The 72,089-nt window shown below is 42.9% G+C and overlaps 1 protein-coding gene across 2 annotated transcripts; it reads left to right on the top strand.

Annotated features, from left to right (window-relative positions):
- Positions 1 to 46,758: 46,758 nt before the first annotated feature.
- Positions 46,759 to 62,170, top strand: TNFAIP3 (TNF alpha induced protein 3). 2 transcript variants are annotated; one of them, XM_062488916.1, is made up of 9 exons: positions 46,759 to 47,269; positions 50,415 to 50,727; positions 54,914 to 55,104; positions 55,332 to 55,479; positions 55,692 to 55,862; positions 56,580 to 56,760; positions 58,220 to 59,130; positions 60,969 to 61,201; positions 61,868 to 62,170. In XM_062488916.1, exons 2-9 carry the CDS (start codon positions 50,415 to 50,417, stop codon positions 62,147 to 62,149), a joined length of 2,430 nt encoding a protein of 809 aa, XP_062344900.1. In that variant the 5' UTR covers positions 46,759 to 47,269; the 3' UTR covers positions 62,150 to 62,170. The 2 variants fall into 2 exon arrangements, with proteins under 2 accessions (XP_062344900.1, XP_062344901.1); XM_062488917.1 differs by lacking the exon at positions 46,759 to 47,269 and adding an exon at positions 49,810 to 49,828.
- The last annotated feature ends 9,919 nt before the right edge of the window (positions 62,171 to 72,089 follow it).

Genomic DNA, 72,089 nt, shown 5'->3' with positions numbered 1-72,089 from the left:
GAAATTTACTACAAAATTTCAACAACGTGAAGAAAACCCTGACCAGCTCCAAAAGAAGTGCTGAAACAGAGGCGATATTTTCATCTTCTTGTAAAGCTGGCTTAAAGCTCTCAGTATTAGGTAGCACTACAGATCTGCAGCTCAAGCTGAAAGGATGGGCACAAGGATCTAGGACAAAGGTTTTTTTTTTCCTTTCTGAAAGAGTTTTAGGTGATAAGAAGACAAGAACATTCTCCCTTAGTTTCTTTAATTTACTTTATTTTCTATACAAGGAACAAGACAAATCATTCAGTTTCTTGGTCTGTTTCTGAGAATAAATGAGAGAGTATGCAAGTTATGTTCATGTATCCACCTGAAGGTGATGGAATTTGTGATTACAAGGATCTGCTATGCTGAGTCTTAAAAGAAATAGCTTGATTCTTCACCACAGTACTACTATACTGAATTACTACAAAATTAATGATGTATCCAGTTTTTCACTTAACCAAACATATTAATTCTTTTAAATTTTACCTCTTTTAGCATTCATGAAGAAATCTGAGAACCTTACCAGATGTGAGACTCTAAAGACCTTTTTAAATATACCTATTTCTTAGTTTAGGGGTGCTCAGAGGGTTGTATCATAAGCAGGAGGCTTCTACCAGTTCACATGAGATTATTCACCCCCTGGCCCTTTCTGTCAGTGTGACAGACCACACAGAGAATGTCCCTGGTGGCTCACACTGAGTCTTGTGGGTGTTTAAATGCGTGGGAGCTACTCTCTTTCGTTCTGAAGTATCTCCAGGAGAAATCACCCTCAAATTTATGCTGCTATTTTTGTGTGACTTGTTTGCAGTAGAAAGAGGAGTTTACAGTGTACTTTTGTGCTCTACTGTAGACATAAAAGGAAGCATCAAACTTCCACTGCTTATTGCCAAACTGAATAGAGATATCAAAGGGGAAGTACAAGATGGTTTTTTACACTCCCTTCAAAGTCATTACTTCATAACAAATGGCCTTTAGAGAGACAGCCAGTGATTTACCCAAGGCTGAAAGCACAATCTCTCCCCAGTGGGATCACAGCAAACTCACAAAAACTGATGTGATTTTGTAGCAATGCTCTGCAGTGGCAGGTGATTTGCCTTTGAACTCTCCAGGCTCCTGCTTTCTGGAGGCTCAGCCTTTAAGAAACGCATGGCCCTTCCTACCCCTTTTCCAGATTTGGTTCTACCAAGAAAAAAATCATAGTATTTGCTCTCCTATGCAGAGTGTTTTAAATGAATACATTATGCCAAGGCCTGTTTATGCGACTGCCTTGGAGCTATAAAATACAAATGGCTATTGTGATATCCTGAAACCTCAGCAGCTCTAAGCAGATTCAGTTGTGCCATTCCAGGTCAAGACCAGCAATGTTAACTCTCTTGGCACACACAGAGATACACAGGAGCCATGTTACTCATGGGACTATGCCTGTGCCAGGATGAAATGGGTGATAAAACTTCCAGGGAGCACAGCAAGGCAACACAAAACTCCAAATGCTGTGAAATTATATTATCTATGACTACAGGGCAACCACAGCAGTGGAAGATAAGAGCCATTCCTAAGGCTATGACTGTTCACCCTGATGGTTGAAAAAGGGAGGAAATTCTTATACCCTTGGGGAAAGGCAGAATTAATCTGGGTAGCCAACATGTAGGCACAGAAACCCTTTTGACACTGACAAACGAAGCCAAGGAACCAGTGCCTGCTAGGTGTGCAGGTGTAAATGTGTATTTACTGCTCTGTTGATCCAGTTCCCATCTGGTTCATTAGGTTTTATCACCTGGCACAATAGCTTAAGCCAGCAGAGCAGGGACACAGACATCAGTGCATGGAGAAAAGAAAGAGGGAGGATGGAGGTAATGTCTTAAATCAACACAGCTGGGAGCATGAGTCAGAGACCTATGGCCCTTGACAGTCATCCACCTTTGCACGACAGAAAATGGACTCTGGGTTTAATGCTGTCACTTCCGATTGCCAAATCGCAAACTAAAGAGCACTACTGGGAACAGAAAGCACCAGGCATTAGTCTTCTGTGGATCTGCAAACAGAGAAGTTAACTGTTTCAGGATAATCCACTGGTAGCAGACCCGGGATAAGAGCCCCCCAGATCCACTCCTCTCTTTTTTGCCACAGCCTTGGGGATTACATTCTGCCTGGGGTGCTACCATAGAAAGCCACCTCTTTTCCAGGATGAGCACACGTATGCCCCTATAATGAGTGTTTGCTTTGCTGCTTGTGAAAAAATACTGAAGATATTTGATTACAGTGTTTTCCTGTGGTTTATGCTGTACCTACCCACGCTCTGTCTAACAGTTCTGGTCTTTCTAGGAAAAAAAATCAACTGGGAAGAGGAAGAGTCCCAGTACTGTAGGAGGCACTCTGGCTTTTCTCTTGAGCAAGGAGGTTAAGAGCTCAGCATGGAGAAGGGTTGTAGAGTGAGTGGGCTGGGTGTGATGATGGCTCTGGCTCCATGCAGGCCTGTAGTAATCCAGGCTGTCTGCCACTGGCACAGGCATGGCACCGAAAAGAAATTTTCCACACAATGCTGAGAATCTCTGAGCCAGCTTCAAAGGCAGTTGACTGGTACCCATTCACCTGGATGTTAGGCCCTTACTGCCTTTGGTTATTTCTACAATAAAAGGTATTTTCCCTATCTCCCATGCAGCCAAGAGATCAGCTGTGGTGAGAGAGATGATGAAGCTGCCCTTGCATCCTCCAGGACTGAAAAGACCTCTGGTTGAAGGTACTCACTTTTGAGTCTGTTCTGCTCCATTATGGGGGCCATATCTTTAAGAAAATAATTTTGCTTTGGTAACACATTCTGTTAACAGGATTGTGGGGGAGAACCATAAAACATTTTCTTTCCCTTTGATATTTGTGACTGTGAAGTACCTCAGCTACAGGCAGTAAAATAATAACAGCAGTGTTGAGTACATGGCAAACAAACAACAAACCTGAGGTTTCTCACCACAGGCTATGTAGCCTTGAAAATTCAGCCAGACGTGCTAGGCCAGCACCTGCACACTTGCTTTGTTGTTGTTGTTGTTGTTGTTGTTGGTACAGACCAAGTCAGTCAAACTTGCAGAGAGCTGGTTTGCAACTGGACCAGGGCTTCAAACACTTGAGTAAAGAACCCCATCTCCGGTTACGGCAATCAGGCGTCTCTCCTCAGATGTGTTCGAAGCCCTGAGAGCCCTGGACTTTCCCAGCAAATTCCTCTGGAATGTAAACAGTCTTCAGATCCCCCACCAGGTGCCAGCAAGGTTTCTTGAGGTTGCTGAAGGGGAAGTCCTCATGATATACTACAACTAAATAAAAATAGTAGTAATAATAATAATATTAATAATTATAATAATAATGATGATGGTGTTTGGCTGGGGTATTTTAGCTCCAGGAGAAGACATGTGTTTGGGAAGAAGCAGCAGTTGGCACTAGAAAATATTATTCAGAATAGGTTAACTTAAAATAAGGTTTGCTGGATATCGCTAAGGTATCTGCTCAGAGGTCTGGCTGATGATGTACTTACAAAGCAGAGGAATGTTTCCCTTAGCTCTAAGTGGGAATGTTGAAGCAGGTGTTTTAAATAGAGATCCTGACACTGCAGATATGAGCCCGTTGAAATATGCATGTGTATGCACTCTGAAGATATTAAAGAAGTTGAAAGCAGCAACCATGGCTCCTTTTTGACCCATGGATAGCCAAGGGGACTGAACCTCTGGGCTCTGGTCTCAGTTTTGCCACTGCCTTCCTGGATAACCTTGACCAAGTTGTTTCATCTCTTGTGCTTCCATTTCTCCAGACACATATCAAGGTGTCTGCCACAGCCTCCTTCACAAAGCAGGCTGTGGAAGAAGCTGTGCATCTAGAAAACCTACCAGTGCTGTCAGGCACAGTCAAGAATATGTGAACACAGGCACTGCTCCCTGAGAGATGGGACAGCATACTGAAGATGACAAGCAGCAGGAGCAGGGCTTACAGAGGGAGTCCTTGCCAGCTTGGGTGCTTGTATCAATGTAAGGGTAACAGGAGCACTGCCTGAAAGGTACATTGGCTGGTGCTCAAATATTCCTTGGATTTTTTTTTTTTCAGGCAGGCATGAAGGAACATGGCAGGAAACATGATGGGCCTTGACAAAACTTTCTATTTTTAAAGTTGTTTAATATAATCCTGAAAAAAAGGTCTTCATTGTTATGAAATATCTCCTTGCCCTTAATATCCTCATTTTATGGGCATCGGAGCAGGCTGATCTTTTGGCAGCTAACAACAGCATTTCATTAGTAGATCTCAGATATATCCAAGGGGTTATCCTGGGAATATAGAGTCACTGCCAAGGTTGGAACCTGTTCCTAAGCAAAGCTTCTACATGTTTTCCATAAAAAACATTTCCTTACCTAAAACATAGGCTACTAAAACAAAGATTTCTAGTCAACAGGAGAGTGATTTTTTAGACACTTAGAATCATGATTTCAGGAGCTGAAGGGGGGAATATTATATCAGCATTCAAGAGGTCTGTCCAAGAGCTGTGTCAGTTATTTAACAGATAAGTGCACGCAGAAAGATCAAAGCCTCTTTTTGGGATGAACAACCATGATTCACAGAGCTAGGAGGTGCAAAGAAATTACTCCATCTAGCTATCTATAACTTATTAGGGAGAAAGAAAGCACTTATTCACACTTACTCTGAGGCATCGTTTTTGCTCCACCAATGTTTAAAGTACTACCCCGTAGTAATCAAAAGGCAGGTGAAGTAGGAAGAGGAACAGAGAGTTATTGATAGAAGAAATAAGTCATCGTGCCCTCCCACCGGCAGAAAGGGAAGTCAAGCACAGCTGGAATGGCACAGCACCGGGGGAAATCACCTCTTTGTTTTCACCTCCTCCTTCTTCACGTCCTACTGTGGCAGGTCTGTGGGCACTGAGGTTGCAGACAAGGAGGCAGGAAATACCCCTGCGGGCTTTCCAGCTTGTTTTGACGCTTCAGTAATGGAAAAGCAAAGTGAGGTGTCTGTGTCCCGTGTTTGTCCAGAAGCAGAATCCTCTGGTGTTTTCAAACTGCCCGAAAAGCTGGGAGTTCACATTACCCTGTAAACCTGTGCGGCTAAAGGATTTCCTGAAACAGGGAAAGCCTGCAGCAGCAGCTACCAGGACATTATGGCCACTTACCACCCTTATCACCCAGTTCCTTGCCTGAAAAAAGGTCTAGGTAAACAAGCCTGACCCAGAAAAAGGGACCACTCTGCCTTCCAGCACCTCAGAAGGAGACAGGGAAATCCACAGGAGGTGGCTATATATTGGCTACTTTTGCCAGCAAATCCATTGTTCACTCACAGATGGAGCTGGGGGTCCCCCCTCCCTTCTCCCTGCTTTCCAAATATGCCACGTCCTTTGGAGGCTTCTTGGAGCTCCTCTCCTCCTCACTGACCCCATGTCAGGTCTCCACTCCCCCTTGTCTTTTCCAGGCCCCATAGTGACTTCCTTCATTGACCTTTAGAAACTCCTTCTCTATCTCCTGGGCATCCTTTTCCCTCCTCTGTGCCCACCCTCTGCTCCCTACCAGCCCTGCTGACTTCCAGTCAGACATTGCACATTCCTCCCTCCCCTCTCTGCCCTTCTCACCACAGAGTAGGGAAGACAAACAGGACTCTGCTTTGGGCACTGCTGTGTTGGGCAACAGCCATGAATCACTTTTGCACCCCTGAGTAGCAGAGAAAAAAATTGAGGCCTTGATAAACAAATATTAGGTCTTCCATGGGTGCTTCAGACCCCCGTTGCTGCAAATTTCATGTCCTTCTACAAGAGCCCACTCAGCACCAAAAGTCCTAATTCAGCCAGGCATCCCTATGGCCTGGCCAAGTGTCAGGGGTGTCCTGCAGCAGGTGGCCCTAGCACAGATGAACCTGAGCCTGAGGTGTCGGCCTCCTCAGCCCATAAATAAAGGTGTTTATTTGATGTTTATTTAATCCTCAACCAGACATGCTCTGCACTGCTCACCTGCTCCCACCTTATGCTGCAAACAAGACAGAGGATTGCTGATGTCATTGACTTTCCTAAGCCGGCAGCTGAGTGTGTCCCCACCACATATGTCAGAGGAGAAGCAGTAAGTCCTATTTTTTTCCACTAAGCAGGAAGGCATTCTTTCACTTCAGACTGCCTACTCCAGCTGGATAACATCAGTACCCTGCCTTGCACCGTGCATTGCTGGGGTGTCCACACACGCTATCTATGCCCAGTGGAGAAGGGGAATAGAAAATATCTTTCTTGCTTTCCTTCATCTTTCATCTGTATTTCTTTATTGCAGCCCACAGGTCCGTGGGCTGTCTTTCCCTTCATTGTACTCCATCTGTTCATACCCCATTAGTGGCACACAAGTATTGCCAGGTGCCTTCATGCTGTCATCACCTGCCTTGAGGGCAAGTGGTTCTCTGATATCATGTGGGCTCAGGGTGAGAGATGGGAGTAAAAGCCATTACTGCCCCACCAGCCCACACACCTAACCCAAGAGGGCTGATGCCAGGAACACACACAGGCTCTGCATGCCCTCAGAAGGGGACCTGCAGACCTGTGCCAGTGCACCTGCCAAATTGCACAGGGCTGCCACTGCCTTGAGGGGAGCAGCGTCTGCTCCTGGGTGTAGAAACCAGAGAAGAGAATGCACTCTGGGGTGCAGGTTTCAGAAGGAAATCAGAAATTTTCAGAAGGAAATAGATGCAGTATGTAAGAGCTCTGCTGGAAGGAAGATGCTTCTTGCATGCTGGAGCAGAGCAAAGCCATGAGGCAGTGTGGGAAGATGTCCACAGAAGATCTGTTCTTCCCAATGCTGCTCATAAGACTTTCAGCTTTCAGACCAAATTTGTTCATGCCCAAGTGGCTGCTTTGGGATGAGTTTTCCTTAGGAATGTGGAGGTGCCTGCAGCCAGAACCCTTTGCAAGAGTGAGATTGGATAATGAACACTGTTTAGCCCATAATTTTGGCAGACATCTAATTTTGGCAAAGCTACAGTGTCCCAACATGCTGGAGCAGAGCTTAATAGCAAATGGCTTTCAGACGAGAAGGGAGTTTTGTTGTTCTTGGAATAATCTGCCCAAATTTGGTAAAAATATAGAAGCTTTTGGAGAAATTTCAGTTTGTACATCCTCAGGAAAAACCTCACTGGCTCTTCCCCAGGCACAGTTTGCACTGAGCATGTCTAGAACCAGGACTTCAGAAAGATTTCTGCTAAAGGCTGATGCAGAGCACTACCAGGTTTAAGCTGAGAAAGACATGGTGCTAATATACCTGGTGAGCTGTGGCTCCTCCTAAACCCAGGAAATACAGAGAAAGCAGTTGCTTACAAAAATGTAGATGGACCAAGCACCAAAAGCAGGCAGGGGAATGGCTAGGAATAAAAGTCTGGGAGTCAGTTAGAGGATCAGACTGGGATTAAATGCAGTGTATGTTGCTTGTCATATGCCAAAGGCTAAAGCAGTATTAATTGTGGTGCTACTGTGCACCTGTGACGTCTCTTCACATAACCATTAAGTGAATGTGTCTGCTTCTCCTTCCCATTTTAGCTTATAATCCACATTCCCCTCTTCTGTCATCTCCTCTCCCCCTTTCCTAATGCCCTACCCTCCGTCTTCGGCCACTGTCAACTCTGCCTTTCTCATAACATCAATACCTTGCTGGAATTTCATAGCTGTTTACTTCTTTAGTCTCAGTCTGTCACACTGCCTTCCAGCTCAGTCCTGTCCTCCCACGCACTGCATCTGACATTTAGGGCACTTGAGCTTCTTGAGCACTGTGCTCTCTCCAGCACTGCTGAACACTGCTCTTATCTCCACCCAGCACTGCTAACTGATCCTCTTTACCTGCTCCGGTACTTCGATTAGCTGAGGATCACTTTAACTAACTCTATGGCCAGGCTGACTTCCTGCAGCCTTACAAAGTTCATTTGCTTGTTCTTTCTGAATCTTATTGAAACTTTTCCGCACCTCTAAGTTAATTTGTTCTTGCTCCTGCCCCTCCACCAGCACATTATTTTTGTTGCCAGAAAGCTCTTTTCTGAATTCCTTTGCCCTCTTGCCTAGTCATTTTCCCCAAGGACTCCAGTCTATCTCTTCATCTCCCTGCCCTACCTCTTCTGCAGCTTCTCAGGTTGGCTTTACGCAGGGAAATGTAGCCAATCTTACCTCTCAGGGTTGTGGGAGGGGACTGTTGTGTTACCCCTTCTTCCCTGCCATTCCCTCACTGATCCCTAGGAATCCCAGCTCACTGGATATTCACTAATGCTGCAGACAATGTCCTTCTGAGACTTTTAGCCTGGATTTTTTTTCCCCAGGATTTTTCTTTTTTTTTGTCTGAATTTACAGTAGTAAATTAAAAGCCAGCAGGTTGCGGGAAGAGACAACATCTGGCCAGGAGAGAAAGAGGGCAGTGGATGGTGGGCTGGGACCTTCCTCTTCCAGCGGCTACAAGCTGTGAGATTGGCTCAGAACACCGACTGTAGCTCCACCCTCACTTTTTCTCTTGTTTTTTTCCTTCGTATTATGAATGCGTGTCACCCTTATAAAACAACAGCCTCAATTTCTATTGCTGTTTCAGTGAAGACCTCTAGGTTTCTTTCCCTTTAAGATCAATGACAAAAGGGTTTTACATTATCTTCTGTCTAGAGCCTTCAAATGGCACTCTGCTGAGATTCTGTTCACCTCTTTCCTAGCTAAACCTCACAGTCAAATACTCATCATCAAGTGTCTTGATCTGTCCACCCCTCTCCTCAGAGACAGCAGTGGTCATGAAACCCTTGTCTCCCCTGGCTCAGGACTCCAGCCAACACTGGCACTTGTTTCCCAGTCTTCCCTCCTCTTCTCAGTCTCTGGCAGCATGGGTAAAGTGGAAGCCTTCTTCATCAGAAATCTCTCTCTGTGCTTCCCAATTAAAGCTGTATATAGATGCAAGTGTATGAATACTTGAATATACTTTTTTTCACCACAGTGTTGCTGTGAATGTGTCAGTTTATCCAGATAGGAAGCTCTTGTAGTAACCTAGACTGAGAAAGCCTTGGCTTTCTATCCAGAAAATAGGCAGCTTTTGTTACCATGTTTTCTAACAGCCTAAGGTGCTCAAAGACTCCAAGGGAGGATCTCCATCTTGTAGTATTCTAGTATGATTATTTCATTATGGAAAGCAAACCTGAGTAAAAAGCCATTTATACTGGTATAACTGAATATATGTAAGTGCTCTTAGGGGCATAACCATGTCAGTGGAAACCTTCCATACTTCTAACTGACCTGATATTGCTGCAAAGGTTTTGCACATAATGAGCCCACAAATTTATTTGCTTCAGGCATTTTTATCAATGGTACTGGTTCGGTTTTTTTGTTTGTTCTGGGTGTTTCTGTACAAAGTCAGATGCTTGGCATGCCAAGATGCTCTCTCAGTGGCCAATGTGTATATCTGAGTATTTGGGCAGTATTTGGGCAACTATCTGAATATTTGAGCACTCCCAGAGCCTATGCGAGTCCAGGTTTGAAAACATGAAGTCCTCTCTGCTACTCCTTGGGGCCATGCCTTGTAGAGCATTTTTGCAAGGAAGTATAGGATTTCTATGCAAGCAGGTGTAGGATGACTGCTTTAAGAGGCTTCTGAGGGGCCAGAAATAATTCCTCAAGGCTAGGCTAAACCTCAGATGAGACCAAACCTGTTATTTCAGAGCACTGAGTACTGGGGTCACAAGCTGAGGCACAGGGAAAGTCCCAAAATGGCAGCCAGTGCTGGACCAAGATCAGTGCTGTGTCCTTCAGTCCTTTATTTTTACACATGAAAAGAAAGAAACAATAAAAATACTTCTCTTTTCTGGATAGCTTGTTTTGGGACAGTGGTATAGCTGTAGGCATGGCTAATACAGGTCCTCCACACAAGCCCATCATTTTAAGTAAAGAGAGCTTTTAGGTGTGGTCTCAAAAAGGGAATACAGCAGTAATTTCAAGTACCCTTGCATTACTCTTGAAGGCGACGGAGTCCTACAGAAGGCAGGCACTGCCTGTGACTCTGGAGCCTGTTGAGCAGGATGCTCCCTACAGAGCTTTTAAAAAAAGCAACACTACTGTGGAAAATGTAGAGTGACTTTTATTCAGGATATCAAGTGAAGAACCAAGAGGCATCTTCAAGAAAACAATGCAGAGATGACAGAGAAGAGGAGGGGGTTTGCATATTTGGACAAGGTGCCTTGCAAGAATACCAGGAGAAAATTCCCCACATTTAAAAGGAAATCAGGCAGGATTGCATTGCTACTGTCTTCCTCCTTGCTTTCATTTGCCTAAGGGCCAGGTCTTCTGCATTTCAAAGACATTCACCTCTCTATAAGCTTTGTGGTTTTTTTCATCTCAGCATCTCTGCCCTCCATCTCTTCATTGTGGCCTTCCTGGTTCATGCTGGGTTTTTCCAATGACAAAAGTCCATTTATTTGCTTTCTTGGGAAGCTGGACAGCAAAACTGTCACTAGGTTAAAAGGAGGGAATAGAGAGGATAGGGAAGTGTCTTGTCCAGCACAGAAGAATGCTCTCACCCAAGCAAACACTGCTGTATGATGGAAGTGGATATATTAAACAATACTGCTGGGACAGGCATCAGTCACATCATCAGTACCCTGACACTTGTGCTGACAGAGAGGAAGCTGCAGTTGGTGTTTTCCTGAGTTGTTTTCCATCAGCTGGTAGAAAGGTAATGCTTTTCTAGCAGGAATAAAATGTAAAAGTATGCACAAAGTATAAGTCCTTATGTAAATATGTTTTTCCCCAGTTTACAGTGCAGTGGGTTCAATTTAGATGAGTTTCTCTTATGATATTAGATTAAAGCTCTAAAGAGCAGCTGTGGTCAGTAACCAGACACAGCTGGAGCCAGAGATGTGAGTCCAGGGCCAATACTCAAACCTAATGTTTTAAACAGCATTTTTTTAAAAATTTTTTTCTTTTTTTTTTTTTTTCTATTACAGTCCAGGTAGAACATTGTTCTTAGTGACAAGCTTACTTCATGCTGAATCATGATGGATACTGTTATTCCTGATTCACCTTAGGAAAAATGAAACACATATGTCTGTCCTTACCAAGACTGGGATCCTTAGGCTGCATTTCTTACACTTATTTCTGAGTATCCTGTGCAGGCAAGTGACTGGCATTTGGTGCTTTCTCACTTGAATTTGTCAACCTGGTTGTTCAGGTTTCTTTGTCAAAGGGCACATTACCAAAATTCCCCTCTCAGCCAGCAGCCCAAGGCAAGGCTTGTTAGCTGAAGATTGTTAGGCACATAGGCAAGTGCCTGATGGCCATATTTACACTGACACTAAAAAGGCTTCTTGTCTTCCTCTGGAAATCACTGAAGGTTTATCCAAACAGGGCTAGCCTGACTCTCAAGAAAGTTAAGAAGGCTCTGCTAAAGGTGTGAACTCAATTTCTACAAGTAAAAGCACACTTGGTGCCTTCTGTAGGGGTGGGGTACAGGTAAGCTGCTTTCATTTCTGTGGACTGAGTTTGCAGTTTTATTTTTAATTGAGTCAGTTTTCCTGCTTGTCCCTGGGAGGTGGGCCAACTACAGACAAACTCCCCAGTCCCCCCCACTGCATTCTGAGGATTCCCGAGGGCTATGAGACACCCACCACATACTGAGAGGAGGGGAAATTCCCTGACTAACGTGGGAGAGAGCAGGACTGGGCATGCAACGGGGTCGCAGGACAATCCTGCTGGCTCATATCCTCCTGCAGCTGAGGACTGGGGATTGCTCTTCAAAGGGATAGCTTGGCTCTTGCCAACCTGTCAGTCTCTAGTAACTGTGCTCTCTTTCTGGCAGTTCTGCAGGTTGCTCCAGCTCTGTGTCAGGCCACCTGCTCACTAAGTCATTCTGGGAAAGCAGGAGGAAGGTCAGCCAACAACAGGGAAGAGTGAAACATGCCCTTTCAAGGGCATCCTATGCAGTTATGCTGCACTTGGAGTAATGTCCAAATGCTTCTGGGCCTCAGCAAGATTACAGTCTCTTGCATCCCGAAGTCAATGAGGATTGTGGTCATGGTGCCAGATCACTGGCACATATGACAAAATGGTGAAATGCTGGTGTCAGATTAATGGTAGGACTCAATGACCTTACAGGTCTTTTCCAACCTTAAAGACTCTATGGTTCTATGGGTGGGAGTGGATGCCGTTCTGGCTGTGCTGTCATACCCTCCTCCAGCATGCGAGTTAACACAGTCCCACCATGACTCCCAGCCCCCTGCTCATCCACCCTGGAGAATCTTTGGTTCATTTCCTATCTTTTGGATTGGGTAGCTGGTTCCCTCTGAATCACAGAAACATTAAGGCTGGAAAAGAAGACTAAGATCATCAAGTCCAGCTGTTAACCAATCTTGGGTGCAATGAGGAAAATAGTTCGCCCCAGGATGGCCTGAGGATGTGGTATGGGAAACCTGCACCAGGTTTGCCTACTTTTACTCCACATTGCTCTGCCAGTCCCCAGCTTCCCCATGACCACACCTCACATGTGTGGCATGCCACAGCCTGGAAATTTCCTTAGGCCTCATGCTATAAAAGTACCTTTGCAGTGGGCTGCCATGCATTCCTCTCATTGCTTCAGACGCTTTGAACTGAGAAAACACAGAAGAAACGTCGATCATGTCCCAAAGCTCCAGCTGCACTGCAGGGAGCACAGAGGGCTGTGACAGGACCACTGTGACCTAGATGCAGTCCGTGTGCTCTAAGCCCTAAGCACTACAAGCACAGAAGCTGGCTCTGCTGGCTAGGGCAGCAATCACTCCTGCATTGGGAAAAAGATGTTTAGCAGACCATTACAGTCTGTGATGTCCCTAGAGCTTTTCCTTTCTCTTTAGGAGACAGAGAGAGCAAGAGTTGTCAATATTTCATGACAGCACCAGCTACAGGCCTTCCAAATACAATTGTTCATTATATGTTTATTACCTGTAGGAACATTAACTTAGAGTTACTGGCATAACATAGCAGTTGATGTCCTTTTCCTTTGTTTGCTTTCACAGACATTTACTTTCTGTAGTTGAGTAACCACAGTGCTACCTTCATTAACAGGGAGGACTTCCTATTTCAAAGGGGCTGCCTGGAAAGTAAAGCACCACTTGTGCCAAGGGTCATTGTCAGGGGGCAAACCTTCCCTTTTCAGTACTTATCATATGGAAAAGGGAAGAGCTAGAAATGTGGACTGAAATTCTTTGTGAAGAACAAGAGGTATCTACATATACGCATGAGATTCAAGAGAATGTATTGTAGAAAAAAAGAAAAGATAATATATGCCAGCCATATCATCTTTATCTCTTTGCTTCTTCCTATATCCTTCTCTTTTTCCACAGCTGGTCCCCCACATCCCATAAGCACCTTATGCAGGATAAATGTGACAGCACCTCTTTCCCCAGTGAGAGGTATCTGACAACACAGCTTGATATTGCTGTTATCAGGAAATATGAGTGGTGAATGCAATACTCCCTGTTTCATAATCAAAGAAAGAAACATCACTGACCCTGTCTCTGACTAAAGGAAAACATATTTCCTGCTTCTGGGTGTGGGGTTAAACTGACATGGGGGAGTTCTTGAAACCCCTTTTATTTCTGATTAAATAGTGTCCGCATGGGAGTGTGCAGCCTGCTGTCCTTGAAGTCATTGCCTCTGACCAAGCTCCCCCCAAAATACCACCAGAAGGGCAGGAACAAAACAGGAACAAAAAAAAAGACAGTTGCACTCTCCCAGCATGAATGTTGGGCACTAGCAGTGTGTGATGCTGCAGCAGTGCAGAGGCTTATTCTCCAGCAGTTTTGAAACAGATGCTGCTACAGGTTATGCTCACTGCTCAGGGGATGCTAGCCTTCTGTGGTCTTGCTGGCAGCCACTTTTACCAGACGCTGGTAAGCCAGGATCATTGAAAAATGACACGGATCCATGGGGGAGCTCTGGCAATACTGGCACTGCAGCAGTAGGCACAAATTCTTGTCTTAAAAGGACAGTTATGAGAGAGAGAGAACCATGCACTCACCGGGGAGCAAAAGAACTGATGAAGATACTGGCATTCCTGCTGTGTGACACACAGCACATTAGACAACTTATTCGCTCATTTCCTACTGACTTCTGTCTCCTCTTCATTTACACCAAAATCTTGCAAACTAGGAACTTTCAGGCAAACAAGGAAGAACAGTTACAGCTACAGTCTGACAGCAACATCTCCTATAATGATTCCAAGTTCTAAGTATTGTACAAGAAAATAAAAAAGATTGGTAATACCTTAAATATCATCCACGTTGTGGGGTTGGACTTTACCTGGAAGTTCTAAAAATAAAGATTCCCGCTATATGTGATTTCCGTTTCACAGTTCTTTCACTTTCTCTTTTCTGTTTTGAGAATCAATTCCAGTTATATAATCTTTAGTTACCGGAGTTTAGAATTGAGACTTTCCTATTCAGAAAGGGGAACTAATCTTTACATGCACCCAAAAGTGATTGTGGAGAAGTTGGCCCCCTCCCAAAGAGAACTCAAGTCAACAGCCAGTCGCACAAATTTTCTTGCCAAGGTCAGGAAACAAAAAGGAAGGAAGCAGACAACAAAATAAATTAAAAGCAAAACAAAAGACTCAGAAGAAAAGTTGTTCTTGCTGGGATAGTCTGTAAGGAAACACTGAGGCAGCAGAGAAGAAAAATGCATAATTGCTGCTTTTCATAATGAGACTCTTTTCTCAGTTGAAAGCATTGTCCTTGAAACAATTATGAAACCCTCTACTGTTTTAGAAAACCAACCCCCTGAGAATTTCATGCTACCGTAACAAGATCATTCTAATATAAAATCTCTCACCCATAATCCTCAGCCAGATATTTAAAGGTTCCTAAAGCTGAAGTCCTTCTCATGCTGATATGGACTCATTTCTACATTCTATAAAGTCTCTAAGAAATTCTGTAAATAAACAGAAAAAAATAATAACAATTTTTGCTGTGAAAAGTTGTCCTACTATTGCACCTCAGCAAGTAATCTGCCTTAAAATCAATTACAGATTTGAAATCTATCTTAGAAGGCAGGTTGGTATTTGGTCTTGCAAACAGCAGGGGACTATGTTTTTGTGTATCATAAAGCATGTGTGAGCCTACATACATATTCTTCAAATATTTGAACTCTTACTCCCACTTGATATCCACAAGCATAGTAGCACCCCTTTGCCCCCTCTTTCTGCCAGTGAGAATGTGAAAAGAATTCTCATGTAGGATTCCTTCAACAAGAACTTTATTTTTTTCTTTTCTTCCAGTTTTTATGCAGTCTTCAATTGGGGAAAATTTGTAGTGGATAATAACTATTCTAGCCTGCTAATCTTTAACTTTTTACTTTTCCCTGGGGTCAGTGTTAAAATGCTGCTTTTTTTTTCCCCCCGGTCTTTTCTTTTTACTAGTTCTCTAGCTGTGCTGAAGCCGAGGAGGATTTGAAAGCTGCATTAGGAAAAAGAAAATGAAACATGACCTGGTTGTGCCCTCCCAGACTGCAGTCAGCAAAGTCCGGGAAAGTCATTGAAGACTAATGTGCACAAAGCAATGTGTTACAGTTTTTTGGGTCATTGTTGCAGCGTATTGTTCCTCACAACCCCTTAAATTATCCTGATTTACAATATGAGCATCTCTACTTCCATTTCTAAACCCTGAATAAATGTTATTCCTTGATCCATCATAGTTTTGAAGATTTTTTCATAAACAATGAAAATTAAATTCACCTGATATTTCAAGTTTTACTTGGATGTTTCCCACAGAAAAACAGATTTTTTTCCCCTGGAAATTACAAATTCACAAATGTAAGGACTGATTTTGCTAAAACATAATCTCTCAGCAAGGAAATATTTAAATGTAAACATTTTGACATTTCTCGTTATGATCTTGGGATCTTTGCATTTTGTGGAGCACAGTCAAATGAAGGTAATAAAACTTCCCTGAATACTTTTTGATAGTGCACAGAAGGCAAGGTTGTTGAACCAGTGTTATAAATGTAGTTCCATGAAAAGCTTACGTCATCACAACTTCCTCTGAAGCGCAACCAGTTCAGTTGGTCTGGAATAGATATAAATGCTTTGTTTACTGTCAGCACTTGTTCAGTGGCTGATGGGTGTAGTGGCTACTGTCAGCACCTGTAGGCATTGCTTTGTTGCATAAGAAGCCCAAAAAAGGCTCATCTTCCTCTTCTGGCCCTGTGAGTTTGATGCCTTGGTTTTTAGGTTTTATATTTTTCAGATTCTCTGCTGCTTAGTGTGTAACTCTGAAACTTCATATTAGGTGTTAGTAAGTTCTCTTCACAGGGCAGTTAGACAAAACGATCCCTTCCTAGCTGGAGAATCAAGGACACCCCTTATCCAAAAAGCATAAACAACGGTGAGGGAAAGGGGGCAAGCCAGGGGGCTGAGACTTCATAGCCTGGGGCTGTGGTTGGACAATTTACCTCAATATGTAGATGAACCAAAACTTCTAAAAGTGTAAAAACTTGTGACGGGGATCCATCTTGGATTTGATTTGGGTGTAGCCCCAGCCAGGCTCTTGCACTGCCCAAAGTGTATCCTTTCAATAAATACCTATTTTATTCCTTTTGCTCTGCCTAGTCTCTATTCCAGGTCAGCCTTTCCAGGCATCAACTTTGCCACATGTTTCCTTTCAAATCCTCCATGCAGATCTTGTTCCATACACACTGCAAATCTCCCTGCTTGCTCTGTTCTCTGTTTGCACTTCTGTTTCCTCTTTCCTGCACTGTTCTCCTCCCAGATCCTTCCAGATCCTTTCTGAGGTCTCATAGCTCTCTCTGCTGATGCTCTGGCTGTGTACCACATACCCTCCCCTCTCACCCAGCTGATACCACCCTGCTCTCCCTGTCCCCCATACCCCATCCCCACCCCACAGCACCCATCGACAAGGATGCTTTGTTCATGCTCCTACAGCTGCTGGCCCAAATACCTTCCCCCGCCCTTGGGATGGGAATGTTAGTTTTTCACCTATCACCTTTGTCTTTGGAGCTTGGCTGGGAACACATAGTGACACAAGGCTGGAAAAGAGGAGTGGCACTTTTCCATAAATCAAGCAATTACTTAGACACTTGGAATACTAGTCTCTTCATTGCTGTGCCATGGCAGTCTCTGGGAGCATCCTGAAAATCTCAGCACAGCCCAGATTCATTATGAGGATTTGATATGGCCTCATGGTGAGTATGCTAAAATAGTCGGAGTTTTTCACGCTTCCTTTCTGCCTTATGAATGAAGGGATTGTATCCTCAGAAACTACCACTCTATAAACTCAGAGATAGGAAAACATAGTTTGAAATCCACAGGGAATTAATCCTTTCCTGAAGAAAATAGACATATTTTCCAGCTCTTCAGGAGAAAGAGAATACAGAACCCAGGGATTTGTGGGGGCTGAGGGAACTCTAAGTTTTTATTTTCTGCTTCCTTCTTAGGTTAGTACCATAAGAAACTTTTGGGAAATTGTGCTGATTTAACTAAAGTCCACTTTGTAACTCCTTTTAAGTCTGACACATTCTGGTAAATCCAGCCAGGACAGACGCTACTGACCCTTCTGGACCACCAAGAACCAAAGCCAGAGGTTTCCATTCCTATGAGGGAGCACACAGAATTGAGTACTTGCCCATGTACCAAAATCTTAACACAAAACTGCTATTCTCTACACTTTAGGTACCTTACTATAAAAAATGGTAACTCTCTGGGTATCCTGGAGTTTCAGCTGGGACCCGGGATGCCTAAGGCATAAGCAGGATGTGAATCCACCAGCTCTGCTGAGTGAGGACAGGGTCTGCTGAAGAAGCAGAAGGAATGCAGAGATCTGCCAGTGCTGGTATCTTCAATTGTTATGCTAAGCATCACAAAGGCTCAGCTGTTAGAGACTTCCCTTTAGACAGACTCCTGGCTCATTTTCCTTCTCCTAGGTTTAGACATGGCCTTTACAAGTTTGTCTTGCAATCATTCCAACTGCATATGAGGCCCATGCACTGCTAACAGCCATTACAGTGACAGTAATGTCAAATGTAATGTAGCTTGTTTTGTCAGTAGAACTCCAGGAGCTGTGCCATGGGAATACCATCTCTATTCCTAGTAGTGGGTAAGTTGGTCACAGAAACTCAGGGGTCTGCAAACAGCCCTACTCAAGACCATTTTTAAATTTTTGGTGGTTCTTGGTATATGACAGAATATTGCATGTACCACATTTTGAACACTCTCATACACTGCTAATGAAACCAGCCAAAGCAATGTTATTTGTGGTGCAGCTCTTCAGAATGTAATAGAAGTAAATTAAAGGGATGAAAAGGTTTTCTTTAGTGAACATCAAGGCAACAACACAGCTTCCCTCAAGGAGTGGGAACCAGAAATCTTGCTAGGTTTCCCTTCAGGGTGATGTATTGCCATGCAGTAGCACACTGATGTGCTGCTGGGAATCACCATCTCAGTAACAGTCCTGCAGTCTCAAGGAAAGAAACCACAGACCCCACAAGAGGACGTTACTGTCCTGCTGCCTCCAGCTGGCTTCCCTGCCCCAGCACTAGAGCACACTCACAGCTCAACAGGAGAGTAATTTTCCACCTTTTCCATCCATAAACATCTTTATGTTTGTTTAAATCTTTCACAAACTCTGAATATATTACTACAAGCAGGATGTACTGGCATAAGCAAAACATTGAGCTTCCCCCAAGACTTCTCCATAGCTAATGTGCCCACAGAAATTTTCATATCTCTTTTCTTCTTAAGAAGAAATTATACTCAGCTCATCATAGTTTCACTGCTAGCTCTGTGCCGTCTTTGCAACAGAGCAAAAAATAATATTGAAGGCTGTTGGTTTACACAAGTTTAGAACTGACACAGAAGAAAATGGAGCAGTGGATGGAGGCAATAAAACAGGAGATTATTTAAGCTGCCTCCTGCAGTTTAGGCATCACTTGAAGGGGAACTGTGAAATCGGTGTAAGGGAGTTTCCTCTGTGCCTTTGGTTTTCCCACTTACTGAATAGGGTTTTGCCTTTGATAAACAGTTTGGCATGCCCTTGCAATCCATAGGAATCAATGAAGATGAGAAATTTCAGCCCACACCCTACATCAGAACTGTTTCAGAAATTAATTGGCTGCATACTTGTTAAGAAGGAATCTGAATATAAGTTGTCCTGCTGCAGCCTTTGGATATGCACAAGTCTATGGGGCCAGATGGGATTCACCCCAGAGAGAGCCAGCTGAAGTGTTCATCAAGCCACTTCCCATCATTACCAGAAGTCCTGGCTAATTTGGGAGGTCCCAGGTGACTGGAAGTTAGCAACTGCAACACCTGTCTACAAGGGCCAGGAGGAGGATTCAGGGAACTATAGGCCTTTCAATCTGACCTTGGTGCCAGGGAAGGCCATGGGGAAGATCATCTTGAGAGCCATCCCATGGCATGTGCAGGACATAGCCCAGCCAGCATAGGTTCATGAAAGGCAGGTCCTGCTTGACCTACATGATCTATGACCAGGAGTTTAGTGGATGAGGGAAAGGCTGTGTCTGTCACCTGTCTGGATTTTAGTAAAGCCTCTGACACCATTTCCACAGCATTGTCCTGTAGAAAGTAGCAGCCCATGGCTGTCTGGCTACAATTTGTCTGGGTGGCCAAGCCTAGAGAATGGTGCTGGAACAGAGCTACCAGCTGGTGACTGGTCATGGGTGATGCCCCCAGGGCCCAGTTTTGGGATCAGCCCTGCTTAATATATTTTTTAATTATCTGGATGAGGGGATCAAGGGCACCCCTTTGCAGATGACACTGTCTTTTGGCCAGCAGGCCCAGGGCTGGGATCATCCCCCTGTACTTGGCACTGGTGAGGCCATGCCTCAAATCCTGTCCGGTTCTGGGTCCTTTACTACAAGACAGACATTGAGGTGATGGAGCAAGTCCAGAGAAAGGCAACAGGGCTGGAGCACAAGTCTTATGAGGAGCAGCTGGGGGAGCTGGGGTTGTTTACCCTGGAGAAAAGGAGGCTCAGGGGAGAACTTATCACTCTTGAAAACTCCCTAAAAGCAGGGTGTAACGAGGTGGGGTTCAGCCTCTTCCTACAGGGAACAAGTGGCAGGACAAGAGGAAATGGCCTCAAGTTACCATACGCAAGGTTTAGGCTAGATATCAGGAAAATTTCTTCGTGGAAAGGGTTGTCAAGCATTGGGATAAGTTGCTCAGGGAAGTGGTGGAGTCACCATCCCTGGAGGCATTTAAAAGACATGTAGATGTGGAACTCGGGGACATGGTTTAATGGTGGTTTAAAGGTTGGACTCAATGATCTTAAAGGTCCTTTCCAGCCCAAATGATTTTATTCTATTCCATGACCTGAAGCAAATTTGCTCAGGGTGCTGGTAGAGTATTACCACTGGGATGTGGCAGTAGTAGTTCCTGGGATGACTCTGAACCAAAACTGATTCTGTCTATAAAAATGTAGCTCTTATAATTCTTATCATTTTTATAATTTTGTTAGTGCAGTGCGGTGCAGTGCCTGGCTAACAAAAATCCCGCGTGTCCTGCAGATGCCACATGCATGTCCATAGCCAAGTGCTGTGAGGCTGTGGCATTGCTTGCTAATGCCCTTGCTGTGGCAGTAGAGGTGTCCTAAAAGATTTGTTCCAGTAGCTCCAGAAGGGATCTGTCCTTGAGGGTTTCTTCTGAAAATTGTTGAGTTCAGTGTCACAGACTTGTCTGCTGCTGAATCCCCTTGGGTTTTGGGTTAGGCTAAAAGAATTATTGACTGTCTCACCTTTTTATCAGGTAAAGGGATACTAAAAAAAAATTTAAAACACCCACAGAAAAAAGAAAGACGTTTCAGTTACTGCAAGCATATGAAAACTAGCTGGTTCCTGCTTGATCCCTATGGGGTTCCCCTGCTACTGATGTCTTCAAGCTGAATTATCTGTCCTCAGGCTGAATTCTACAAAAGGAATTGATGTCTTCAAGCTGACTTTTCTCACCTTTTGTAAGTATAATTGATGTCATCAGATAACTTCTACAATAGAAGTTGCTTAATGAAGAAAAGAACTTTGTGTTTCAAGTGTCGTGTAAGATTATATCTAATTTTATTTTATGCCTGAATAAATATGCATTAAGTAGGCAAAGAATATGTATTAGGTAGGTGTAAATTTTACTGAATAAAAGATAAAACTCTCTATCACTTGGTGTACTTCCACCTTGCACCCTGCATATAACAAACTAAAAAAACTAGGTTCTGTGTGTTTAGAAAGCTCCTAAAATCTGAAACACTACCACACACCTCACCTCCTCTCTTCCCTCACCTTTGGAAACCAGGCTCTCATCAGCAGAGGTACACAGTGCCTACTGCAAGCCCCCATACTGGAATTATGAACTTTTGATTTTACAAAGTACTGAAATTTTGCAGAGGTCAGTTGTTTTTAGAGGGGCTATTTTGCAGTTTTCTCTTGTATTCACCACAGAAAATACTTACTTGACAGTTTTTAAAGCTTCAATGGTTGTCAGGTGGTACAAACCACAGGCATGGGCCTGCACTCTGAAAAACTCCCTCTCTCAGCTGGATATCAGGCACTCTTACTAAAAAAAAAGGAACACTTCACTATTTTCATCCCTACACACTAATGTCAGTTCCCTCTTTAAACTCCGGGGTTTTTCATCCTGCCCATACTGGGACAGCTACCTAAGTGGTGATTCAACCCCCCTTAGCCTGAGCTGCTCTTTTGTAAACTTCTTATAGGCTTGTCCCTGGAGCATCACTTGTGGGGCTCTCAAGGTGTGTATCAGTAAGAGCTACTGCAGTGCTCCAGCAAGCCTCTTCACTTTGCCCACTGGAAACGGGAATACTTGCATTCCTATCCCCAGAAAGCAGTTTTAAGGATTTTCTATGCAATCTGAGTCATGGTACAGCAGCTGAATGGTACTTGTTAGCTGGAGACAAGTGATGTGGATTTTGTGGGCATTTCAATAGACTTCCCTCACAAAACCCTCCCACTTCTGGCCCTGGGGAAGGGGGATGTGTATTCTTGTCCTTCCCAGGATGTGATACTGGTGTGAACTGCCCTTTCAAGGTAAAAAGAGGTAAAGCCAAGTTGTCTCTGCCCTTCAGCAGGGGCTTTGAATCAAAAATTGAATCACCATTTGCTCTGCATTTTATCACACTGAATCCATGCCCCAGCATTTCCCCAGAGGCTTGGAACCAGGAAGGCTTATTTCCTGCCTTCGATGAATAACTTAGGTGTCAGCGGCAGCTGGGGCTGGGGGGAGAGTGCTCTCTGAAATACTGTGGTTTGGCTTGGCTGCAGCTGCAGCGGGATGCAGGGACAGGTACCACTGGCCCTTCCTGGTTAATGAGCCTGGGGCATCCATGGCCAGGAAGGAACCGCCAAGGATTCAGCACTGGGAAACTCCCCAGGAAAGGGGACAGGATATAGGCATGTGGGTGAGCGTTGGGATCATGCCTGGTAAGGAACCAGTATCAGACATGGCTCTGGGATGTCCAGGCAGGACCATGGTAAGGCCTGTTAGTGTAAGCCACAGGCAGGAGCTGCTGGTGGACTGAGAACTGGAGTTCTGTCCAGGCAGGGTTATGGGGCAGCAGCAAGATCCACAGCTGGGGTCACCCTCTGCAGCCATTCATCTTGACTCTTTTTAAAAGTGCCAGGAATCAGACTGTGTGTCTGTTTCTCTTCCTGACCCTCCTGCCCTCCCTGCCTGTCCCCTCTTCTCAAAAATACCTTGCCAGGCAGCCCTGAGCCTGTTAGCCAAAGCCAAACATGAGTCTCAAGGATAGATAGGAGTTTAGAAGAAAATAAAATTCTTCCAGGTCTACAAGAAGGGTTTCTCTGGGTGGGGGGCCCACGGGGTGGAGGGAGGAGGACAACCTTCCTTGTGCACCAGCAAGTCCATGGAGGATGGAGATCTTATAAAGAGGCAGACCACAGGAAGACCTTCAGATAGAGGTTGCCTGACACAAAAGACACAGCTCTGTAGAAAAAAAGGCTTCATGAGCTCCAGGGTGAACAAGCAGAATGGGCTGTCCAAATGTGCTCTTCAGAGCCCCCAGTGAAGGAGATGAGACTTGGACTGTGTTTCACACCCCTACCCGTTTATGAACATGTGCATTATCCCTTTGGGTATCCATCACTTGCCTGCCAGAAAGCAGCAAAAGGAGCAGAAGGAGCTTCATAAGCGAGTGGATAGTTTTGACTGAGTAAACTTGACCCTGGCCCTAAAGGGATACTACACAGTACCTGTGAAAGACCATGTATGTCCTAGAAAGTTTTGCTTGCCAAGAACCCTGAATAAAGCCTGCAATAGCTCCTGACCTTTCTGTGTGACCATCCAATAGTCCTTGCAAGAACAAAGGCGACTTCACAGCACCAAGCTCCCATATATCCTACAAAGAACACGGAGCTACAGTTTTTTCTAGCTTTGTGACAGACAGACAAGGCAGACAGACACATTGATGCATGCCATCTTCTCCTTTTTCTGGCACACACTGGGATGGCTCTGTACTTTCCAGTTGTGCAGGGGCTGCTGGCCTCCGGTCTGCCTTCAGTCAGCTGCCGGTGAGTCACCCAGGACGCTTGGCAGGACTTTCTGAGAACACCCACAAAAGCCATCAGTGACAGCGGGGAAGGGCCTGCATCTTTCCTGCCCCCCCTCACTAACTTTCACTGAGATGACCTTGCTGGCTCTCAGTGGCAGCCACTGCCAGGTCCCTCCTCAGCAAAGGCAAAAAAAAGCAACCGAGTTAACAATTTCCAAGAATAATAGAAGAATATTTTTCAAGCATAATTTTCATGAATTAATTATTCCCTCATTTGTGGTAATTCCTGCATTCATAAAAAAACCCCATCAACACACAAACACAGTGACTTCTCTTGACTGCTGCTGGCTTCTCAGCACTGGGATCCAGAGAGAAGGAAGGGACTCAGAGTTTCTGATATGCAAGGAAGGAAGGAAGGAAAAAGTGGAAAAAAAATATATAGTGGCACTGTTGAGCACAGTGACTGCCTCACAGGCAACACGGGTGCCCTAGTCTTGGTAATGAATTTGCACACAACTAATTTTAGGTTGGAAAGTGAAATACCGTAAATAATTGCAATTATTGTCATGATATTGATTTTGTATTCTGAGGAGATTTTGTATTCTGAGGAGATTTCTTAAAATACATTGGTATGATATTGATTTTGTATTCTGTGGAGATTAAGACTATCAAAATTGGCCAATATTACATGTATTGTTCCTCTATTAACTGCTTACTTGCCAAGGTATCCCACTGGTTATATCTTGCTGGGCAAAGCCGGATTTCTGTTCCTGTCTCTGAGCCTACAATGCATCCCAAAAGGCTCAGCCAATCCCACTTGATTAAACCCTGCTTAAGGATTATAATCTCCTCAGGCAGCCCTACCCCCTCTGCCCAGCATGCCTGTCCTCTGAGCTGCCAGGACCACATGTATACAAGCCCACTGCCTGATGCCTGATCATGGTTAGAGAAATCAGAGGAAGTATCACTGCTGCTGAACTGGAGTGAAATCAGTTGGTCAAAGCTGGAGAGAAGGGTTAAAATGCATTATTTTTAATCTTCTCAACCCTTCAGCCAAAAACTTCACCTAAAACTTTCCATGACCTCAGGGTATGGGATACCTAGACACAGGATCACAGGTATCAGTCTGGAAGGGATGTGAAGTCTCTAACTTCCTGCTCAATGCAGACACAGCTGTAAGCTCAGACCAGGTTTCCTGGGACTCTGACCAATCTTGAAAAACTCTAAGAACAGAGGCTGCACAACCTGACTGGGTGACTGGGTCCAGGGTTTAACTGTCTCCCCTTGGAGAAGTGTATTCTTATATGCAGCCCAAGCCTCTTGTTTCAACTTCAGCCCCTTGTTGCTTGTCCTCCCAGTGTAGTGCTGTGAGGATTCTGGCAATGTCTTCTTCCTGATCTCTTTGTATGTGCTGTGGGGTTGCTCTTAGGTCCTTCCAAAGACTTCTCTGCATCTGACTGGACTAGACAAATCCCTCAGCCTCTCCTCACAGGGCAAGTGCTCCAACCTTTAATATCGTGCTGAACATGCCCCATCTTCCTTGTATATGAGGGAGAGAGTGTGAATCTGGACATGGTATTTTAGATGTGCTCTGATGAGCCCCGAGTGGATGGGGATAACCCCTCCCCTTCATCTACTTCACTCCCTAACTAATAACTTAAAACAAAAGTGTGGGCATGCATGACCTTTCATTCAGGTCTCAATAAGTCTTAGAGAAGTTCCTCGCTAGCCCATTGTTATTATTGTGGTCTAGCACCAGAAAACAGCACTCAGCACCTTCAAATGCACTAAAAAATTTTTACATGGGCAAGACCTCTCCTTAGTGTCAAAGACATGCACTAGAGCAACAACACCAGCAATGCAAAGAAGAGACAAAGCCTTAGAGCCTTAGGAAGTAGGAACAGTTGATTTTGCTCTCAGTGTTCATAAAAAAAGAGGAATGATCTGATTTATCCAGGCTACTGCCCCCTTACCAGTAACCTATCTACCTCAGAGGTCTGTGTTTATTTTTATTATGTGCCTACGACCTTACAGGATTCAACCCACTCATAATCTGAAGGTTTAGTGGTGTTGAGGAGGTGAATCACCATTCACTGCATGTCTTCCATGCTACCAGAAAGTGCCCGAAACCTGCTCCATCTCCTTCCCACAGACACCTACCTCACCCACACTACTGCCACTGAAAGGGCTGCAGCAGAGGGGACCTTCCCTCCCCGCAGCCACCGCATGATGTGATCACAACCATTATTCACAGGCAGGGAAGGGCTGATGAAACAAAACGAGAGCTGCAGGGTGAAGTCTAAGAAAACTCACATTGTGCCTAAATCCGAGGATACCAAGCACAGCCTCACTGAACAGGAAGCCAAAGGACGTCAGCAGGGTCACACACCTGCAGAAACAATGTTCATGAGTTCAATCTGTGGCCTTAGCTGAAGCAAGATCAACAAGCTCTCCACTGTAGCTGGAGATCACCTAAATTACAGCTATGTTTGCCAGGTCAAAAATGGGTTGCTTTCTTCTTTAGAGCTGGCATTTCTATCTGCAGGTTAACATGCCTTTAAAATTAAAATGCTTTTAGGCAACTATTAGAAACAGAGCTGAGAAGAAAACAGCTGCACTTCAGAAATTCTAGAGCTTTTGTCAAAACAGTTGAAAATGTAGAAAGTCGGTATAGAGCAAAAATGAGCAAACCAACAGACTTGAAACAAACTTTCATTAAAAATTAGTCATTATGTGTCCAGCTAGAACTGGCCACTTTTGCAATAGGGATGATGACCTTTCTTAGTGGAAATTATCTGCTTCCATCTGTCCAGTGTTGCCCATCTTACAGTAAAAAGTCATCAGGAGAGTCTGGTAGAAAATATTTTCATTTCAGCTATTACGAAATATCAATTTTGAACTAAGTTGCTTGTTGTTGGGAAATGAAAAATAATAGTGGGTTCCCCTGGTTCATATAGCTAAAAGTCACTTCCAGTGAAGTGGCAGTCAATTTGTGTGAAATTGCCACATACTTGGTGCACAAGAAATAGATGTATCAAGGAATATTGGTAAATGTGCATTATAAATTATGCAATGATATTCTTCTGTATTTTTTCTGCTATTACACAATTACAAGAATTTGGCTAACACAAAACTCTTGCTTAATTAAGCAGAGACACAGTAATGAATCAATATACAAGTGGACTTATGATACATGCACATGTTTGAAATTGATACTTGAGGACTAAATTTTGCTGGGAAAGGAGAAAGTATAGTGACCACTCTTGAAAGAGAAAAATTTTAAGGGAATTGCTATGCAGGCAGTGGCTGCTGATTGACCCACAGAAGCAAAAACTGCAGACACATCTATGCTGAAACAAGACAAACTTGTCTGCTGGCATTTTTAGTGGGATGGGACAGTATGGAAAAATGAGGAGCTGCACCATGAATTTATATCCAAGCAGATAATAAATTAATTTTTAATTTGAGGTTTGTACCACACCTTGGTACTAAATAAACATTCCTGTGCTGTTGACTTCAGTGGAGCTGCTCTGATTTATTCAGGATCCAGCTCTGCTTAACTATCTGGTTAGTAATAGGACAGGAGGGGGGAGCATAGGACCTGAACTGAAGCTCTTTGAAGACTTTTGAAAGAGATATTAATCTAATTTGTGTGTGCTTCTACAGGAAGTCCTCAAAAATTTTAAATGCCGTTACCACAGTAAGAATGTGGCTTCCCGGGCTGCTCTGTGCCACTCATGGTCTCCCTGTGCTGCCTTGGCTGTGCCCCAAACCCCACCTTGTGTCAGCACCCCCCAGGATCACCCAGATGATGTGCTGTGGGGCACACACTGAAGGCCACTGCCCAGCACAGGTGAAACTACTGAAGTCTGTCAGGAACCACTTGTTCCTCACAAAACCAAAAAGAGAAACATGCCCAGGAAATGGTGAGAGAATGCTCAGGGATGGGTGGGTGAGAACAAGGTCACCAAATGTGAGCACTGGCCTCCCTCCACCCACAGATTGACTCAGCTGCCCACATATGCACCACCCCATCTCCATCACAATGGCCTCCAGCTCTGCTGCAGACTTGTGAAATGCCAGAGTGCAGTGGTGCCAGACCTTGCAGCCCTGCTGACTGAACTGGCCCCTGCCAGGACTGGTACCAGCAGCAGTCACAGCATGTGCCATTCACATGGGGTTTAAGGCTTGGTGCTGTCACTGGTCCTAACTGCGGGTCAGGGCACAGAGGCACCTGAGACATCCTGCAGTGGTGGATTCTCCTGCTTGGCTTTTCACTATAAGGACAGAAAGCAAATTCTGAAACTAGATATTTGCACTATGAATACCTAATTTCCCCATATTTCTTTAATAGGAAAAAGAATAGTTTTTTATTTTCTGCTAAGTGGAAGTGTTTAGTGCCAAATACTCTTTATACTTCTTGGCTCCAGCTGCAGAGCGCACAAGTTAGGGAGCTGCAAGATAAACATGAGGGGACACCCCTAGTCAGTAAAACTAAGGAGATGCTGGATCAGCTTGCCAACAGCAAATGTGAAAGCTTTATCATTGTAGGGGTATAAGAACAGGCAACAGGGGTATCTGTCACAATCAGCTGAGGTCTTCGAAGCCTGGTCTCAGGGCAGGGGTAGGACAGATTACCTCTGAATGCCCGAACTGCTTACCTTGTCTGTTATGATCCATAAAAGACTGATCTCAACCTGGTACTGCAAAAAGTACTGTAGCATCTGCTGATGCTAAAAAGTGTCAAAATGTCAGTTTTAAACACCATGAGACAGGGACTATGCACAAAACAGTCTAACAACAGGCATATGTAAAGGATCAGCACTGAGTCAGAAAAAAAACCCTGTTGCCTCCTGAGTAATTCCTTCCACTGCTGCCATCTGTAGTACCCAGGAATTTCCTTAACCATCTCCCACTTCCCAGCAGTGCCCAAAGCACTTTATCTACTGGTGTGTGGCATGTGTGTGGCTGTGTGATAACCTAAGGCTGTGGACAGCTAGAGACAGTTGATTTGGCCAGGGTTATTTCTAGGTAAAAGGTTCTGTGCTTGTCTATTAGGGAATAAGATTCTCCGATGTATCAAGAAGCACTTTCAGCTCCCTAGAGAATGGTAATTTCTCTCAGATGTCAGCCACATAGATAAAAGGTGTTGCTTCCTCAAGAAGAGGAGCAAAGTGAGCAAAGAGACCACCTCTCCTCTTATCTGACAAGGATTACAGCTGTCACTCTGTACCCACAGCACAGCAGCACACCATAAGTTGCAGCAGGACAGCACTGAGTTCTGACCTCTCACAGTTTTTTCCTTTGCACACTGCTTTCATTCACACAACAGACCTCAAAAAGGAGAGTAGCATCCTTGTCCACACAGAAGGATACCATAGCAGAAGCAAGAATATAGCCCAGGTCTTGCACACCAAGAGCTGGTGAGCAGGCAAGTCCTCGTGAAGATGTATGGCCATGTCACCAGGATTAAACACTGTGCCTTTCATCTGTGAAGGGGTTGAGCTGAGGAAACTGGTCCCAGAACAAAAATGACAGACTGCACTTCTCACCCTGAACACTCTCCTGAGGCTTTGTGCCTGCTTTGAGCAGGCAGATACCTCAGCCACAGATAGCTCACTCAAATGTAAAAGCACAGCCACAGGCTGGTCTGTCTGACAGCCATTGAGCCAGGCACATAATGATCTTCAGCTCTGGGGTGTGTGTCAGTGTAGTTACAAGGCAACATCTAGCATACACCAAGGCCCTTGCCCTCTGCAGGCTGTCCCACAAAATCCAGTGGAAACCTACACAAAGATATTCTGTGGCTGCTTGCAAGAGACAGACAGAGGTCCAGGAAAGAGGTTTTGGTACCAACACTGCTTTTTTAGGGAGGACATTATGGCAGCTGCAGTGGCTCTTTAGTTCAGCAGAACTGCTTCACATCCATAAGGCTCCTTTTTACCATGAGGACTAGTGAGAAAAGACAAGCTGTTAACAATGGCCTATCTCTCATTTATCACTCTTTCTGCTTTACCCTCTGATGGTATCTTGCCACTGAACAAGGCTTAAGTCACTGCTCAGCTGCTTATCTTTGTGTCATGTGATTGGCATCACCAAGGCCACAAGGAATGCATACAGCTCCCAAGTACAAGGCAGAACAGTCTGGAGATATAGATTATCTCCTTGATGTATGTGAGAAGAGCAGCTAGAAAGCATCCTTGATCTCTGACAGGGCTCTGGGACATTTTCAATAATGGCAATTTTATATGCAGGTGTTTCAGTCACTCAAAAACAATTGACTACAACCATATTAATAAATGCCTTCATTTGAGAAACTGTCATGTTCCTCTAGAGGGACTGCATTACTTTGCTTTTAAGTGCTCTATTTTTGATTTAAAGCTCTTCTAATGCTTTTCTTAAAAAATATACTACACTCAGCCAAAACTAGGTTGTTTGGAAACAGTGGAACAACACCCTGGGAGACATGAAAGCACCCTTACTTTTAGATTTCTGTGCTGCACACAATTTTGTGTACTGTGCATTTATACTCACTAAGAGACTGTTTGATTCACTGTTGAATACGTTCTCCCAAAACCTGCGTGTAACTGAAATTTGCATAAGAAAGTTTGAACATTTTTAAAGGCCTTTCCTCCCCACTTGCTTAGTGGAGAGCTAGTGGCTTCCTGTTAAGGAAACTTTTAGTCTGCTCTTGTCTTTGTTAGTTAAGTCTGGCATTCCCCTCTGTAAAAAAAAAAAAAAAAAAAGAAAGAAAAAAAAAACTAGAGAGAGAGAAAAAGAAAAGAAGCTATTGCTTAGAAGAAAGCAGTCAAGAAATATTTAAATTGCCTATACCTACATAAATGTTCACAAGCATAGACATATCCTCCCACATCTGGTACACAAAGTGGGCCGAGATGATTGACCGTTCCACTCACTGCTTGCACAGGCCATCCATTTCTAAGAATATAGTGGTTTTTCATTTCAATAGAGGTTCTTCATTGCCACATGCACATATCTTTAGCACACATTTTTACTCCAGACCAGAGAAGCAAGGATGGGCCTTTCCACTGAACAGATAGCAGAAGACAGAAACACAACATACCAAAGATTTCAATCTGCCATCTCTTGAAGCAGCTACGCCAGCAAGTGAACCAGATAAATTCTTTTTGGGGTGACACTGATCATGCAGCTAAGGCAAATAAAATGGGTTGGATGTCAACATCTGTCTCTAAGCAATTGTTAGTCTGTTGTGGCTACTTACAGGTATGGAAAGAATCTATGAGGTTAAGAGAGACTGAAGGTCTGCAGCAACACGACTGTTATTTGAAGAGAAGGTCATAAACACTGTGGAAAAAAAAGGGATACAATAGGAAAGGATGAAAGCAGTTTGACTTTTTTTCCTAGATCAGTATGTTGCACTTAACTCCTTTAATTCTCTAAACATACATCTACTAGAAGAAAAGCACTGCTGCTTAAAGCCATGAGGAAAACAACCTAGCATGTATTACCATGGTGCAACATCACCATCCTGATTTACTGTGCCATTTTTCAAGCATGTAGCAGCAGCATGTAACAGCAGCAGACTCCCCCCACTGATATAACAGTAGCAGGAGAATCACGCATGTTCTCCCTCCAGCCATGGCAGCCTTGCCACACTACTGGCCAGAGGCACCCCTCACAAGATAAAACTACCCTCTATCCTGATTGCTAAGCAGAGAAACACTAAAGGCTTGCAGCAGTATTAAATACTTGTGTTTGAAAACCACAAAGATCCGTGCTTCAGCAACCCAGGAGTAATGCAGGCCAATGTACACACAGAAGTCCACTCCTTGGTGCTGCAAACCACTGAACAGTGACTGATCACCTTGTTTGTCTTTGTTTGGTGATGTCTTTTAGAGTCACACTTAAACCAAGCAGGTTGTTCTACAGTGCTGTATGAGTGCCCTTCCTTGAGTTCCTTTTGGGCATCCAGTACATAAAAAATAAAACACCCCAAAGAAAACAATAATATTTGAAGATCTGAGTGACAAAGGTAGCCATTAAAAAGAATAATTACTAGTTACCTTATATTTAAAAGGATTTTTTTAATATACCTTCAAAAGGAGGCTACTGCTATTTTTGTGTATTCCTAATTCAGTTAAAACATAACTGTACAAGGATGTTTATTACCCAATTTGGCCATTTTTTGTTTTCATGGAAGTCAATGCACCTTTATGAACCATAAGTCCTCCGTGGATATAGTCCCTACAGGGAAGAGCTATGCCTCATTCCTTTTATGAGTGGGTTCACAGGATGATGTTTCACTCTACATTTGTTTAAGAGGCTGTGGGTCTTGGTAAGAGACTTGCTATTCAGTGTTCTACAAACAGGTCCATTTCACCTGGGCTAATCCAATTTCAGGGTGTGTTTGAAATAGCCACATTTCAACAGCCCTCTCACTTGCTACAGATAGTGTCCAAATAAAGGAAAAATAAAACAAAAAAAAACAAACAGAGGCAAAAAGAGTCACTTTGCTCCTCAGATAACCCCAGATTTTTTGGCAAGTAACTTAGTAAATTAGGGGTGCACTTTTTTACTGGAATCATACAATTTTGGCTTCAGACATAGTTTATTAAGAAAGACCTAACTTCTATCAGCATAATTTTTGTCATTTACTGCAGCGTAGAAGCCCGGAAGACCTTCACAGCTATGTAAACACAATCCAGTCATTCACTGATCCCAATGTTACAAGTCTCCAAGTCACCCCTGTACTGAATACAGTCAGCTGCATTCAGTGGTGTCTGGCTGACATTTTTAATCCAGAGAGCAATCCTGCTTTGATTTGACACTCAAGAGATCTTGACTTCATCATGTATTTGTCCCAATTCCAATTAACAGGAATTTAGTTAAGAGCAGATAAGTTCTCGTTTGAACTTGTGTAGCTTTGACCTCCAGCCACTTGGGTTTGTTTGACTTTTTCTACCATTGCCCTGTGTCCTTTAGGAGATGCCTATCAAAACCAAGCTGATCTTCTTTCAGTTCAAAGTTCTGTGTCTTTTAAATTTCTCAGTGAAAGATGTATTCTCCAACATGCAAATACGCGTCATTTTTGAAAACTGAATCTTCTATTAAAAAGTGGAGGAAGGGCTTGTATATTCAATTTTTCCTCCTTTTTTTCCAATATCAGCTGTTCAGATAAGATATGAACTCTATCCACACTGACCTGCCTCCTAATTTTTTTTCACTGTTCTTTAAAAATTAGAGTTTAGGGCCTAAGTTCGTGTGTTTGCATGCAATAGGCCAATATAACAAATAAATACGTTCTTCAAGATAATAACCAAATTAACCAAATGCTCAAATGTACTGGGTTAGAATCAACACCATAAGTAATTAAAATTAGCCACCCTGCTGCTGAATCCTTCTTAAAAGAAAAAAAAAAAAAAAAAAAGGAAGGAAAAAAAAAAAAAAAAGTAATTGCTGGAGAAGGTATGCCAGAAAGATGAACTTCCAGAAGTTTAACCAGATAAACTAGAAGCTCCCTAACAGCATATCTGTGATAAAACCTCATTGATAGTGTCCTTAGTGGCTTGAGATGAATCTTAGAACTTGCCTTGAACTATGTTATTGTTTCTGTGCTCTCTTCCAGATCCCAAGATACCTCTCAGGAGCTCCTGATACTCATTGCTTCCTCCATGCCATGGATACCAATCCTCACTGAGAGAGCTTGCTGCGAGCAAATCCTAATATGCCAAAAGAGCAAACACATCAGCTGTCTAAAGGAGATACATGAGAATGGAGAGAAGGAGCTTGTAGTGAAGAAAAATCAGAGGTCAAGGCCTACAGCATTTTCTGCTCACAGAATAACTAATATTAAACATTTTCCATTAGCTGATGTCAGCCTCACAATTTCAGCTGTAGGCAGAGCTGCAGCAGAAAAGGTAAGAAACAGCACAGTCCCTTCATTTACCTTTTATTCTTTAGTTGCACAGTGAAATTAAAGAAATCTTGGTCTTAGTTTTAAAACACATTGTTAAATACTACAAAAGGTTTTTAAAAAGGGGGGAAAGACATTGCCCTTCCTGCTATGAATGCGGAGTATGTAAAAGAGAAAACTCAAGTCTAAGAGAAACCACTAGTGAAGACAAACAACAAGAAAATTGTGTATATTTAGCTTTAAGATGTTGCTAAATGTTAATAAATGTTCTACGCACTGTCAGACTCATTTCTCTGAATCTACAGACTGTAATGACATTTGGAATAAATTATGGTGGAGAAGAAAACAAAGGTGTGGGCACTTTTTTGCTCAGAATGTTTCTGTACCTAAAATAGTGACTAGTGCAAGGACTTACACTTGATTAGGGGCTTTCATTTTTTCTCCACTGACTTTTTTGAGTATTAGCGATCTACATTGTAGAGGGCTTCTTTTTTGTTCCCCTGCTCCCAAGTGGCCTCATAGATTCCTGTGACTCACAGAAATTTTTAAAAAACAAACCACCAAATGTGTGACTTTAAAACTATCAGTGACAGTTTCATCATCAGTTATCTGAGGGGATTCCACACACTCTCAGTGCAATCGAAAGGAATACCCATTTCCTCATTAATCAACAGGTAAATGTCAGTTCTAGGAAGCTGCCTTTAGTTCCAAAGCCAGACTCCTCATCCATATCCCTGGATTTCAACTGTAGATCCCAAAAGCTCTTTTGATTCCATCGAATCAGGCCCATCCATCTTTTTTGTAATATCAGGATTCATTTAGATTTCCTTCTGTATCAGACCTGGAGTTTCCCTCTATCATGCTCAGTGTTCCTAAATAATTATTTATCCCAGACCTGACTCTAGTTGTGCTAAATGGTGAGACAAGGTAAACTGCAGACCTGTTTAATTATGCATTGTTTCTAATCCAGTGTGACTGGAACAAAAATGCATGTTCCATCTTTGGGGAAAAGAGCAATGTCTAGTTCACCAAACATCTTGCCAACACGTTTATACTGCACACAGAAATATTTATTGGGCATTTACAAACCAAACGCTCAGGATAGAAAATTGTAAAATTTAAGTTACCTTAGGAAAGAGCTCTTTCATGATGTCACAATGACTTTTCCTACCCCACTGTTATCTCTTTGCATACACAGGCTGCAAAGCTAGTTATCTGGTGAGCAGGTCTTTAGGCTTGCATGTACTGCTCTTTGCTCAGTGCTTAATCTCATACTTTACCTACTCCTCAAACATGGCTCTGAAAATAAAATTACTCAGGGACTCTTGCCTCATCACCAAAGCATCTGAGTATCTTTGAATGTGAGCTAATCTTTGTTAGTAAGCCCTGCAGCCTGAGGGGGTGGTACAATCCACATTTTACACATAGGGAACTGAAGCCCAAAGTGATTAAGGTCAAAAGTTTCCATTACTTTTTGTACTCCCTATACTCTCAGTTTGTTTAATACTCTACTTTCTGTCTCCAAAGCCCAGTATGTATTACCTCAGCTCCTGCTCTGAGAACTCAGCACTCCTTCACATCAGACACGAAATCTCCACCCACACATGCATAATACAAGGAGCACCCAGTCAGTCATCACCTCTGACAAGGTAAGTTTCAAAAATTTTTCCAGGACCACACAGAAATTTTGTGGCAAAGAGAAGGATAAGCACAGTTTCTCAGGGCAGCGTGTGACTGCCTTCACCACATGCTGCGCTTGGTCTTGGTGCAATCTCTCTTTAATTTACAGCTGCAGAACAAGACAGCAAGCAATGTGGAGGTCCTGGACATGTGGGGGATGTTCTTTTCTCTCCACCTTATATCCCTGATTCCCCAGGACAAATGTAGTAGGTGAAGGAAACAGGCATTCTTCTTTATCACACTTATTTGCTTTAGCATTCTTTAGTCTCAGGGAGAGCAAGAGAAGTGTGGGACAAAGGTGATGGGCACATTCTACCTCTGGTATAGAAATGGCAAAACTCAATGAGTTGGAACACCAAACCATACTCAAGCACAGACTGTGCAGTGGGGAACACAATGTCTATGTCCACTACTTAATGTTCTTCCCTTTTCATTCCTCACTCCTCCTTGTTCAGGTTGCACTTGTTTCTTCCTATCTCTCTAACTATTGTCTTCAGCTTTCCATCTCCATTCCTCATGCTTTGCCACCAAGCTCTTGTTTCCCTGCTTTACTAAGTTCCAGTCTTCTACTAACCCTTTAGACTAAGTCTTCATCACTTCAAAATTTGTAATATTGGACATTTTGTTGATAGTCTTCACCTTCCCATTTTCTGTTTTCTCACTCCTCATCATAGCCTTTCCCCATGGCTCCTCCTATCCCCTTCCCACTTGGATCTTCCTTTACCTGATCTTTTTTTCACCACTCATTTCCTTTTCTCACCCTGTATTTTAGCTCCTGGGAGAAGATCATGGTTTTTTTTCCTATCACTTATTTTCCCATCCCAGTTTGTTTCTACTCTACTAGTGTTGATGAAAGAATTGATTGACAGAATTGCTTCCGTTATGCAGTTTTTCAACTCCCAGTTTCCCATCTCCCACAGAATCTGCTCTGTATCCACAGTCTCTCCAGCTTTGAAGCTGAGTGTTCTCCAACTTCAGTTGCCAACAATCATCTCCAAGTCTCAACTGCTACTCAAATAACACCAGGCTCTTCCCAAGTCACCAATATTCCCCTCTTCTACAATGTGTGCCATCAAGACAAAGGGTACTAAAACCATGAGATAGGGACAAGTTCTAATTTTTTCTTTTACAAAGCCATTATATAATAATTGCCTCTTGCCTTGATTTAGACTAGTGGAGCTGGAACTGGAGGATGTACAACCTTGTCCTACAGGTCTGGGCTGGAGCAAACCTTCTCTGGCTCACCCTGCACAATTGCACCTGGTAGGCAATACTGGATCTGTAAGGGGATGAAACATACTCTGTCATGCTGTGGGGAGCACAGAGTTACGGGATGGTAGTTTACTCCATCTCTGGATGAAGTTGGTCTTGTTTAGTGTAAGAACAAAAAAATCAGCAAAAAAAGTAGTTTTGTCTGTGAGAAAACACAGATTTTTAAATTCTTTATATTAACCTGAAAAGATTATAATCACCTGCACTTTTACTCATTGGAAAACTTTTCCTTTCTACTTGCAGTATTGGAAATATGAAAAACAAAGGGCAAAAAGTAAGGAACAAGGAGACAAGGAGTGCTATAGCACCCTATGTTTTTAACTAAGGGGCCTTTGGTTTGTATTTTGGGACGTGAGGAGACACAGGATCTTTATCTACATCTAGTATCACCAGATGGCACAGTCCAGGGTATGGTGCTCCCAACCTTGCATGTTGAGTCTCACCTATTCTATTCAGAAATGTTTAACTCTTAACTGGAATAGCCTCAGTAAGATTTCTCATCATTAGTTTATGATGAAACCTTGAATTCCTTGGTACTTTCCCTCCTAACCCAAAAATTAAAAGATTATTTAAGTGCCATGCTTTGAACAAGAGGGATTGAAAGACTCCTTCATACTCTGTGTTCCAGCCTAGCTTGCAGGTTTCCTTACATCACCAAGAAGGGTAAAGGGAAGGTAGGTTTGCCCCTGTCTTCACCCTGCCTTCTATGGCAGAGGCAGGAACAGCAGCATTGGGTACATGACACCTCCCCTGACACTGGGCAACAGGAGGAATTGGTATTTCTGCTTACCTTCACCCTGAGGACAGGTGGAAGTATTTGATTTGACTCTTGGCAGTTTCAGGTGAACCAGAGCATATTTCTTGGATGGCAAGCAAAAAGTCTCTATCCACAAGTGCAAATAGCAGTAGGTTTGGGCTGACATTTCTTTGAGTGGCAAATGGCACATCCCTGATGAATAAATCTTATTATTGCAAGAAATCAGGTTTCTGTTCATGAGACTGGGTCATCAGATCAATTTAAATAAAAAGTTAGTGCCATTTTTAGAAAAGACAAAATTATGTATTTTCTTTCTAAGCCTTGTTCCTAGAAAAGAATTACCTATTTTAAGTCAGGCTTTCCCTTGTTCTCACCTGTCACAAAATTCACTGTGGAGACCAATCTTTGATACTTTCATTTTTTTAGACAAGTGGTTGACAAACATAGAAAAAAACAGGAAACTGGGGTTTAATGCCAGCAATGCTGAACACTTCAGTAAACTCTTTATGCCTGATTGTGGTTATAATTAAGACATAAGATGAAAATACATGCTCTAACTTATTCTTGAGAAACCGATCAACTTTCTCTTAATGATAACAGTGCTGGCCTAACATCAGGCAGATACACTGAGTATTGAAATAAGGCAAGGAACGGGTAAGCGTGTGCAGGGGCCTCTAACCTGCAAAATGCTCATGCAGTGATGAATGTTAGGGGATTTACCTTCGATAAGCAATTCAGATGTTAAATTAGCCATGCACTACAACAGCATTGTGGGGGTTTTATGCACAGTTCAGTAGAAGTAGACAAACTACTCCAGAGCTTCATCAGAATCATGCAGGATTTCCTTGGAAGGAGTCACCCTCTCTGCCTGGGATGATTCTGGTACCAGGAAGTTTCTTCAGAGTTTGAAGACTCCCACTTTGCCCTTTGATGCAAGAGCAAAGCTCAACTTTGGCCTGTTGTAAACTACTCCCACTGCTGGTGCCATCTGTCCTATCTGTAAAGGAGCTAATCTCTGCAAAACACGAGTTTGGAGATAACCCTGTTTACATTAATGCCCAGTTAAAGTACACATGCCAAGCAGCCAAGGGAGGCAGAACAATTTCTTCAGATTTCATCTGCAATCTCCACAAGAATCTATCACAAAGGCAGAGTGTACAGGGATTACTTCCTCCCTGGACCTAAAGTGATTCAATATACCATAGAAAGAGAACATAGATAGATCATACAGATACCTGCTCCTATGACCAGAGGAGTAATACACCTGCAGCCAGAGGAGTACTAACAGTCATAGAAGCACAGGGACCTCTGGAATGATGCAAGCTTAGGTCCTGGCCTGTGACCAGGAACAACTAATAACTTGTTTCAGGTGGAGAACTTTTCTAAAACAGACATGTCCAGACTGAGTGTACTTGCAGGGGCATGATGAGAGTGACCACGTCAGAGAATACCTAGAGAGCCACTCATATGCTGACATGCTGTCCCTAGCACTGATGATCTTGAAAGATCACTAGAAAAGCCTAAAGCTTACCACTCAGTTTGATTTTTCCATCACACTGAAGTGACTCAGATTAAGCCCCTCTCAGGATACAGTTTATGAATCATGGCAACTACTGATCACCAGCTGTTAGAACCACTGGATATGCTAAAAGAGATACTTTCCTGCTTAGGTAGTAAGATGAGCAGAAAGGATGCTATCAGGACAGACAGACTTGATCTTACAGTGCCCTGGCTACCCCAAGAGTGAGCAGCTATGGGGTGTTCAATGCAGGCAGATCTGAGCAGCAGGGACAGGTGCACCCACAGACACAGCCTGCAGACTTGCTCTGCAGTATCCTGACACGGTACTCATAAGAACAGAAAAGCACAAAGGTTGAAAGGACTTGTGGGGAAGAGGTGAAAACTATTACTGAGAGTGCCAAAGAATTTATGAGGAAGCTGTGTGAGAACCACCCACTCTGTAAATACTGTGCCACAGTCTTTGTTCCTGTTACTTGCATTTTGCTGCCTCTATCACCTTATGTTTAGCCTTCTCTGTTCCATTTCTCTACCATCTGTGTATTCATATGTGCATAAATACATATCCTTACTGGAGCATACAGCCATTGCATTACTTAATAGAATAATTGCTGTTTATACACATATCCAGCATACACTGTTTTGTGTTTCTGAGCAGATGATGTAACCCTGGGCACTCTTTGATTCTCATTCTCTCTTTTTTTTTTTCTTTTTTTTTTTTTTTTTTGTAAACAGGTACTATCCCTGAAATGCAGATGTTTCTTTGGGAGAATATCATAGCTGATGCTCAATGTATACCTAAATTATTTATTTAGTGGAGAAAACTACAGAATGCCATAAACCTGCTGAAATCTCCAGGGAAAACCCATGCAGGCAGATGTAACTGACCTCCTTGAAACACCTCAGGCCAGAGCAGGCCTTTACTGTGCTAAGAAATCCCATGGAACAGTTAGTGACTATGGGCTTCCTGGTTTTCTGCCACAAGTTCTTATGAAATTTCATGACAAGTTATTTGAAAATTAGCCATAAAGTTAGTGCTTCCCTTTCATCTGTTTTTACAATAAACTAGTTTGGACAAAGTGCATAACCATAAAAGGAAAAAATGGCAAAACAACAGAAAGTGGAGGCTTAAGGAGATCAGGACGAGATGTGTTCTGGACTTCCTAAATGGTTTGATTCCTGCTCCACAAACCAGGCATGATTCAGCTAGGATAAAGCAGTGCACTTAAATTTTTGGCAATGAACTTTCAATCTTCATCTTGTCTACAGTGGAGTATTTCCTTCACTCTACCTTCCGATATTATGCAAAACCATCTGTTTTTTTGGTTTTTTGTTTTCTTTTTTTTTTATTTCAACATTTATTCTTCTATATAGAGAGGACTTGAAAGGTAAATTATTTTGATGACAATGGTGAGGAGCTGAGTAGGACTTCAGCAGCTCTCCCATTAAAAAAAAAAAAAAAAAGGTTTTGCAATAGAAAAAGCAAATTTCTGTAGAAGTGGTCTACCAAATAAAGAAATTACTTCTCTTAAGTGTAAGACAAATTATCAGTTCAGTTAGAAAGCATAAGAAATGCTTTTGGACAATGAACTATTACAGTATTACAGACATACCAAAAATACTTAAATACATGCCTTCTCAAAAGTTGTCTGTCCCATACAGTCTGGACTCCACCACTGCCCCATCAGAAGAGAGTCCCACTCAATAGGAAGGTCAACACAGAGAGATGCATTTACATGGTCCAGGTTATCCAGATTAGACAGTCCTTTATTTTAATGCTCTAGAACCGTGTGGACAGAGACAATTACTTGGGGTGTTCCACATACACCACAGATGCATCTATTTCTATAGTATCCCCTATACATGATACACTACATTTTCCTGTATGATTCACAAATCTCTCAGGGACTACTTTGACTTCTCTCTACCTGAATGAGTAAATTGGAATTTGTAGCAAGGAGCTACAATTTTTGCTTCTGAAGCATCAAAAATTACAAAAGTGGGATCATATGACATGAAAACACACTCGCCCCATGCATGTATGGAGCAGAAATCTTTAAAAATCCTCTCTGTGAAGTTAGGAATCAATGATTATATTAGTCTTACTAACAAGCATTGTCATTGCAAAAATGGGGAGTCCCTTCACTCTGAAATCAGAATTAATGTACCTTTTGAGCTAAAACACATGATCAGTCACCTCATGGACATTGACTAAACCTATGTTTACAAAGCAAACTCACCATTTCCCTGATGGGACATGACTGTTAGCTCTAAGGAAAAAATCTATGTACTCTGTTATTTAGTTCAGCATATGTTGGTAAATTCCTGTGCGTAATAAATATCCTCTTTGGAGGTATTTTTATTGGGGAAATTCTGGCACTGCTGATACAGGGCAGATAGATTTTCTCTACATTTGGAAAGCAAATTTGAATTTCTGGCCACTCATAGAGCCTGTCTTGTTATTCCCCATGCACAGAATTTGCTCTACACAAAGGAAATGCCTTTCCTCTGCTTTTGAAAGTCCAGGAATGAATTCACTTCCTCATTGTCACTGAAGGCTGTGAGCTTTCAACAGACCCAGAATGTAGTTAACCTCTTAACACACGAGATTCTGAAACCTACTGAAAGCTTAGTGCTTTTGAGGTAAAACCCCAGCTGAACAGGTTGGTTGAGGGTGTGCCAACTGAGATTAATTCTCGCATCTAAACTAGTAACTCTAACACAGGATTTACAGTAAATGCTGTTCATATCAGACCCCTCATACAATTCTGTTCTCTTTAACAAAAGCCTGTTCCTGGAGGAGATGTTGACCATGTGGCAGCAGTTATGGGCCTGACACAGAAACAGCCCAAGGGGCTCAACAGACTGTGCTGTTGTCTGTCAGACTAGACAATTGTGAACATAAAAAGCCAGCCAGAAGCATTCACCAAGTACTGTAGAAACTGATATTTCTTGGCTGTTTCTACCCATTTAGATGATTTGGGGGAAATTTCAAAACTTACAGAGGAAAAGACTGACAAGCTTCATGCTCTGTGATTCATGACTAAAGATTACCTTCACATGGTCACTTTTTATTCACATAGCTCTCCCCATGTAAGTCCATCACTAAGAGCTGCTAAGAAGAGACATTTCCATCTTGAAAGAAAACAGTATCAGCAGTTTTACCATTTTGCCAAGGAATGATACTGTCACCCATTCATGTATGCACCAAGTACAAGGAAATTAAACACAATTCAAAATAGCTTTACTGATTTTAAAGAGTGTAAGGCTGGCTTAATAAATGGAAACATAAGTAACAAAATATATTATTGGACATATATAAAAGAAGTGAGAACAATTTGCATTTATTTTTTTTCCATTCAGATTATACAAACTGCTTATATTTGGGGAGAAAGTAAGAACTTCCAGTGAAACGAGAATTCACTGGGAAAAGAATACATAATGCTAAAGATCTGGAAGACTGGCAAGTCTACTGAACAGCAGGTTGTTCTATCTAAGAAAGTTTTACTGACTGCATTACACGTTGAAATTGTTCGAGGAACAGAGGAGAGGGGAGTAAGAGCTTTAATTAAGTGAGCAATTATTTGCTAGCTGCATTCCTTGATCCTTCCCATCCACTCCCAGAGGAGTGTTTTGTGCTAAATGCTTACTTCATACCTAAAGTTAGAATAGCTGATCATCTCATCAGATAGGAATATAGAAGTAAAAAACAATCGTAGTCCCTGCTCGGTTTGACGTGAGGCATTATCTTTAGCTATTTGTTTTTTATCCATTTGCTGATTCATGGATGCTGAACTGCTGGCTGAAGCAAACAGCTCCAGAAACAGAGTCTGCTTTAGAGTCCCCTGCTGTGCACTGACATTTTGGCAGCACAGCAGTTATGCCAGACTAAAGAGCAAGTTAAAAGTTACAATGGTTGGGCTTGCACTACCCAAATCCAGCCACTGCTCTGTGCATTAAGGCAGTTTTGGAAAGCAAAGACATCCCTGTGCAGAATCCATCCTTCTGCAGCGCTATCTATGCACTGCTTTATGCTCACAACCCTCGACCTAAATCAAAGACCATTCTGACAGTACTAGCTCACAGTTAAATGAAGTCTGCTACATATGGATAGCAACTCTCTGGAAGCAGGGACCACACTGCATGGTAAATAACCATGTGGCTAGGTGTTAAAGTACTGCAAAAATAACACAAGAAAAGATTCTATTCTAAAGAGTCTGTAGTCAAAGTTACACAAGCATGATAAAAGAAAGGTGTAAGGAGTGAAACATTGATAAACTTAGCATACAACTGACAAACTGAGGTAGCAGAATGTAAGCCAAATCCCCAAATCACACAAGAAACTGTGACAACACACAGAATGGAAAAGTATTGGGAACAATCCAGCCTGTTTCTATATTCTCCTGGACAGCTTTTCAACCTCTGTGAGAAACCAGGCAGTGAGGGCAATGGGCCTTTGATTTGGCTTACTACTGCTGTACTTATTTGCCTCAATTTAGCCACAAGTCTAGTCTGAGTCTCCATCATAATCCAATGAAATCACTTTGCTCTCCTAAGCAGAAATAATGTTGGTCTTCCTCTTACTTCTTGGCTCAGCCTTGCTGGAATTCTCTTTATTGTGCACTGAAGAGAGTTAGTAATGCTGGGCTGTGATGCTGTCTCTAATGTATACACATCTATATCTGCAGTTATTTGGGACCCTGACCCTTGCTGCAGGGCTACAAATATCAGAGAAATAAAAAACAAGTTACAAAGATTTTATCATCATTGCCTAGACTGCCTAGACTGCAGTTCCAGCCCTTTACTTTTGACACTTCTATCAGAGATATTAAAAAGAAGAAAATGAGCACACACATACACCAAAAAAAAAAAAAAAATTAAGGGAGCCTTGGTCCAAGGGCATACATAAATAAGTATGCCTCCTTCTAGTACACCCTGATAAAAGTCTTCTTGGGAATCTGTAGTTTCTTTTACTGTATTCAGATGACTATAATAGGAAAAAAAAATCACAAAACCAGTTCAGCTCTTGCTATCTAAGTGGCAGACATGATTTGGGGTTTTTCGGTTTTGTTTGGTTTTTTTTACAATCATTACTTGATTCAGAAATAAGCACCATCTTTTTGTCTGATAGATGTTTAGGGGATTTTTTCCCCCCCTCTCTTTCCTTTGCACTGACAAGCTCTTATCACTTCTCCACCAGAAAAAGAAGCAACAGTACAGCTCCTGGAAGACACAAGTGCTGAACTCAAGCATGACCTCAAGCGCTGCTGTTGCATTAAAAGGGATTTCCCTTTAATGATCCTTTTCCTCCCTTCTAGATGAATCACACCTCTTACAGAATTATCTGATATTAAAAGACACAGCAAATGATTGAACTATTAAAAGTCTGAATGCTACTACCCATATATATTACTAATCATCCCAGCATTGACTATTATATGAGTACAGTCTTAACAATGAGTTTTTCCTAGTGGAGCCTCTGAAACATTTGGTGATGGTGTTCTGAACACTCTGAGGTCTTGGTTTAATTCAGTGAGCATGAGTTACTCCTTCCTGAACAGTAAAAACAATCAAAGTAATTAAAATAATTTAGAGATACAGAGCTGAATGGGGTCTTAAGAAATTTCCTTTTCTTCCCAAGTACAATAAAGAATTGTTATTGATTGATGTGCATGAAACTGATTACTTAAATTTTCACAAGAAATGGATATTCTGCAATTCCCAATGACAGCTTTCTCCAAGGTTATGTAAGCATTACCACTTATAACAGTGGACTGTTTTGCCCTTACACTTAACCAGAACATAGATAGCTGAAAATTAAAGTACTTCTTATTCTGTCCTTAATACCAAGAACCTCCCTCTTCCCTCAAGAGATACTGACATGCATATATACCTAAAAATATCTGTGTGCATATACGTGGTTATGTGTGTGTATTTATACACACACACTTCAAATAAAGTTTTCCTTGACTTTATACATATGTATATATGTTTATGTTTCATGAAATATAAGCATTATACCATAAATTATGAGACAAACTATAGGGCATAACTACAAAATAAATTCAGGAGTCATTCAGAAAAGAGGAATGTATATTCATGCATTCTATAACTGTTGGCGTTGCTGATGTTTTAATGTACTCCCATATTGCTGAGGAGTCGTGGTTGACAAGACAAAACTTCATTTTATGCTGTGCAAACTCAGATCAAATGAATTCCTGCCATCCTGCTCAGACCTGTTTGATAAACATCAGCTGTAGCAATGTGCAATCAACTTTCAGTTTATCAAGGTGTAAACAGTAATTATTAATATTCAGACGTGCTTAGCATTTAGAAAACAAAAATAAGCTTTTGCCTTTTAAGGTTTTCCTGGGTCTCAGCATCTAACTCATGGCTAGCACTACTTGTTAATTTATTTGCTGCAGTTTCCTCTACAAAGCAGGGTACAAATCAGCTTTTTCCCCCCTACTTCCTACCTTAGCTGATCATTCCTACACCACAGTGAAACCTTCCGTCACTTCAAGTACTCTCTGTAAAATTTTGTGAGGGGCTGGGCTTCATATCACGTGAGAGAAATGTTTTGGATATTCCTTTTTTCTCTAATCAGATCACTTCAGTCATCTGCTTCCTCAGTCCCCATGAGAGGACAGGGGAATATGTGCAGGAGAAGGGAAAGGCAAGATGGTGACAGAAACACATGCTGTGTAAATCACAGCACCGATGCTGCCCCGGTTACACAAGCCATCACTCAGGCCCAGTTCCCTCAGGCATCCAGTCCCCTGGATTTTAGCCACCCCTCAGGCTACCAATCATTAAAAGCAGAGCCTTCCTACCCAACTATGCATCCCAAGACAGCAGAGGGTCTAGGGGGACAAAATGAAAACAAAACAACACACCCACAAAAATCTTTAAAAGAAAACTCTCCAAGGAGAGGAGAAAAAAAATTGGAAGGGAATATTATTCTTCCAACCACATCCCTGACTTCTTCTTGAACAAAGGCAGAGGAGAAGGATGACCTGCTGTGCAGAGCCAGCACAGGCCTGTAAATCCTGGAAAAGATCATGTTGCTGTATAACCCTGCTGTGTGACACCAGCGCATGATCTGAGCCAGCTGCTGCTACTGGAGGTGAGGTGAAGGAGTTCAAAGATGAACTCCTCCAAAATCCACCTGTCCTCTGAAGGACCTGATTTCAAGGCGTGTAGCAACCCTGGCTTCTCATCCTGTCAGTGGGAGGGGTGGATACCCAGGAACAGGCAGGAGCTCATCATCTGGAAAGATGAAGTCTTTTAGTACTGCAATAAACTTTGTTGCACTGTATTTCATTTTTGGGTGCCTTCAGATTGTAGGGCTGTTGAGCAAGAAACTGCCCCTTTTCCAGCATAAATCCCATCCACAAAAGCATACTAACAAGCCTTAAATATCAGGGGTTTATTCAGTGAATTTTTTCACTGCACTGATACTTGCACATTGTTTAAAGGCATGCATTAATTGTTTACAGTAATTAAATTTAATGATTCCTACAAACTGCTAGTTGCAGTCAAGAATTTACAAACATGTTCAGATACTAAGATCTCCCTGACTTGATAGTTTTAGCCCGAGGTTCTGCCCTCGAGCAAGGGCTGCATTAAAGCACATTTCACATCTCCTGCCAAAAATGCCAGCATATTGGGATTATGGGGTTATATATCGGCCTAACCTCTAATTGAAGAAATGAAGTCACTTGTGGTTACTTACAATTCAGACTCTAAACTGCGGAGCACATACAAGCCAAATGGGAAAAAAAAACAAAAAAAAAAAAAAAAACCACCTCGCTTGGGTCTGAAAAAATACTTTCTATGGGACGGGCTCCCTTAACGTCCTGCTGGGATGCTGGGGCAGGGATGCGGGCATTTACACCCGAGCACCTGCAGCCCGTGGGCTGTGTGCAAGGGCAGGCGCCTGCCACGAGGTCCCGTGTGGATGAGGACACGGGCAGGGCTCCGGGTCAGCCGCCGCTCTGCGCAGGGACACGCAGCTGCTCCGGACCCAGCGATGCGGCACCGGGCCGGCCCGTGAGCGGAGCGAAGTCTGCGGGACGGGACGGGACGGGACTGGCAATCCCCCTGGCCGGCGGGAAAGCAATAAGGAAGGAAGAAATGACATCCCGGCTCCCGAAAATCCCGCGGCTGAGTCACGGCGGGCGGGGAGGCGGCGGGGCTGCCTGGCGGCGGCGCCCCCTGGCGGCAGCCGCGGCTGTTGTCACAGCCCGGAAAGTCCCTGCGCTGCCGGTGGAAATCCCCGGTGGGGTTTTTTGTGTTGTGTTTTCAATCTCCGGTTTTTTTTTTGATCTCTTTTTTTTTTTTTCTTCACCCGGGCGCTTAAACAGAAAGGGAAAAAAAACAAGCGGCTTGGCTCAGCCCTTCATTCCGCAGCGGCGGCAGAAGCAGCAGCAGCTCCGGCGCGGAGAGGGGGGAGAGAAGGGAAGGAAGGAGCCCCGGCGCGGTGAGGGTTGATGGATCCCGAGCGCGGCTCCGTGCCATCGCCCCAGCCTCGCTGCTGAGCAGGAGTCACGGCAGGATCTGCCGGAGGAGGAGCCGACCGCGGAGAGGTGAGCGCCGTTCTGGGCAGGGCACGGCCGAGCCCGCAGCATTTTGCAGGAGGGCGCCTGGGGGTCCAGGCGGGTCTGGCGGCGGGGCCGGCCGTGCCCCCCGTGTCCCCCGTATCCTCCCGTGCCCCCCGTGTGCCGCCGCCCGGCCGGACGGTGACGCTGTGCCCGGTGCTCCCGGCCCGGCCTGGCCCGGCCCGGCCCGGCCCCGCGGGTTCTGCGGCTCGCAGAGCGGGTTTGCTGCGAGTGCCGTGGGGAATCCGCCCCGGAGCTTCGGGCTCCTTCTCCTGGGGAGCCGTGTTGTGTCCTTTCCACTTTGCATGCCCAGCCTCCCCCGGAGCAGTAGGTCAGGGAACTCAGAACGCGGACCACTTACTCTGTGTGTGTGTAAGCCACTCCTGAGGGATTTAAAAGAGCCTCGGTCCTCATCTTTGGATTTGGTGAAGGTCGTACTGTGTTTTGGCTTGTACCGAGCAAAGACCCCGGCAGAAAAATCGGGGGGGGGGGGGGGGGGGGACGGGACTGAAAAGCTATTAAGCATGTTTATTTTAGAAGTTGTAGTACTTTATGAAGAAGTTTATTAATTGCCTTTATCAGACAGAGGACAGAAAACGAAAACAACTTTATGAAACCTCTGGCAGATTTCAGAACCGTATTCAGCTTTCCTGAGACCAGCATCCTCAGCATTACACGTTTGGGGAGGATGCTGTCTCTAATTATTGTTTACAGCTGTTCCTTTCTGGGAATTCCTAGTCATTACTTGTCAGAAGGTTAAAGTAGCATAGTACACAGCAAAGCACTGTAGACTATAAACTAATATAACTGTAGCTCAGGCTTCTACTTTTAAATCGCCAGCTTAAATGGCTGTTGAGTTCTGTTTGTTTTACCACGTTGATTTTGAAAATAAGGGTTGCTTGGCTTTTGCCTTGATTGACATTTATGACTGTAAATAGCACAGGCAGTAATTTCCACGTGTGGAGGGGAAAAAATGCCGGTAGAACATAGTATTGAATAATGTAGTTTCAGTGAGTCCTTCTGTAAACTCAGTACTTTTTGTTACTTAAAGCTGGAAATAACCATTTCAAGGGTCCATGCCGGTAGTGCTTAGTCATTAGTGATTACTCTTTAGTCGTGTAAAAAAATCCCATTGACTCAATGCTTCTACTAACATAAGTAAGGAATTCAGTATTTTGGTCATCTCAGAGCAAAGTAGAGCTGTGGTTATCATACAGATTAGTAAGGGATTGTTTATATTTGCTTTTTAGAATCATTCATACATTTAAATACAGGATTACATAAATTGCATGTGTAAAACTATATTCGTGATGAGAGTGGATGAGAACGTGTTTTCATTTTAAGGCTGTGTGCTGGGGAAATAAGAATATGCCATCTGAATTACCTAAAGGAAAGCTTTTCCATATGTTGCAAGATGTGACAGCTCTGAGCACAGTCTCTAGTGCTTTTAGAGTGTGTGAATGACATCACCCTAAAGAAGGACTTTGTAGCATCACCTGTTTCATCTGCCTCTGTTTAGGGCTTGTCCACTGTATCTCTCCATCAGCTCTCAGAGAGGTTATAGAGGTCAGCTCTTGGCATCTGGAGTTTGAGGTCCCCTCTCATCCTGAGAGGGTCTTTTCAAAAGCTTTGGCTAGGCATTTGGAGGTGGATGTTGCCAATGGAAGTATCTGGGTGAAGAGGAGAGATCAGCTGTTTCCCTGTGGGGAAGGACTGCTGAAGCCCTTCTGTGCAAGAAAGGTCTTCTGCTTCCATAGACCTGGGAATGCCTTCCTGGTCAGTCTGTCAGACTGGAGTTCTTCCTCTCTCTGTGCCTCCTGACTCCCATCTCCATGAGAAAACTTCCTGATAGTTGTATAAACAATTTTTAGTTGCTTCTTGTTTCCCTGTACTTGATATCCAGAGATTGATACACATTTATGGCTAGATACTTATCCCTAGATTGGTAATTGCAATGGTGGGTTTTCCTAATGTGCCTAATTGTACTCTAAATATTTTAGGCATGCATACTTTTATTTGTCTTTATACAAATTTTGCTTTGTTTTTAAACAGAGCAAGAATGGTTGTGGACAGCTTGGAGAGTCTCTCCCTGTAAAAACAGGTTATTGTTGTTATTGCTGTTTTTACTGTAGTGCACAGGGGTTTTGAGGGATGTGGTCCCTACGTTTGGCTCTAACTAGCCACAGAGTGAGTGTCCTCTGAAAAGGTATTTCATAGAGTGTAGCAGGTTCCAGGATATGGGTTTCTTTTTTGTTTTTCCTGCTGTACCCCATGAGGCCAGAGTTACTGACAAAAGGAGTGCAGGGTAGTAAATATTACATGTCCTACTGTGGAAATATATTGGGGGTTTTGAGCCAAATGGAAATGTTTTTTCAGCTCTGTTGACTTACCACTGACTAATAGTGGCACTGCAGTCTGCACCCCCACACACGGCACAAGCACTTCTGAGCCATAGCTCTACCACTCACAAAATACAAAGAGCCTCAAGAAAAGTAACCTAAGTCTGTCCTCGAGTGACAATCTTCTCATCTACCATACCTGGCCACTGTAAGTATGGGACTGATGCTAGCACAGCTTGCAATTCTCTGGGCTCTTTCTGTACTCTGTTGCCCATGACTGCTCAGAATGTATGGGCTTTTGGGCAGTGGTATGGACTGCTTTTTTTTGGATTGTTAACAAAACAAGAGCTTGAAATGTGCTGAAATTCAGCAAGTGTGTATGGAATTACACTGTGCAATTATCAATTAGTTAAGTCCAGAGGAATTTTCCCTTCCCTTGATCTTGCATTCTGTTATCCTTATTTTGATTTAAATGCTTATTTTTAATCATGATGCAGTTTCCTTAGTCATACATAAATCCTCTTTAATATCACAATATATTATATCAGCAAATGGGTGGGATAAGATGATCAGTGTCTGTATCTGAGTAATGCAGGGAAGTTAGTGAATATGAGCTTTTAAAAAAAACATTATTTACAGAAGACTCTGTTGGACTGCTTCCACTCTGTCTTTTCTGCAGGCAAAATTTCATCCAGCATCCCATCCTGAAAGTGCCTTCTCAGTCTCCACAGAAGTGATAGCACTGTGATAGAAGGACACTAACATGCCAATTAAAGGATTCTTTTTCATTTCAGATGTCTTCTAGAAATATGGCTGGCCAGCACATCCTTCCTCAAGCTTTGTATCAGAGCAATATGCTGAAGGCTATGAAGATCAGAGAGAGGACACCTGAGGATCTAGTCAAACCTCCCAGTGGAATAATTCATCACTTCAGGACTATGCACAAATACACCATAGAAATGTTCAGAATGTGCCAGTTTTGTCCCCAGTTTCGGGAAACACTTCAGAAGTCCCTGACTGACCAGGCTACCCAGTCTTCACTGGAGCACCAGAGGAAGCTCAACTGGTGCAGGGAAGTTCGGAGACTTGTTCCTTTGAAAACTAATGGTAAGTTATGAGCAGGTCTTTGCACTCAGTATAAAACAGGTCATACAAATGTAGCATCTTTATTAATAGCATCTGAGTTCACATTACTGAAACAGAAACATATGGCTTTAAAAATGTGCTGCCTTTTAATCATAATTCTAAAAATTAAGATTCTTTCCACATGATGTACTGTCCTGAGGCTGTAGCAGACCCTTTCCCATGCCACAATGTGTGAATATTGTGGAAATTTCACAGACATTTTCATAATGTCAGTAACCTGTGGTACTTCAGAGTCAAGAACAAGGTGGGGAAACTTGATTTGGAGCCCATTGCCTTCCCTTGAATCTGACTGCTACATGTCAGCTGCCTCATCAGAAGTGCCAAACATCCTTTAATGCCAGGCAAGAGGAGCCTTCAGATGCTTTGAGTGACCAGGGATGCATTCCCCTGTATATTTAGCAGAAGCTAATATCCTTCCAATAAGCCCTGCTGTTGTAGCTGGCAGGTAATGCTTGCTTTCTGATCCAGCTTTAAAAACGGTGATGGCAATAGCACTCAGAACATGGAGCCTCCCGGGAACCTGACACTGCTGTCCCTGGGGTCAGCACCCCACACTGGGACTGCTCCCTCATCCTCAGCTCCCTGCCTGGGTTTGCCAGCTCTTGCCTTCACTCAGGGCCCACCAGTAACTTCCGTGTGTGTGACTGACACTCATCTTCGTGCAGCATGAAATTTGCAGTGCCCTTTTCTTTCAACAGTTAGCGCTGGTTTCAGGACTTGGTTTTTGTGTTACTCTGTGTGTGTGTTGCATCAAGTGCTACAAGTGAAAAGGCACAGCAGTAGTGCCAAGATTTCTTGAACAGGTTATGTTTGTCCACAGTCTTGAGCAGCAAACCTTAGCACATGACTGTAAGAGTCACCAGGCATTTCACATTCAGTGGAGGAAAGATTTGATAATGGCTATGACTTACGGTCATGCAGCTGCAAACTGGGACTCAGGATTCCTTACAGCGTAGGAAGAATAGACTGGGACTGTGAGGACTTCAAGAAGATGAAAAATACATAGTCTTTTGCTTAAGGAGCAGATGACAGCAGTTATAGAAACACTGGGTGTGGTGGACCTGCAGCATTATTGAAGACCGTGTTGTGTTCTGTATTTGCTTCTTTTCATATCTGCTTGTATACACATTGCCCTTATCTTCCTGGTCTGCATTTTTCCCTTTCCAAGTTCTGCCGTATTTCTCAGTCTGACTGTACACAGCTGTGTTGTATAGAAGCTGTAAAAATAGACCCACTGAGTAGATGTCACTGCCTAACCTGAAGCCTGTTGCTGATGTGCATGTCTGTAACTGTTATAGAGGCATTGGCCTTCTGGTGGACTTTTTGGGCTGCCTCTGCATTGGTGTAAAATTTTACGACTGCAATTAGGGGTGTGCACAGAAGTCACAGAATCTTGAGCTTTGGAAGGACTAGAGTTGCAGCTAGGGCAGACAGCACTTTGCAGGTACTGGGAAGGTAACATCACTCCAAATGTTGCATCTTAAAAATTCCACTCAAGCAGATATTCTAGGAAAACTTAATGTAATTTTTGCCCAGGGCAGGGAGTAACAGCTTTAGAATTCTCCATCTCCAGTCAGTAGAAATCCTGCAGGGGTTAACACGGCCTGGACAGACCCTTTTTGGTGATCATATTGCGTTCAGCAGCACTGACCTCCTTCTTTGTCTCATGACCGTCAGCCAGTGTTACACCTGGGATAGTGTGGACTTGGATCCCACACATGAGCAGGCGTACCTGCATAAGAGATGCTCAGTATACAAGATGTTGAAATATTAGGCAGGTTGAGGGAAGGCAAAGCAAGGTCTGTGGTCTCCCCATACACTGAGCAGACAAAGAACTTGGCTTCAGTTCAGTGCTTCAGGGTCATTAAGTGCATGAGTAGGAGTGGCTTTGGGAACCTGTGGGTTATGCAAAGTAGTTGCATTGAAGGACCTTTGCAGGAGAGAGAAGGTAGATTGGACTATAGGAGAGGATCTCTAAAAGAAGTGCAGAAGCCAGGAGAAACCCTGTATTATCCCAGAAAACAACTTTTTTTTTTTTCTTCTCCCATGCAGAGAAGAAATTTTAATATTTTTTTTAAATTTATCTACTTAACCCATAGATGTGGGAGGAATATGGTAGTTTTCTCAGTCAGGCTTTCTTCAGAAAATTCTGGGTTTTTTCTGATTAAGGTTATAGCTGTTGGAAACAGAGAAAGTATCTCCTAGGGGATCTTTTGATGTATATTTTACCTAATATGTTAGTCAACCTGTGTAGTGGTGGGGTTTTCTTAATTAAAAAAGCTGTTTTGAATCACCACATATTTCTTTGCAGACATCTGAATGGATGATGGAAGGAAAGCGGTAGGAGGTACAAAAATCGAAACTGTTCGGGTTTTTTCTTTTTTCTTTTTTTTTAATTTAAAAATTCCAGCATCTATTGGCTGTAGAGATTTCACTTGTATAATGAATTGGCATTCATTCCAGCTCGCCCAGCCACACCCCCTGGGAAAGTCCGAGGGAGGCTATGCTGCACCCGCAGAACAAAAAGTACAACTGTTGCTCAATTGCTAGTCAAACGGTGTGGGGAATTCCAAGTGCTGTGTAAGGAATTTTGGGCAGTGCTTCTAAATAAAGAACCGAAAGTGAGCTCTCAGAGAGAAAAAGTTTAATCTTATCTTTGCTCTAGATTTTGCAGAGGGAAAATTTTAATGGGATTAATATGTCATCTTTCTTGGTCAGAAGGAAACCCAGTCAATTTTTCTGTCTTCTTGGTTGTTCTCTGATTTTTGAGCTCAGGTAAGCAGCCTGCAGAGTTGAAGTAAGCTTTTGCAAGACGGCATTCAGAAAACAGAAGGCAGTCACAGGAACCTGATATGCACCAATCCCATAACAATTTATGAATCATTGAGTAGATTGCAGTTTGTATCTTCTTCAGGAACTGGAGTCTGTTGTTGGCTTTACTCTGCAATTTTACAGAATAAGTAGCAAAAGTGTTCACAAATGGTGTAATTGAGCTCATAATGTATGTGGCAAACTTGGTTTAATTCTTATGTGGGAGTTCTTTGGGTGGGTTTGTTTGTTTTTTGTTGTTTTTTTTTTTTTTTTTAATTTCACGTGAGAAAAATCTAGTAGCTTTACCTGGGTTGATGTCTTCTATTCCAAGAAAGTTGCTGTGGTTTCTTAGCATTGGGTGAATCTGTGGTAAACATCAGACCTAGTTTTGCATCTGAGGGCATGGCAGTAATGATTCTTGATGTCTCCCTTACAGGGGACACATGCCCTTTTGAAGAAGATAGCTAGAGACAGAGTTTGAAACCCAGACATAGATTTATTTTTTTTTGCACACCTTTTAATTAAGTTAGTTATCGCCTCTGAGTCTCAGTTTCTCTTCTGAAGCTGCAGAATATTACAATCCTTTGTATCTGTAAAGAGGAATTTTTCAATTCAAGGACATTGTGTAAATTAAAATCAAATCACTGTTTTTCATTTACTTAGTTTTAATTTTGTATTTTAAAAAACAGCCCTCTAAGTAATATGTGTAACAACGCAACACACTATCATTTCTGAGAGGAAGGCCAGAGCTGTTCCTGTGATTGCTTTACATAAATCACCTGCCATTCCCTTTCTGTCTCCTTTTTCATTGTAATTGCTTGCTCCGTCAAGCACAGCCAAGTGCCAAGCAGTGCTCATCAGGGGATGTGAGGCTTGGTGTTACTATAATATTTTTAATGGTTTCCATTATCTCAGCTCATGCTGTTGGGTGTATATTTGTATAAACACCTATGAAGGATATTTACATCTTTTTTTGTAATTTTAAGATGGCTTTGTTGTTGTTTTAAAAAGCTATTTCAGCTGTGTTTGACCTTTATAGTTGACCCCAAAATTCAGTTTGTGTTCTCAGTCAGAGTTACGTTAGATAGGTAAGGGGCTTTGCTGAATGATAGCTTAACTTGGACTGGTACAGAGACAGAACCAGTAGGGAGGGAAGTTTTATCTGTCTCTGAACATAGACCACAACTCTGGTCTCCTTTGCAACCCTTCTGTACGAGCCTTAGAGAGAAGTCTGCAGGGAATATGCATACATGCAGTGTAATTCTACATCCACAGGCCTGTAGCATTTTATTTAAGTAGCCATTTGAAAATAATGCACTCTTTCTTTTTTTTGCAGGTGATGGAAATTGCCTTATGCATGCTGCATCGCAGTACATGTGGGGTATTGAAGATATCGACCTTGTCTTAAGAAAAACATTGTTTAGTGCTCTCAGGGAGATTGACACACGGAACTTCAAGCTCCGCTGGCAGCGGGAGGCTGTTAAATCCCAGGAGTTTGTAGAAACAGGACTCCATTATGACACCCGGGTAAGGTGGCCCGGGAGGGAATGGTGCTGTTTTCTGAGTGCTTGCCAGCGTTGCCTTGCTGATTCTATTTGCTTTGTGGCTTCATGGATTCTGTCTTTAATGGAGAGCAGAAATAGTCTTCCTTTGGAGGAAATGGGAAAATGTGATTATTTGAGCACTGCTGTGCTGCAGCTGGTTGCTGATCTCCATGTCTTTGAACCATTGGTGACAGCTGTTTCTTTCCTCAGAACTGGGAGGAGGAATGGGAGTACCTCATTGAAATGACCTCCCCAGAAATGTCTGGGGCTCGAAACAGGCTTCCCTATAATGCACTGGAAGAAATCCACATCTTCATCCTTGCTAACATCCTCAGAAGGCCAGTCATTGTCCTTGCAGGTGAGTTACCTGGCCAGTAATCCCAGTGTGTTAGTAACTACAGTTACTAACAGCACTCTTGTGCTGTGTTAATAATCTTAGTCAATGGCTATTTTCAGGTAGATGCATTTCAGAACACGATGTTTTCAGCAATTATTTCAAAACTCCCAGTATACATTTTCTCTTGCCTGGAGCACACACTTATTTGTGTTATCATTTTCTTCTTTATGCAGATAAAGTTGTTAGAAGTTTAGAGTCAGGGTCCAGTTTTGCTCCTCTGAATGTTGGTGGTGTTTACTTGCCTCTCCTGTGGCCAGCTGAAGAATGCTACAGATACCCAATTGTGCTTGGCTATGACAACATGCATTTTACACCACTGGTGACTCTGAAGGACAGCGGGCCAGGTATTTTTCAAGTACCTTGTTTGGTATTTTTGTTCCTTCTTCAAAATCACTATGCTGATAAAGCATTTGAAATATGAGCTGGTGTGAGCAGAAAGAGTTTTGTCTGTGAATCTGAGTAGAAACTGAAGGTTACCTTCAAGATACTGGTTGACAGTAGAGTGCAACTCACCTGTTTGCAGGCTGGAATTGATCAAAGGCTAGCCTCTGTTTTATTGTGTTCTGGCCTCCTTTCCACATCATAGGAGAAGAATGCAGTCTCACAGCAGGGTACCACTGCCTGGCAGGAATAATGAAATACATGCTTTAGCATTTTTAATGCATCTCCTATGAGTGGACAGCAGTTCTCTAAGTTCAGGTTTCAGCATCATCCCACCAGAAGGCATAGCAAACAAAGACCTACAATTCTGTTCACATGGAGAAGATACGGAGAAGACAGTTGCTAAGGGGACATTAAAACTACTGTGGGATGGGTCTAAGTTTGTGATGTAGCTGTGTCTGTGACCTTCCCCAGTGGTTCCATATAGAAACTGATTGCTCTGCCCAGCTGTTCTCTCCTCTCTCTCAAAAATTTAGTGGTGATATCTCCATGTGTTGCATTATATGGTTATTCCTAAGTGTCTGGTTATGTGTGTGAATATATATATATATATGTGTGTGTGTGTGTATCTCTGTGTGTTTGTATGTGTGCATGTGTTAATCCATCTTGTGTCCCCACAGAAATCCGGGCTGTCCCTCTGGTCACCAGTGAACAAGGCCGATTTGAGGATTTGAATGTGCACTTTCTGACAGACGCAGAAGAAAGGGAGAAAGAGCAGCTGCTAAAGGAGTACTTGATAGTGATAGAAATTCCAGTGCAAGGCTGGGATCATGGTACAACTCATCTAATTAATGCTGCAAAGTGAGTGTCATTCCTGTTTCCTCAAAGTTATCTTGTTTGCAGAGGTGGGACAAGCTGGGCAGCCCAGTGTGTTCTTTCAGTCTTTCCTTCCTTCCTAGGTGTCCCATGTGTTTACTACTTAAGATACTAAACATTTTCATTACTGCTGATGTGTTTTGAAGTAGTATGAGCTGAGGCCAGTCTCAAATTTAAAGGCAAAAACGTGTTCAGACTTTGCAAACTGAAACTAGCATTTTAGAAGAAAAAATCCATTCGATCAGTTTCACTGACTCTTGGATTGCACAGGAGGGTGGCTGAAAAGTAGTTTAATGCAGGAACTAGTTAGCCCAAGCTCTTGTGCTTTGTGTAAGGACACATTGCATAATGGGCAGTTGGTGTAATTTTGGTTGCCCTGGGGGAAGTACTTGGCAGTATGTTCTAAGCACAGATGCCTCAACACCCTGGGCTGTTCTATGTGGCAGTAGGCAGGAAGCTGTGGCCAGTGGAGGAACCAGTGTCTCTGCTCATCCCCCTGATGGTTGAGCGTCAGTGACATGCAGGGAGCAACTGGCAACACCCATCAGATTCTCACATTCAGTGGACACTGGCAGTGATGCCCAACCAGTCCCCTAAGAACTGACAGAGGGAGTAACTCCCTGTATCCTCTGTCTTTGCTTCCACTACCATGCGGAAAGGAATCTTTATGCTGTTGGATGGTTCTGGTGTAGGGGCCTTGAAAGCTGAAGTCCTTCTACCTGAAGGATATATGCACACGTAAAAGGTAGCACTCGAGCTTCCCTAGTTGTGCTGCCTAGATGTGTTCTGGAGTATTGCCAGAAATTGTTAGTTCCTCATCCTACCAACTGTGGCACAGTGAATCTCCAGCAAAGGGTTTTCCCTGGAGCTGGAGGCAGAGTAAGGATGGTGTGATGGATGCACTGCACACGTCACACTGAAACTCCACAGTTTGTTAGAAGAATTCTGCTAGTAGATACAGACTCAACAGGGTAGAAACAGGAGCAAATTTCATAATACACTGTATCATGAAAACGCTAAGCCCACTGTAGGAAGGGCTTGTTCTTAATGTGGGTTGGTGAAGAAAGGGGTCTTCTACTCTAACCTCTGCTCAGGTGAGCACTGGTCCTCAGAGGAATTCACCATTTAGGGAAGTTTCTGTTTCTGAGAGATTACCCATATGCTTTGTGCAAACAGCTCTTAGACAGAAAACCCTCACCTAGCAAAGGTGTTTAGCATTGTGTCAGGACATTTATTTCAGATGTGAAAGTCTCCATCACTGAACACCTGCTTTTAAAATTATTTCCATTTACAGCAACAGCACAACATCCTAGATCTTTTTGTCTGAGTAATATGGACATGTATTAAATCTACATTTAACTTCCCATATTGCTTTTATTTGCTTCCACCCCCACCATCTGCTCTTTTTCAACCACTGATGCTATCTTCCTTTTTTGGCTGTCAGGTTAGATGAAGGCAACTTACCCAAAGAAATAAACCTTGTGGAAGATTACTTTCAACTGGTACAGCATGAGTACAAGAAGTGGCAGGAGAATGCTGAACCTGGTAGAAGAGACACATGTTCCAGGAACAGACAGGAGCTGTCACTTTCCCAGCTCTCCCTCTTACAGATGAAATGTGAAACGCCAAATTGCCCTTTCTACATGTCTGTGAACACCCAGCCCTACTGCCACGAATGCTTTGAGCAGAGGTCCCAAGGAAACAAAGGAAGAAAACACACCTCCAAAGCAGCACCTGAGAAGCTGAAGGCACCTGGGTCAGGCTCCTCCCGTGGGGATATTTGTGAACCTGGAGGATGGACATCTGAAGGGCCTGTAACAGAGCCTCGCTCTGCACCTCCAACAGCTCCAAGCCTTTTCCTGTATAGTGAAACCACAGCCATGAAGTGCAGGACCCCAGACTGCCCCTTCACATTGAATGTGCAGCACAATGGACTGTGCGAACGCTGCTACAACTCCAGACAGCTTAGTCCCTGCAACAACTTGGATGACCAGAGACACTTAGACTATGCTACATGCAAAATGTGCCGTCAAAAGGCCAAGAGGACCTTCAATGGTATATGCAGCACTTGCTTCAAAAGGTCTACAGAGCAGTCCCCAAATGGCAGTCCTGCTTTTCTGCCCACCTGCCATCAGAGATCAACATCTGACCCATCCCAGATCTCACAGATCCTCCACCAGCACTCCTGCAATCAGGCTCCTAACAGCCATGGCAAGGACCCCCCACCACCAGCACTGCCTCCTGAGGAGAACAGGGGAGGCAGCCTCTGTAGGAAACCTGGTTGCAAGTTTTTTGGGACATCACAAAATGAGGGCTTTTGCACACTGTGTTTCTTTGAGTACAGGGAAAACCATGGTAAGTGGAGATGGAGTGAGCTTTGACACACTTTGGCTGCAGATCAGCCTTCTTGAACTGTGAAGTTCTGTATGTACTGGGTGATAGAAGAGCAGGGGGCAATGAAAATAGTGTGAGGAGAAGGTGATTTTCTGTCTGTTATTATTCCATTGTCATGGTTTAACCCCAGCCAACAACCCAAGTCCCACACAGCCACTTGCTCACTCTCCCACCAGCAGGCTCAGGCAGAGAATCAGAAGTGTAAAAGTTGGAGAACTCATGGGTTGGGATAAAGATAGTTTAATAGAAAAAGCAAAAACTGCATATGCAAGCAAAGCAAAACAAAGAATTAATTCATTGCTTGCCATGGGCTGTGTCTTCTCCCAACCTCCCATGCACCCTTGCCAGCAGGGCAGTGTGAGAAGCAGAAAAGGCCTTGGCTTTGTGTAAGCCCTGCTCAGCAATAAGAAAAACATCTCAATATTATCAACCTTGTGTTCAGCACAAATCCAAAACACAGCCTCACACCAGCCACTGTTAATAAAATTAACTTTACCCCAGCCAAAACCAGCATACCATAAAGGGGCACGTGGCAGCAGTGTGAGAAATCTGTGAAATTTCTTGTAAAACTTCCTTTCAACTTTTATGGAAGCAAAACCAACTCAAGAGGGGGTGGCTTTTGATCCCCCCCCCCATCATCCACTGCAATATTGGTTTTGGTATGAATTTTCTTCACAGCTAGACAAGTTGTAGAAGTCAGTGAGAGAAATGCTGAAAATGTATGGAAAGTACTGCAAATTAGTTATATTAGCAAGATGTTTAAAAAGCCTTGAAGAATCTGTAGATGTCTTATCTATTCTGGATGTAACAGGTATAATGCTCTGGAGTAACTGCTGTAGTTGCCTTGACAAGCAGAGCAAGTAGAAGTTGATTGTAGATAATTAGCTTATATTTGGGAGTAACTTTGGAGTTTGTTGTTATACTCTGCCTTGAAATCTTCCTTGGTAATACCCTGTGTGTGCATGCACATATGTTTAAAGACTGATCTTCTAAAAGTCTGTGAATAAACCACAGCATGAAATCTTCGTCTTTCATGCTACTGCCCTGTTTCACAGGTAAAGACCCCTTAGGTATAGAGCCTGAAGGGCATATGCAAGAGAAAATTATTACTTATCTCTTCAGACTGTTTTATTGCTGATAAGTTTGCCAGTACAAACAAAGAAACATGACATAGATTGGGTTGGAAGGGACCTTTAAAGATCATCTAATTCAATCCCCCTGCTGTTGGCAGAGACATCTTTCACAACACTGAGCTTTTCACGTGCATTCAGATTAGGGAACTTCTATGCCAGCTTGCAATACCTTATTTTCCAGCATTGCTCACAATGATTTTTTTTTTCCTTCTGATTGTGGAATATATAAGGTTGCTTCATGACACTAAAAAGTATAATGCACTTTTTCCCCTTGAACTCTGTACCAGTGTACATAAATTATCTGATGTGACTGAAATGGGGGAGGCTGAAACAGGTTGGTCACAGATGACAGTCAAAAGTGAAGTCAAAGGTGAAATTCGTCTTGACTTCAGTGGGATCTAGTTTTCCCACTTAGGGCAAGTTTTTCCCAAATCATCTGTTTCAACTTAAATGAAAATCAGGCTGCATTAGCACCCTTATTTATGTAACATGAAGAAAGATATACCAAATGGGGGGATCTCAGGATTGTAAAAAACCCATATTTGAGGCTAGTTGATCTTTTTAATTTATTTTCGTTTTTAAGGTAGGTAGTTTTGTGTAGCTAATTTGGTTCCTCAGATCTACTGGGCACATTCCAACCACTCCTGTTCATGCTTTGCATTACAGACAGTGTTTTGCTACGCCACCAGAGGAGATCTCAGAGGAAGTCTTCAGCAGCAGATCAGACGGGGAGCTCTGCTGCCGGTTTCCGTAACACTGTGTCCTGCCAGCGGCGTGACTGCGGCACCCTGGGCAGCACAATGCTCGAGGGGTACTGCCAGAACTGCTTCATTATAGCCCAGAGCCAGCGATTCCAAGAAGCCAGAAGGACAGAAGAACAGCTGGTGAGACAACCAGAAGTAAGTGTGAACTTCTCAGAATCTTCCTCTTGTTTAGTGCCGCATGTTTTCCTCTTGTGGGAACAACTTGTGATCCATACTAGAAAATCCTCAAATGACTGCATCGTAACTATCATGGAAAGACAAGCATAGACCATATCATGATATTTTTTAGTGCTGTAGTTGAGCAGCGCTCATAAAAAGTCATTCTCAGTTTAGGGTTGTCATGGCCATGCTCGGTTTTACCTCAGCTGGGATTTTGCCAACAATTTCAGTGGAAGCAATTGGACCAACAGCTAGATTGTTTTGTTGATTTGGGATGGATTTTCTATCTTACCCTTAGAGCAGTGCGACTGTGTCAAGGGGTTCAAGTTGCATCTTTGATTGAGTCCATCACAGATTGTCTTTGTTCCAGATAAGGCTTTGTTAAATTTGGTTTGTTTTGGTTGTTTTAGAATTGACGGTTGCCAAAGATAATGAAAAACAGTATTTTTCCTAAGAAATGACAGAATTTGTGATTTTCTTTGGTAAAACACGACTTGGCTCTTGGTATTGCACATTGTGGAAGTGCCTGTGAACAACCCCCAAGTGGTTACCTATACAAACCACGAGCAGAGTAAAAAGGAAATGAAAAGCCATTTGTGCTGGCAGCACAGCGACTGACAATGTGTTTTAATATTTTTCAAGAGAACAGGGCAGCACAGAGATGTGCAGCGAGCAGCATTGAGTACCCAGAGGAGACTGTGTGCTGTGGCTTCATGTAGAAACAACCTGGCCTGCAGAAGTGATGACCTGTGCCCAGAGTGCCGGCGCCTCGGTCAGCTGCCACCGTCGGGAAATGGCAGGGAGCCGGTGGCACAGGAGCCTCCCAAGCAACGCTGCCGAGCCCCTGCCTGTGATCACTATGGCAATGCCAAGTGCAATGGCTACTGCAATGAATGCTACCAGTTCAAACAGATCTATGGCTAGATATTGTTTTTGGGGAACAAGAAAGCGATAACAGCTCCTTCCTTCACTGAAATGGTGCTATGACCAAAACACTTAACAGTCCTGGGAGTGGGAGGGTGGGGGGAAACATAAGCTGTCTGCTCAGATCATATTTATTCCCAAGAATGGGAATAAATTTCTACTTCCTCTAAACACTGCATACAAGGACTTCTGAGAAGGTCACATTGCCTTCTGCACAGAGCTCTCATTTGTGACTAAGCTCCTGCAATGCTGTATTTAATTCTTGGACTTCCCAGGAGGAAGTGTGAAGCATTTGAATCCAAAGAACTTCCCAGTTCGGCCTCTCTCAATACCTCCTCTCTCCCAGGCAAGGAACCATGTCTACTGTCGGAGGTGGAGGACCTTTTTATGTTTGCATACATCAGTCAGGGGCAAGTCCTTCCTGAGTGGGATTGCCCAGGACAGACTGATACAACTTCCAGTTGCCATCTGAAGAAACGTGGTTTGGTTTGCCTGTACCCTTGCTGTTCTTACAAAGCTCGCCACAGGCAAGCAGCAGCAAGCAGTTCTGCGTTTGCAGACCCCTCAGCAAACCACAGCCAGAAACAAGACCAGCACTGGTCTGCTCCTTTAACATGCTTAACCTAACCAGCATTTAGATACTTTCCCAAATCCCAAGACAGCTGGAAAGGCAGAAGTTACAGAAGACATGTGTGCAATGGGGAGAATGCATGCTGCCATTTCCCACTTGCATGGAAGGAATTACCTCCAACAGACAAGAAAAACCCCAAAGCCCTTTGTCTTCACTTCTGAAATGAGATCGACTCTTGTCTCTCTTGCACTGCAACTGTCAGGAGTATCTGTGTGCTGTTCATACCCTCCCTCCCCATTTCTGTCACATTTTCTGTCATCCTTAATGTGATTCGGTTACCATGCAAACAGCTGGAAGCTCAGTAACCAGAGTTCTTCAGGGTTGAGATTTTACTCCGGAAGTTTTTGCATCCACTTCCCTATCTGCAACACTTTCTTTAGCAGCCTCAGCTTTACCACTCTACCAATTACCTGCTTCTGTCTTCTCCTTTTACACCTTTTAAGTTTTCAGCATCTGTTTTGCTGCTATGATTTTGGAGGTGATACCTCTTCTAACTTCTCAAGTTTAGAATCTTTTTCTAGTTACTAAAAAAAAAAGTTTCAAAAAAGAAAAAAAAATAACTCATTACTTATTTCTGTTAAATTTTATATATTTTGTGAACCTTAATGTGAACGTATGTTTTATTAAAATATTTATATTATTTGAAACAATGCAATTTGAAATTTGCACAGCTAGGGGGTTTTTTACATATATTTACTCTAGTGTTGAAATTACAAACTTAAATATATAATTGAAAAACTTTCTCTGGTATAAAGAAATAAATTATTGAAGGATTGAATTTGTTATTTTTATATCTGTGTGAGAGAGCACAGCTGATAATGGGACACCCCCTGAATGGAGCCTTCCTGTTCTGCACTACTGTTCAGCATGTTCCCAACTTCTCCTTCCGATGTAGCCAAGTGCTTTGAAGAGGTGATAAGTTGCAGTAAATGGGTGTTCTCTCAGGAAGGACTCTTGGTTCTGCTTTAGGACCTGGGTGTAAGGAGTTGGCTCCTGTGGGTGCAGAGTATTTTCAGTCCTCAGAAGAATGAGTGTGGGAGATTATGGATGGTGCAAGAGCAGAGTGCAACAGCACATAAGCTATTTGCCATGGCTTTTTGTGTTAATCCATCAGTTGATTCAGGAATTCCCAACAAGTGGTGCTTGAGTGCCACCCTGGGAGATGGTGACAGCAGCACATGATCCCAGCCTCCACACAGCTGTGTGCAGCCCCAAGGCACAGACCAGGCCTACAGTCTTCCCTCTGCCAGGGACAGCAGGCAAGCCTTGGCATCAGAGTTGCTCAGTAGCTCATGAAGAGCAAGTTGCCAACTGCTGTTTGAAAAACTACATGAAAGTGGTGTTTTCTTCTCATCCCAACCTCAGCCTAACCAAGCCTCCCTGCCAGGTGATTTCTGCACTGTAATTCCTATAGTGGCACTCAGGTGTTTCAGACCTCTGCCTAGACAGGCAATACTTACACTATCATGGCTTTTAGGTGTTACTTGTGACCTAAAAGAAAAACATGAGTCAAGGCTGCAAACGTCCCTGTACAGTTGAGGACACTTTCCTAAGAGGTTGACCTCTCAGCTCAGTTGCTGTCTGTGCTGGGTATAGCCCAGCTCCCTCTGCACTCACAGAGCTAACCTCTGCTTTCAGAGCATACAACCTAGAAGACAGCCCTACACCCCCCAAAGCAGAGCCTGTTGGACCTACCAACCCCATCTCTACAGCATATTTCTCTTTTAGAAAATCTGGCTCTGTTGACCAGTACCCACCTTACCCCTTCTTTACAACTCACAAAACTCCCATGTGCCTGCAATTCACTGAATTTTGCACCAGGCAGACACCTCAGTGGTGAAAGAGCAGGCAAAAATTGTAAGAGATGTCTGCAGCCAGGCAGCCGGAGATGGAGGCAGTCATGGCATCCACTCTTAGCAGCCACCAGCCCCTGCTCACTGAAAAGACAACATCCATTATGATGCCCTCAGTGTCAGGAGGCTGATTTACTCCACTTGCTGTTAATAGCAACTTTTGTAGAGAGGAAGGATTTCAGATCTAATGCCTCAGATCCCAGTGATTTTTCTCTGCTTTTTCTGGGCCCATTACTCATAACCCTTGTGTCATATGAGGCTGGTGTCATTCTGAAGCTCCCATGTAAATGAGTGCCTTGCCTGTCTCTTGTGATTTACTTGTGTGGGAACATTAAAGCTGGTGGGGCCTTTTTTTTTTAAATACTCTGGTATTTCCCTTATGTCCCTAGGGGATTTTGACCCTCTTGATGCTTTCTGCTCTTTGTCCAGACAACTCTTCAAGTTCATCTATTTTCCTTCCTGTTCTGCAAGAGAGAACTTTTATTTGGAGTCTCCCTTTTTGTGTCCACTTCACTTAGAAAAGAAGGCTCTTTTCTAAGACATGTCTTTGATAGCCAGAGATTTTTTTCTTAGCAGACAGGCAAAACTAGTAGAGAATCATAGAATTGTTAAGATTGGAAAAAATCACCAAGATCGCTGAGTCCCACTGTTAACCTAATGCCACTAAACCATGTCCCCAGGTGCTACATCCACACCTTTTTTGAACACTCCCAGGGAACTCAAACATTTTCCTGGGCAGTCTGTTCCAATGCCTCATAATCATTTCAGTGAGGGAATTTTTCTTATTACCTAATCTAAAACTCCCCTCATGCAATTTGAGGCCATTTCCTCTTGTCCCATCACTTTTACCTGGGAGAAGAGACTGACTCTTGCCTGGATACAACCTCCTTTCATTTAGTTGTAGAGCATAAGGTCCTTCCTGAACCCCTTTTTCTCTGGCTAAACAATCCCAATATTAAACAAATGGCTTATTGACTACTTGTATTATACTGGAAGCCCTTGGAAGGGATTGCTTTGCAGTGCAGGCTTACATGTTCATTTTATTTGGGGACGGGATACTTCAGATGTATATAAGATGATCAGAATATTATCTATGTTTCTGGATTTCTCAGGGATATAACCACTCAATTCACAGATAACATGATACAGAGAAGAAGAAAGCACTTAGTACATTTTCAGTGTAGAGAGTACATTTATCTTTTGATATTTCAGTGCTCTGCCTGGCAAGTCTTTGGCACGATCTGAAGTACTAGGCCACTTAACAGGTTTGGGGTCATGAAACAGCATGTACTGTGTTAGATTGAAACACCTGAGCTACTGACCTGATCACCATTTTGCCAGCTGTTTTTCATCCTAATGTCCCTGTGCTTGCTGCAGACTGTCCTAATGTCTACCATCCCATTCCTCAAAGGTGTCTGAAGTCAGTTAAACCACTCTTACCTGGCAGCTATGGCCTTTATATTGCTGGTGATAGGCATAGGAGAAAGGGCAGTTCAGTGACTGGGATAAACACACAAAAGAGGCTCCCATCATGAGACCAAAGCTCATGGGATATGCTGAGGTTTCTTTCCCACCTGGGACTGGGATATTGGATGTTCAGCTCCTCTTCTGAACACGTATGGCAGTGACTTTTGAGCAGCTATGTCAAGAGGATAGCCAACCTACTGAACAAAAATTATAAACTTACCCTGCTCATCTCTAGCTGTGTTTAGGAGGCAGTGAGCAAGCAGGGGTATCTGGTAGAACCAAGACCTGGCAGTCCATGTGTCTATGTTGATGCTTTGTTTGAGAGTCTTGATGAGACTGGCAGCAGGAAGGCTTCTGCAGTGTGGGAACTGAGACACAGACTCACCACAGATATCTTCAGTACCTGGAGATTTTACTGACAGAGGTGATGAAAGACTTTCAAGGCTGAAGGCAGTTTTTGAGAGGGTTCATGGAGAACTTCCCTAAGTGTTTAAATATTGAATATGTACTTTTGGTATAAATCCCCCCAAAAATCATGCTGAGCATAAATTTTGTGAATATAAGTTCATCATGGTGATATAAAGCATGGTTTGTTCAGGTGAGAGCCACAGGGAGCAGTGGCTGCATAATTTTATTCTGCATACTTCAGTAGGAGATTAAAGTGTAATACATACATCACCAAAAGAGGAAACCACAACATAAAGAAGTTATCATTTAAGATTACATTAAACTGCAAAGGCCCCTGAAAATCTGGAGTTAAAAGTACATTGGAGTGCTCCATTTCTCAGGCTCCACATCTAACACACAGAGCAGCAAACCTGTCACTGATGAGAATGGATTCAATGAGTTAACTGAACTTGTCCAGTCATTCCTGTGCTGATCCTTTCTCCCACATCAGTGATACTCTTAGCATCAACCCTAGTTCAGAAGGGTTGTTCTACCTGAAGAACAAAAAAGACGAGGGGTTTAATTGAGCTGCTGTTTCATTAACTCCCCTTTCCTTGACCATCCATGGTTATTCTGGAGAAGACTGCCTCTAGCTCTCAGGTGGGTTATTAATCTAGCTGTTCAATGCAGTAGGACACACATGTGTACCTCACATCCCATTCCTACACAAATATTATCACTTCACAAGCTGTGGTCAAGCCAGCTCAATGAGTCTGCCCAGGTTCCAACAGCTGCCTGCTGCTGATGTCTGGTCTGAGCCATGGCTGTCCACCACCCACTGCCTCCTAGGCAGCACAGCACCCCTGCCACGGGCTCTTGCAGCCCTTTTCCACCAAACAGCTGCTGTAGGAAACCTGGTCAGCCTCATGCGATTACATCTCTATTTGTCAAGATGAATATCAATTGGAAAAAAGCCTCTAGGTATATATACTTACATCTATATGAAAAAAACCCAACCTATTGTACTGTCCTTCAAAAACAAATCTAAAATAAGAGCAGGTAATTTTGCTTGGGAGTTTTAAGATGATTTCTTTTTGTATTAATCCTAATTAAAAAAACCCCAGATCCCTCTATCTAATACATGCTATCCAGACTGCCTCTCTCCTCCAGCTTCACTAAAGTTAATGTTATGAATGCAAAATCTCCTCCCTCCCACCACCCCTGATCTCTGACAGCAACTATGATTTTTGTTACTGGTTTGGCTGTTTTTTTTCCCCACAACGTGTTTTTTTGGGGTATTTTTTTTTTTTTTTTGGGCAGGGGGCGGGGGGGTGGGTTAAGCTCTAGTACACATACATGGTGCTGGGCAGGAATCCAGATTTCCCCTGGTGAATTAGCAGGGAAGGGGGATCTTAGGTTTTGTTCTCTGTTTGTGGCTCAAGTCAAAGGATTCATATGAGCTTATAGAAATGTGCATCATGAGTTTGTCTGGTTCCCAGCCAGCAGTGTTTTCTAAAAGAGCCACTACTGGGTGTCAGGACAAGACAAGAAGAAGTCAAAATCCCCTTCCCATTTACAATGTAAAGCAAAGCCAGTGTGCTGGGGATCTGCTAAGAGGAGCACAGCTCAGTGTGGTGCTTTGTGATTTGAAAACATTGCTTTTCCTACTGACCTCTGTCAGATATACTGCTGAGCACTGTAGGGCAGAATTTGGTCATGGCATGAAGTATGGCGTAGCATGAGATTGTCTGCTCAGAGATCCTACATGCTAACATTATTTTTCGTGGGACTCATTTAATTTCCTGCTGCCTGATGCTGGTGACAGAAGAGTGTAAACTGCAGTGATACTGGGTGCAAAAAATTGCTGCAAACTCCAGTAACATTTCTATTCATGTAAAGCTGTAATAATTTGATTTGCTTCTGCAGCTTTAGCCCAGAGGTTCTGTTGCTGATTTGGCCAGCTATTATACAAAAATAGTCTGTTACTTCTTTTATATGTTCAGGAGTATTCAGGAAAATATGCATCCCACTTACTCACACCTTCACAGTGGAGAAGAGAATCAGAAAAAAAGTTAAAACTCATGGGTTGAGATAAGAACAGTTTAATAACTGAAACAAAGTAAAATATACTACTAACAATAACTAAAAGCAACAGAATTATTATTATTATTAATAATAATTATTATTATTATTAAGAGACAGGTGAATAAAACTTAAGAAAAATAAGTGATGCACAATACAGCTGCTCACCACTGACCAATGTTTAGCCAGTTCCTGAGCAATAAGATATTCCATAGAATAGATAGGATAGAAATTTGGTCAGATAACATTCAAAAAATAGTCCTTTGCTTCCTTTTATACATTCTGGAGGGAAATTTCTGCTCTTGGTACCCTAAGAAATTTCCCTTGAAATTTCTGCTCTTGGTACCCTCAGGCCACAAAGGCATGTCCACCTGAGCAAGCCTCGTTGTTAAAAGTAATTGCCTTTAAACAGATGCCTGTCTTGGTGGATTGCTACAGTTTGATGGGAACCCGGTGGTTTAGCCTTTGCTGTGGCCCTGAATGCACATATATTTAAAAGGCAACAAAAGTAACCACACTGATATTTCACCATGATAGATTACAGTTTATTTATCCTGTAACTTATTACCTGCAGTGAGGACAAAGCTCTTTTTTTTCTGGAGGGAAGATATCACATTATTATGCATTTATGTCTTATTAAGGTGCAACCTAAAAGAAAAGGATGATATTACATAGCTCTTAGGTATGCCTAGACCGCCCTATATTTGCCTAAAAGAAAAGTCATCATTTCCAGACTTTTCTTTAAAAAAGGGAAGTTTGGGAAGTTGTGATAGAACAATAAATGATGGTAACTCCTGGCAGAGCCCTTCTCTTTGAAGGCTGGTGCCAGGTCAGGTGCTTGGAGGCAGGAAAGCCGGCGGTGTTTGCTGGCGCTCCTGTGCATTTGAGTCATATCAGAAATGTGCACCATTAAAGTTCAAAATGCATTACTCACACTAAGCATGTAGCTAAACCCCACCAGGCCCGGCCAAACCTAAGTCTATATGAATGTGAAATTTAACATATTCATCACCAGAATTTCTTCGTCTCACTTTTTCTTCTGTGCACTCAGCAGAGAGGACCTGTCAAGGCGGAATTTCTTGTCACTGGGCTTTCATGATTTAATTAAACAACTTTCATTTCACATAGTTTGGTGTAGCACCAGACCTTTATCTTTGCTCATCTCCTCTGCAAAGGGGCTGCACCTGCTTTCCACTCTGAGCACCATGATACATTGAGTCCTCCTCAGTAGTAAGATTTTTTTTTTCTGAGAATTTGGTTTGTTTGTTGGCCTGCACACTCTAAGTTGACTTCCATCCACGATGTTGAGTTATCTGACTGCCACATGTCTGTCCTCTGATACAAGCTCACTTTCCCCTCCCAGAAGAGAAACTTGCCATCAGCTGGGATCAGAAACAATATGATCTTCAACGTGCAGAGCTTTGTTGTATTTTCCACATCTGCACGTGCTAAATAGATGACACAGCATTTCCAGCTTTAGCCAACTTCCCAAAGTACCTGTGATTGCATTTTACAGCGCAATGAGTTTTCTGTTTCACTGTTTCCTCACTATCCCGCTGGTCTAGGTGCGTCTTTGCTTCCCCAGCTCCCTGGGCATCACATTCTTCTATTCCCTGAGGCTATGGAGAAGGTGAGGGTCACAAATGCAGCTTCCTGAAAAATTCTAGCCCCCAAGGCTCTTCCTTTATGCTTGCCTTCTTTATCTTGCAGATGGATTTATCTGTAGAAATGCAGAAGTCCGGCCATGCTCTGCAAAGTTCTGACCACCCGAATTTCACAGTATTTATTATTTTTGAGTTAATAGCACTTCCTATTTGTAAATAACTTCAAATTAAGCTCTCAACAAAGACCAGCAGCAAACACAGCAGTTATGGGTAGGTTGTATCTCTTTTCTTCTTGTCAACAAAAAAGGCATGAAATCTCAGTCTGTAATAACTTCTGTATTATAGCGGTTTGTCCTTAATCTTTTATCAAATGCTTTTTCTATTGTAATTCAGGGTGTAACTAAATATTTTCAGTTGCAGAGAAAGTCTAGATAGATTGCATTGTGATTTATTTTTCCCCAGCCAAAAAGCCATCAACTATTTAAAAATACTTGTTAATGTATAAAAGATTGACTAAATCCCTGTTTTAATACTACAGTGATGAAAATATCATCAGCAGATAAAGTTAATTCAGAAAAGTCTGTAATAAATGGAAAATAAGCACAGGACATCAGAGACATCTTAAAAATGAGAAAATGATAAATTTATAGGCACATGGAGCTAGTAAATGTTAAAAATCTCTTTGTTTTGAGGTGGTTGAAGCAGAGGCAAGTAGACACAAGAAAAAGTACAAAAAAAGTGCTTTATTCTGAAACTGAATTAGAACACTAAAGATAAGATCAAGGACTGTGTGGAAATCCCCTGGATATGTTTTCTAATTTTTTCCAGTGAATCTCTGTATATCAAGGGTAAGTGGATGACCACAGCTGGAGTAGGTTGTGTTTTGATATTCTGCTTTTGCGGTGCACACAGGGTGGAATTCATCTCTGTTATCTTACAATTTCTTGACTACAAGGAGTAGTGTCCAGGTGATTAGTCGAAATACAGATGTTTACACTGTAAGTAAACACGTTTGAGGAGGTGAATCTCACAGCCCATTTCTAAGGAGATGTTTCATCTTGGCGAAAGTTAGAAAATCAAGGCAATACACATTCCTGACTAATCAGTTTGATGGGGCAAATGACAGAGCCACTCAAAACTTATGACAACAACTGCTTCCTGAAATCAATGGGTGTTAGGCATTTAAATGCCTTGTATTTTTGGTAATTAATCTCTCACCTTTTCCATTTATATTTGTTCTGAATAAAACTGGAGAAATAGCACTCACTTAGCTCTCCTCATTAGTTATGTGATTAAATTAATTGATGATTACAAGATGCCTTGGCATTCTGAGGTGAATGGTCTGATATGTAAATAACAACAATTATTTTGATCTGCACTGAGAATGTACTCACTGCACACTAACAATCCCATAACTTTGGGATCAACTGAGTCTCACTTTTTTGAGACACTTGCATTTTTCTGAAGTCACTTTGTCTTATTTTCTTTCAGGTACTTCATGGGATATAGAGGAATCAAAATGAAACTTTCCCAAAGAGAGCATGTGAAACCACATGCATGTCTCTGTACTGGACAACATCTAATTATTAATGAATTACCAATGATTACCATTGCTTCATTACCATTTCCTTGGTTATTTTAACAAGGTTCTAGAAATGTAATTGAATTCTCAAAATTCCTCATTCAGGGCCAACATGTTCTCAGTGTAGAAAATCAGACCAAATGGACATTTATCAGGACAGGGCTGTTTGGAATAAGTGTTAACAGCAAGGCAGTTGCCAAAACAAATATATCTTCCACATGCATTAATAATGTATTCAAGAAAATAGGGTTTTCCTCTGTAGTCAATGGAATTGCATCAAAGATCCACCTGGCTCCATTATCAGTTTCTTTTCTGACAAAACAAAAATCTGAAA

This window comes from Cinclus cinclus, chromosome 3, assembly GCF_963662255.1.
Source record: "Cinclus cinclus chromosome 3, bCinCin1.1, whole genome shotgun sequence".
Taxonomy (NCBI): domain Eukaryota; kingdom Metazoa; phylum Chordata; class Aves; order Passeriformes; family Cinclidae; genus Cinclus; species Cinclus cinclus.
Note: the sequence above shows the minus strand (reverse complement) of the source record. Positions and strands in the feature narration are given on the sequence as shown.

What these genes read in the sequence shown, in the direction of transcription:
- TNFAIP3 (XM_062488916.1), top strand. Translation starts at nt 50,415, where the DNA reads ATGTCTTCTAGAAATATGGCTGGCCAGCACATCCTTCCTCAAGCTTTG. An exon ending in GCCAGTCATTGTCCTTGCAG is followed by an intron (nt 55,480 to 55,691) that starts GTGAGTTACCTG and finishes TTCTTTATGCAG; the next exon opens with ATAAAGTTGTTAGAAGTTTA. An exon ending in CATCTAATTAATGCTGCAAA is followed by an intron (nt 56,761 to 58,219) that starts GTGAGTGTCATT and finishes TTTGGCTGTCAG; the next exon opens with GTTAGATGAAGGCAACTTAC.